Source organism: Dermacentor andersoni, chromosome 8, assembly GCF_023375885.2.
Source record: "Dermacentor andersoni chromosome 8, qqDerAnde1_hic_scaffold, whole genome shotgun sequence".
Classification (NCBI taxonomy): Eukaryota; Metazoa; Arthropoda; class Arachnida; order Ixodida; family Ixodidae; genus Dermacentor; species Dermacentor andersoni.
In genome coordinates this window covers 96,367,030-96,439,118 of record NC_092821.1, presented here as the reverse complement: position 1 = coordinate 96,439,118, position 72,089 = coordinate 96,367,030, and the positions used below count along the sequence as shown (strand labels likewise).

Genomic DNA, 72,089 nt, shown 5'->3' with positions numbered 1-72,089 from the left:
AAGACCACCAGTCCTCGCCCAAGTGCGCCCTCTGCGGAGGCCAACACCCGACGGCGGACAGCAAGTGCAAGCAACGATACCAAATCCCTTACATCGTGCGGCACAGGAGGCGTCGACGCAGAAATGCGAAGAAATCGCACCTGCCAAGCCAGCCGCAACAGCTGGAGAGTAGATCACGCGATTCTAGCGTGGCAAGTGCCCCCAGAGGGGGACGTTCGACAACGCCGACACTACAACAGCGCAGCCAATCGAGAGGCCGTTCCCGCTCCAGGGGGCGCTCCCGCTCCCAAGTGCGCATTCAAGAGGGGCCGACCTGGGCGGACCGGGCCAAGCCAAAGCCAAAGTCGAAATCACAATCAAAGGTAACGCAGGTAGCACTGCGAAAGCATAACAAGGAAGACCCTAGAATAGCTCAGCTATCGGAAGAAAACGCGCGCCTCAAGGCGGAGATTCAGCAAATGAGGGCGGATATCGAATCGTTTCGGAAACAAGGTTCCACTCCCCAGCTAGTCGAACAACAGCAGCAGCAGGTGCCGCAAAGTACACCGACCCCGCAAGGGGAGCAGTCGGTTCGCTCGGTCAAACGCAGGGCCCCTCCCCTGACGGAGGAGGGAAACCCGGCGGAACCCGAGTCCAGTAGCATCCTATTGGGAATTAAGCAGTCGATTAGCTCTTTGCAACTAATGGTCCAGCAACTAGCGGAAAGCATGGTAGCGCTTGCGGCAAGAGTGACGCGTATCGAAGCACACATGGCGCCTGCCGGTGCTAAACAAATGCAAGGCATCAATCATGGCGAACAACTCAACTAGAGACCTGGTAGTGTGGCAGTGGAATTGCGCTAGCTTCCTAAAAGCGCAAGGCTCCGCTGCTACAGTTTGTTGCCTCACAGGCGGACAAACCGCACGTCATAATCTTACAAGAAACTTTGGTTAGCGAGGCGACCCTGCCCGGCTACCGGGTCGCTTCGTCGAAATTCAAAGAGGGTAAGCGCGGAGTGGCGACCCTCGTCGCGAACAAATGCTCTTTCCAGGAACGAGATTTGAAATTATGCAACGCGAAAGTGGAGGTAACCGTGATCGAAATCATACCGAACAGTTGGCTGAAAAACAGCGTATTCGTAGTGAACGTGTAAAGCCCGTCCTCTGACCACAGACAGGCGTTCACATCGATAATAACGAAGACGGCCTCAATGGCCGGGGGGGGGGGGGGTCGCTAATAGTGGCAGGAGATTTTAACGCGCCCCACGGAGCCTGGGGTTACGCAAGGCCAATGCCTAAGGGAGAGCGGCTATTGGAGGCAGTCACTACGTGCTCGCTAGAGCTGGTGACAGACCCCCGCTATCCGACTCGACTAGGCACGTCGGTGGCACGGGACACGACGCCCGACCTTACCTTCGTCAAGAACGTGCGAGGGGCCGAGTGGCGCAACCTGCACGAGAACCTCGGCAGAGACCACTACATACTGGCGTTCACGATTGCCATCAGGGCGGCACCACCGAAAGAAATTAAGGTCACCGACTGGGACGCCTTCCACAACATAAGGAAGGAAGACGCAAGCGAATACGCGGATCTAGACAGTCTTTTAGGAGGCTCAAAGAGGACGTTAGCTCCGCGACGAGGGTTGTCCAAATTGAACTGAACGTGGAAAGGATGGACGCGAGACTGGCACACCTATTAGAGGCAAGAATTCCATGATGGCCAGGTGGAAAACGCAAAGACTGAACCACAGACTGCGAAAGAAAGTAGCGGCACTAAACCGGGAAATTGAAGCGCACTCGTTCCAAGCAACAGTGGAACGAGGTGTGCGCATCGGTAGACGGACAAATGAGAACCGGGCGCAAATGAAACCTCCTAAAGCAACTGTTAGACGACAGGCAATCCAAAGGCAATCAGACATTGGTAATCGATAAGATTTTACAAAAGCAAAAGGAGCAAGGGCAAAACGGAAAGCGAGTTCCTAAAGGAGCTGGCGGAGACCTATCTCCCACTGGGCCCGTCAGGCGACGGCGACTATCCACAATACTCCGGGGCAGAGGTCGAAGAACTTGACGCTCCCTTCACGGAATCGGAAATTCGGGATGCCTTACAAGGCCTCAACGGACGCTCCGCTACGGGCCCGGATGGGGTCTCGAACAAACTGTTGAGGAACCTAGACGGAAAGTCGGTCGAGAAGCTCACCGAAGAAATCAACAGAGCGTGGGAAACGGGACAAGTACCAGAAGTCTGGAAAGAGGCCTCGGTCATACTAAAACCGAAACCCGGTAAACCACTTGCGGCGGAGAACTTGCGTCTAATATCGCTAACCTCGTGCGCAGGCAAGACGGCCGAACATGCCATACACAAACGAGTATCGCGGTACATAGATAGAGGGCCTCTTCCCACATAACATAGTCGGCTTCAGACCGGGCCTCTCCACACAGGACGTAATGTTACTACTCAAGAAGCATATAATTCACGCCATTACCAGAGACACCAAAAGCATACTGGCCCTGGACCTAACGAAATCGTTCGACATAGTCAAACATAGATTTCTTATGGAAACAATCTCGGTGATGGGGCTCGGCCGGAAATTCCACTCTTACATAGGCTCCTTCCTCAGAGACAGGGAAGCCACGATCAAAATAGGACAGGCCACGTCCGATTGGTACACGCTGGGCGCGAGGGGCACCCAACAAAGGGCGGTGCTGTCCCCACTATTATTGAATCTGGCGATGAAAGGGCTCTCGGACCAGCTGACGAGAGTGACCAACGTCAATCACGCCCTGTACGCAGACGACATTACGGTGTGGTGCCCGGTAGGGTCCGACGCAGAAGTCAAGCGGGCTCTTCAAGAGGCGCTGGACACAACGGAAGAGTACCTGAAGGAAACGGGACTCCGTCTGTCACCCAGCAAATCGGAACTGTTGCTGTACAGGCCATCGAAACAAGGCATGAGGAATTTGACGCCGATCAGTCAAGTACTGATCAACACACGAGTACCGGCCAGCCGATTCCCAGAGTGGACACTATAAGAATTCTGGGTTTGCTAATTGAGGCTAAAGGCGGTAACACGCAAACTGTCATGAAACTCACGTCCAAAACGGAGAACATGCTCAGGCTGATCCTCAGGGTGACGAACCGCAGGGGAGGGCTCAGCGAGAGCAATCTCATCACACTTTACCACGCCTTCCTCATGAGTCACGTAAATTACGTAGCCTCGGCGCTAAAATGGACCAAGAGAGACGCGGCCAGGATAGAGACATGCGCAAAAGCATCAAAAGGGTGCTAGGTCTTCCGATCACTACAAGCACGGAGCGGCTCGATCGGTGAGGGGTCCACAATTCACTATCAGAAATCATCGAAGCGCAGACCAAAGCACAGGTCGTGCGGCTGTCGGCCACCAGGGCCGGCAGACGCATCCGAGAAGGAGCAGGGATAAATGCAGAGGCAGAGTGCAACGCACGCAAGGTTGCGCTCAGCGCGGCGGTCAGGGGCACTTTCAAGGTAGAACCGCTTCCGAGAAACGTCCACCCGCAATTCAACGAGGGGAGCCGAAAGGCGAGGGCCCGAGAACTGCTGAAATCGACCACCAACTTCCCGGGATTGGCGGCATTTGTAGACGCGGCCCAGTACGGGCGCAGCGACCGGTACGTGGCCGTCTCGATAGGCTGGGATGGTACGATAATTAACGCAGCATCGGTCAAGAGGGTAACGTCCGAAGTGGCCGAACAGCTGGCAATAGCCATGGCAATGAGGGACCCCCAACGTCCTTACGTCTACACAGATTCGCGATCGGCGGCCAGTGCATTCGCCTCGTGCTCGATATCGCGGGAAGCGGCGGCCGTCCTAGGCAGCGAGGGAGCCGCGGGTCATCACATCGTCAAATCGTTTCCAGCCCACATGGGGGCCGACGTGCAACCCGAATTTCCCAACGCCAACGAGCTGGCGCACGGACGCGCGCGAGGACTCACGCACCACGGCGATCGTGGCGAGCGAAGTGGCGGGGAAGGAGGGAGCACCGAGACCCGCTGCTCACCTTCAACGAAATAACAACGCACTATCAGCTGTAGAGGAGGACCTTCCCGCTCCCCCAAGCTAAACTCACTAGACCACAGTCATCGATATTCAGAATGCTTCAGACAGGGTCGTTCCCCTCGAGAGGCAGAATGAGCCGTTATTCACGTGAAGTAGAGCCACAATGTCCGGATTGTGGCGAATCGTACTGCTCGCTAGCGCACATGCTCTGGCAATACTCCGCGTTAAGCGGCACCATGTTCACTAAAGAAGAAGACTGAGTGGACGCCCTGCGAAGCGACGACCAACAGACCTTGCTCCGGGCCATCCAGAGGGCTCACGAAAGGGCGGAGGCTCACGGGCTTCCCGTCCCAACGTGGGTGCGGCCCGCGACCTCTGCCAACCACTAAACAAAGAGTGGGTGGGGAGGGGTTCCTCAGGACTCAACAAAGTTATTTCCTCCTCCTCAAAGCCCCAAATATACAGACGTGGGTCCCAAAGTGAAAGAACTGTAGTGGGGCTCTCGGTTAATAATAACAACATTGATGGTGATAGCATCACACAGCAAATCAGCGTAATAATATCGACAGCGTAAATACATTACTATACATTTCATTTGAAATCAAGCAACCGCGAAAAAGCAAAGATAAAAGAAAGAAGACAAAAAATGGATGAAACACAAAAATTGACATGTCAGTCAGAATCACAGATACACCGCCAGGATCGTCGTTTACTCTTTTCTTCGTTCACTGTAGGTGTGTTTCTTCATTTATTGTGCTTATAAAGTGCGTACATACTCAGGTGTCGATTCACTTATTCTTGATACTTTGGCGACAGAGTGGGCGTCAGTTAGCATGCCAGACGGGGTAAAGTTGTGTAGACAACGTGCGCGAAACATACTGTGATAGGACGCAGTGCTACTCCCCTTGTCATTGATTAATGAGCGGCTCTCACTCTTGACAATATTTCGGGGTGGAAATGCTTTCTTTGGTTGTTATCGATACAACGCTAGCACATGAGTGATGTGTTTATTTCATGGAGAAAGTCGTGTATTGCAAAGGGCCGGCAACAGAGGCTGCTCTTATATAGCAGTGATCCGTCACCGTGCTCACACAGATTTTTCCATTTCTTAGTATTCTAGTCATTCTTTTCAGAGCCAGTTACTGCACACGTCTTTCATGAATCCACCGTTCCACAATTTGCACCATGATTAAAGCACTGCATATTAGCGAAAACTCAGTTACATTACCGACAGCTGACCGCACAGATGCAAGGTAGAAGCGGTAATGGGTTCGTATTCTTGTGCTGTCGTAGAGGTGACATGCTGCGCGCCGCCGAAAGCGCCATCTCGTTTCTCTAGAACAGATTGCTTTGCGAAAAGGGCCAATAGAGTCGGGAACGCGCCCATTAAGGAGAAGAATAGAGCGAGTGCTCTCCACGTTTGCGGGAGCCGCTCGGTGCATGTGAGACAATTCAACGTATTTTCCAACCACTCCTGGCCCAGCATAGGGAAAGGCGCTGCTGACGCGCACACACACACATATACAGAGACCACAGCCGTTCCTCTTACCGAGGAGGAGAAGGACGAGTGAATGCACACGTTACGCTTACCATCCCACTCGCTGAAAGGAGACAGCACTGCGGAACCTACGCAGACATCAGGGAGTCGTGCGGGCTCTGGGTAAAGAGGCCAGAATGGGCGCACAAAGGCTAATCTCTTTTCGCCATTACTACTGTTTTAGAGGGTCCTGGCGACTGAGAGTCGTAGCTGGCAGTTTGGCGACTTTCTGGCTATGTCGGTTCTGGTAATTCGAAGTGACCACATCGCCCTCTCTACACCAGCTCCTTCGAAGCAACAGTAAAAAAGGCCAGATCTCCAAGGCTAGGTTGCTGTGTTTTGCAAGAGTTCAAAGGAAATCCAAGAGCTGAAAACATGTTATAATAAACATCATGTGACCAGTGGGCCTCTTCGTCTTGCCCCGGCGTGTCCAAGACTGCCCGAGGCGCAAAACACGGAACGCTCATTGGCAGAAATCCCTGCCTCGGGCGGTCTGGTGTGTCAGAGATGAATAATTGAATAGGCGTACTGCAGCTGTCTTTGAGCAACAGCAATGAAATAATAATAAAGTCTAGGTCTTTGTGTGCTGCATTCGACGGAAGCAATAAGGGGTGTCCTAATCCTAACTCCATCGACGGTCACCTCGATGGCGAATCTCGAAGACCATGCTTCTTGGGCTAAAAGCGACTGCAACCAATAGCTCGCTATGTCAGCAATGTTATAAACATTACAGGCGTTAGTGTATCAGCGAGTTTGTTAAAGGTGCTTGTGACTGTATGACAGGCAGAGCAGAACGTGTGTGACGCCACACAGTTTGCATGGGAAGGTTTGCAGAGAAGTCCTCGTAGTTGAAGAAGGGCGCGCAACTAGTTTACTGTGATGAATGTGGCGGCACCGCTTCGCGTGTCAGAAAGCACGCAAATGTGCAGCGTAACTTATCAAATAATGTCAGCTAGTCATTACAATAAATTGTGACGCATTTAGATGGCGGCGAAATTCCAAAACGCCCGTGCACTTAGATTTAGGTGCATGTTAGAAAACCTCAGCTGGTCCATACTTCCGGAGCCCTCCACTACAGCGTGCCTCATACAGCCTGCTTGACCTATGCCCCAGGTCGACGCGGTATTGCACTATTTTTCGGGATTGGCCAGCGTATGGGGTGAAGATCTCGATCTACACGACTTTTGCTCACGGACACATTTTCATCAGAACCTACTCGTATACAGCTTCGCTGTAAAGAAATCTCTTCTTACCTTTGTGTCTCGAACTTTTTCGGGTCACTCATGTGAGAAGGGTAGTTGAAGGGCGCATTAAACGTCCCCCAGCATACAGGGCTATGTGCCATTGAGCTTGCACGCTTTCTGCACTATCACCAGGATAGGCTCGCATGATGATTTGTTATTGTTAACATCAAGGACAGATTTTTTCTGGTCCTCCATTGACATCTTGAATGTTAAAAGAGTATACAATAATTAAGATACTTCCTAAAAGAAAATTTGAGCAAAGCTCGATATGTGTTCTTGTTTCGCGATATACTTAAGAAAAGAACTTGAGATGAAAATCACCTCACCTGCGACTGGCAGTGGGCCAGTGACGTTAGCACCTGCGCAGAGAGAGGGGCAGTATGGGAACGCTGTCATGATGGCCGGCATTGGTGCCAGCTATGTAAGAAGACTACGGCGAACGCGCGAGCAGTGCCAAAGGCGCTTTCACGTGGTTAAGTCGAAGGAGGCCGACGCTCAAACCAGGAACGGGCACCTATGAACTGCGCTATAAAACGTCCAGGTAGAAATCAAGATGGAAAATCTTAATGATAATGCGGAGGGGAGAGTCTTGCTATTGAGGCCCGAGCTGGCTGCCTGAAGACAAAAGCATGCCGGAGAACATAGGCGCGAGAGGTTTAGGCATGTCTGCGTCGCAAAAACAAAGCCCAGAACGACTTAGCACATTGTAATATAATACCATGATAATGCTGCGGGACCCGTAGCGAGTGTTCACCTTCCAAGAGAATCTGGATTCAAAGAATATTGTAGAAATAACAGGCCCGCAGTCGCGATTAAGTAACAGACGGCATGAATATTGCAGGGAATCAAAGCACGGACCAGATCCATAAAATCGGAGCGTTTGACAGCTTAGCCCATGGTAGGGTATAGTGAAAGAGAGTTTAAATACGAAAGCTTAGATGAGATGACTTGGGCAAAAATGAGAGATAGCAATTGCTGCAAATAAAAACCTCTTTCAATCAAACAGATTAGGGAGCTATTTCTCATCTCTTCATACCCCGTATCAAAGGTCACGTCAATCATCGTCGTCACGATCATCATCATCATCATAAACATCATCATCTTGATCGCCGAAAGTGTGCCTTGCTTTGCGCACCCCACCGCGCATGGTGGGAAGGAGTGCGCTTTTAGTGAGGCACCTTAGTGTTCGGAGGGAGGAGAGGTGGGCTGGAGAAGCTAGTCTGAACGCCCACTCATGCGTGCTACCATCTTGAGAGCCCGCGGTGGCGAAAGCCGCGCGCTGGCGTCAATAATCTCAACTCAGTTGCCGGTCGGTGGGCCCCGTGGAAGTGTTATCAGAATAGAGTAGCCCAACACAGATGCGTGGTAGCCGGGACTTCTGTTGAACGCAATGCACGTCTCCGATGTTGCAGGGTCGCCAAGAAGACTCGATGTGTATCATCGTAATTGCGCAATGAATACGATGAGATTAGGAGGTGAAATATTGATTCCTTAACAATAAAAAAAGAAAACAAAAAAAAAAAGGGAATGAGACAGAATAGACACATGCAATGAAGATTCATCATCGAATAATATCAACAGCAATGTACATCGACTTCGTCTTTTGTAGCATCGACACTTGTTTGACCCTTTGGCTTTTTCCTATTTGAAATAATGTGTGTATTCCTTCGATTGATGGTTTTTTGCTCTGGGTACTACGAAGCCGTAGTACGATCTACGTAGACTGAAAAAAAAAAGCGATGCGCAAATTTAGACATCAGAAAAGGCTGTAAAAGCTGTAGAAGAGCATAATAGGCTCACAATCAGAAATATATGCCGACTGAAGCCAACGGCCCACACTTTCCGCTGACGAATATAGAATAAAGTTCGCGATGGCGAAAAATGGCAGCGCACTGGGCACTTTCTTTTCTTTCACGAAATGTCTTTTACGAACAGTGACCTTAATTTTATGAATAACTAGATCCTTCTTATAGACTTTATACCACAGATAGACGGAACTAGTTTTAAATGACAAATGCTGACGTCATTGGCATCAAGGCAATATAAGTATTTGCGGGTAGATGTGGCTACTACTGAACGGGCCCATCTATCCCTGAACGACGGTGAGTATATGTGCTTCTTGCACTCATGGTTTTTAATAATTTTCTGCGCAGCAAGAACAGTGTATAGAGGATGCTTCCGAAGTTAGCGTTTCCTGCATATGTAGCTGTTAAACGAAGAATCGCGGAAAAAAATTGTTGTGGATACCTATATGGAGCTAATGTTGTTAAACCATACAGTTTCAATTGGGATATTACAGACAGCTAGTCCTTGAGGAAAATGTGGTGCACATTTCTGTATAAGAAATCAATGTTGGGAATCGGCGCTGACAGCTGATTAATAAGAAACACCCTTTCTTGCAAGGCTAAGGGGTTTCGAAGAGCAGGCTGTTTTACAACGCCCGTTGTTATCGATTAGATTATTTTGATGTCGAACCAAAATATAGCACCTATAGGAACATTGAATGTGCACGGGCCTTACCTTCCACAGCATTGAAAGTTATTGCAATAATATTGTACTACGCTACGTTCGTTGACTGCGCCAAATTGAATAGCACACGTTCCAAACTTCTTCTAATGTTTCTTCAGGCGAAGGAGCTGACGGGAAATCAACAGTCACTGATATCATGCTAATATTGATATTTTAGGGAATATAGCTTTTATGAAGTTCAATTGCTTCCCGATGCTACATGTCGCGTAGTTATGGCGTCTCCAACTTTTTCAGCCGTTTCTATATCATTCCCGAAGTGAGGACAAAAAACGTGAGTTCTTAATCCCGCAATACAGAAAATCTTCTTTAGCGTAGGAAAATGATTGCTCATTCTGTGTGCATGCAATAGTTCACATTGCGATACCGTAATTTGCATTGCATTGTGCATTATTAAGTTGATGAAAAACACGAAAAATACGCACCAAACCTATTGGAATATTACTAAGTCTTTAAAATAATCATGCCACATATATGAGAAAGCTGAATGAGACCTGAAGTTTGAGACCGTATGTTTGAATGAGGCCTGAAGGTCTCATTCAAACACACGGTCTTAAACATCAGGTCTCATTCAGCTTTCTCATATATGTGTCACTCTGCCTGATTCATTATGTACTAAGCCACTAAAGGGGGCATTTGTTGAATTTAAACAGACTGTTCACAACGCAACTTTGATCTATGGCATACTTTTTTTTTCATACATTACCGGAAATCGGAAATTTTTCACAAATGTAACATGAGGCTGGCTGTGCTGCAACTCAACAGTAGAGATGCTACCAGAGCTCATTTAATTTTATACATTGGAACAAGTTTTACATCTACAACATTTATCTTAGGCACCGCTTTGGAAGATGCCAACAATGTGTAAGGGGCACCTTGAAAAAACCATCAAAAATTATCAATTTCCAATTTGATGCAGGCTAATAGCATATTTGTCCCACTTGAATGATTTCACCGAGGGCCGATAATATGTTTTCATCTGCTCTTTCTAGCGAACTATCAATAAGTGAACACGAGTAAACAGGTTCTTATTAGACGTGCAGTATTTGATAAATAAATAATATTGTTGGCAAAGGTTTTATACTTATATTAGTCAGCATATTATTTTGCTTTGTATGAGTTTGGCGAACAAAAACCAGTGCAGGCAAGAAAAGGACAGATGAACAGTTCTGTGGCCCTTGCCTGCATCCACGCGTAGGCCTGAGTGCGGGATTTAATTTTGTCACATATGCACTAACAAGCCAATGCGCCCACTTTAGAAAATGCGGTAAATTTCATGTTGTTTGAATTGGTTGTCGGACAGCTAACCTAAAAATTATTTAGCAAATCCTAATGGTGCTTTGTCAGGCTTGAATGTAAGAATATTTTTTGGCGCTGTTACTGCACTGGCTATGGTTAAGTGCTCCTATAAAAACGCTTTCTAAAAATTTTACGTTTGTCTTTCAGGCTCTGCTGAATTTTAATAGATTGAGGATGGCGGCAAAGTTCTGCATGGTTGGTTTATTGTTAGTGCCCTTCTTTTGGAGTGCTTCTATTGCCCAAAATAGCACTAGAATTAAATGTGAGTTACCATTTCTTTATTTGACAGTCTCGTGACTCTACTTAGCATTTATGGCAAATTGTAGTATTTGTTTTTGTACAAATGAAATGAGCAATAAATCTTTACGTGTGTCATTTATTTACTTTCCTTGTCGACAAGGGGAGGGGGGAGCAGTTAAGAAACTAAAATTAGAAACTTCTGCGATAAAGGGAGAGAAAAAAGACTTCACTCAGGGTTAGGACTACGGGAGTATTTTGCTGGTGCAATGTTTCTCTGGCCTAGTACTGCCTTGGCGTGAGTGACTTTCATTCGGTATAGCAGAGGCGTTATAATCTAAAACTATTCCAAACTTTTCTATTCCAATTCTGTACTCAGCCCTCCGCCATTGTTTTTGACCACCTCCACTTCGCCTGTCTGTCACGCGACGTCACGAAAACCGCGACAGCTCCCCATCTGATATGACGTGCACACACTGATTATGCATAATTTGACCGAAAAAAGAAAAACAGGTATTTCTTATTCGACGCCTTTTCGCCATTAGCCCCCAGCTAATGGTCAGAATCTTTCCGGCTGCACCCACTTGACCTGCCAGTCACACGACGTCTAAAAACCGCAAGAACTCACCGCGTCAAAGTGACGTGTACGCGATAAAGATGCATTAATATGCCGAACAAAACTGTGTTTTCTTCTGAATAGACGCAGGCTGAGCGGTTCCAAAAGGAATAAAAGATGGCTGCCGCCGATTGCTCAGGCACTGGGGAAATTGCTCTAGCGCTCCTGAGCTGGGCGATTGCTCAGTCGCTGGGATTGCTCGCAGCTGCGGGAAAGCATGGATTTATTTTCGTATAACAAAACTTTTTGCGTGGCTGTGTAACGTTGTCGAGCCCTTTCGGTACGTTTAAGATCTCATTCTGCCAGCTCTTCTTTGCTGAAGATCCGTTTTAGCCTCATTCTTAACAAACCGTTGCATGCCGCCGCAATTTTCGACCAGCCACCGCAAGCTAAGTAAGGGAAGGCGGACCAATCGCAGACACCGGCACCACCTTCTTCATCAGGTTATCGACTTTCAGTGCAGTGTCTCGGCCCTATCGAAGCCCTTTCTACGTGAGCGGGCTCCACGCCTCTTGTCAGCGAATTAGATAAGACAAGTCGCTCAGTGTAGGCAATGCTATTCGTTTTTGAAGCAAACAAAAATGACCTCCTATGTGGAGCAGAGCGCTTGATTGGTTTGTTCAGACGACCCTGTGGGTGACCGCCCGGTACTTGAGTCAGCGGTTACGCACATTTGACGTCAGGACATTGGCATAAAAACATATTGGAATAGATATACGTTATAGGGCCCCAGTTATTTGCTTTTGCATGGACAAAATTAGTGGCTTACCAACGTCTAAATATATGCCAAATTAGCTTTTTTTGCCAAAGTCAGCTTTTATTTTAGAAGCTATTTGTGAAATATTGGTGAAAATAAAATATTTAAATATAGTATGCATTTGGTACAATTTAATTGAAATGTTTCCAGGTTTCGTTCGAGCACAGTACTTTGTGACTAATTTCCCTAAATCGCGATAATTTGCCCAGTTTTACATAGTGATAAGGATAGAAAAAGCAAACCATTTTGTGCAACTGCCTTATAATAAAAGCAGAATGTTCAGACAAGGCAAAAACGCTAGGTTTGAAAAAAAAAATGCTCGAAAGGGTCTCTTTCTCCCAAATTTTTATTTCGCACCTCGTTTCCCACCCGTTGGTGAAATTCAAATGGCCATCAAGGGCGTACAAAATGTATTTTCGCTCAAGATATTCCAGCAAATCGCTGTGCAAGTGATGCTCATGTAGGTGCCATTCTTTCTTAAATTTTTCTGACAAATTAATTTTCCTTGAGCGTGGGCCACGGTTGGGGAAAGTTTGCGTGAAACATGCCGTAGAAAATGACGGATCCCCAAAAATACAATGCATAAAATATGATGACGACATATAATTTCCCAGCATTCCGCCATTCTCACACCTCTTTTTCTGCTCTTTCAAAGTAGAAATACACGGGCGACTGCACATTCTCGAAACAACTTGGCCTCAGTCGACACGATGTTACGCGACGTATACAGAGGTGGCCACAACACACCCTTCCCGAGAGACACGTGCAAAATGCCTTCTACGCTCACTCAGGACAAATTCGTGGGTGCAAAGTCTGTTTCCAGTCATTCAGAAGCCGAAATTTTTCAGGTACAAGTTCCAGGTTTGAGCTCCTCGGCATTTATTTTTTGCGCGTTTTGCCGGCACAAGCAACAATCTCTCGCGTTGACACACCTGGGAGTCAATCGTCGCGTTTTCGACTAGTGTGAGCGCTCAGAGAAGGCAAATATTATTGAGAGGGCCACTAAAAGCATCACAAGCTTGACACCGTAAGCATCAGTCAATGCGAGAAAAACGAAAGGTAAAATTCGCCATAGCGACCGACCTTTCTTTCGCCAACTGTGTCACAAAGCCCGGTGGGCTGGGCGTTGTGACGCGCCAGCATGCCTGAAAAGTGCCTAAATATGTTACAATAATGTTGGGACCAGTATGAAGCGGCAGAAACATGTGCCAGTAAGATTCATATACAGACCGAACGAACTGCGCCACAACGGCCGCACTGTTTTTTTTTCTAACTGCGTCACAACGGCCACTGTGTCCAGCGTGCACTAAGCTGAAGCTACTGGAAATACGGTGCCGACTGCAGGAATAAATTCTAATCTTGCCCTAGTCCAGCATCACTGGAGTGGCGTTAGAAGTGGAACAGGAACGTGAAAGTACGTCGACAGCTCAAGAGACATACCGGAGGCCGAACACGCGAACACTCAGATGCCCAGGCCGCCTCGCTCGCTTTGTTGGCATGTCTGGCACGTGGTGCGATCATGTGGCGTGTCTAGTATGTCAACAGCTTTTCGCTAAGAAACGGAAGAACATAATCCCACAGTACAACGTAATTTATATGCAAATGTTTTTAGTTTCAGTGGGACAGAATAAAAACATAAAGATTGTATGGTAACTAACTTCCAAATTATTTCTTTCCGATCCTCGCGTCAGGCAACGGCTGTTGTGAACACACGGCGCAACGTATTTCTTGTTACCAGTTTTCACCAAGTGTCCACTCTTGTTGATTTTCTTTGTGTATGGCTGGGCTCTCAGCTAAAGATCAAAACTGAAGGTGCCGCTAACAAAGGCAAACATTGGCGATTTACAATCTTCGACGAGAGGCGCACAAAGTTTGACGACACAATTATGAAACCGCCTAAAACCTTAGGCGAAACTGCCGACACCGGCAAAAACGCGCTCACAGAAGCTGCACAGTCTACACAGCCCTCGCGTCACACGAAGCCGTCCAAATATTGTTATTGATTCATGGTGGTTGGTGGAAGTATATCTTGGCACCCAAAATCGGATGTGATCGATCCAAAAAACCAACTGTCTGCAGTCCAAGGGCCCTTATTCCACCACTAGAATAAGATGCCTACCTCTTGAGATACCACTCTTTCCCACGTAACACGTCCATGTTACGTGGGAAAGAGTGGTCCGCTCCTCGCACTAAGGCCAGGTATCCTGATAGAGTGCAGGGTGTATCTTACTAAGCAATTGGAGGTGTGGATATGCGTTTGTCTTCATGCGGTGCCAGTCCATGGCCTGTTCCCCCGTAACTTGTGGCTGTATGCCGCTGAATTTTGTCTCTCGTTTCTTTGTTTTTATAGGATTTTGTACGACTGAATCGGGGCTTCCTACAAAGAACCTTCCGGTGCTCAGATGCTTATTTTTCGAGAAGCTCGCTCTATTCACATTTCCTCGATTCCCAACCCAAGCGAGGGACACGACTGCAACCCCACCTGCAAGCTGTGCGGCCAACCGCACCCCACTGGCGCCAGAATCTGCAAGGGGATCTTCAGAACGCCATACATCGTTAAGAAACGACAATGGGAGAAGCTGCAGCAACAGGAGGAGGCGGAGAAGAAACTACCAGAGCATCGCAGCCGGCGGGACGCTAGCGAGACGCGGGCCACGAGCAAGGAGCGCCGCCGGTCAGCATCCTTTCCGAGGCTACCACAGCAGGCCACCCCCACCCCGCCAAAGAAGCAAGGGACAACAACCATCAAAAAGGTAGGCTGGGAAGCGGGGAATTCCCATGACTCTGACATAGTGAGGGAGCTCAAAGAGCAAATGCAACAACAACACGAAATGATGAAACAGCAACAGGAACAATGGAAACTTTACCAGGAGCAAACAGTGGCTCAGATGCAGGAGCTCCGTAATCACGTTATCGAGTTGCAAAGGGAGAACACTGAGCTCAAGGCTCAACTCATTAGACAACCGGCAGCGCGTCAGGATGCCATGGCCGATACGTCGTCCGAATCAGAGCAAGAGGTATCTGCACCACCAAAGAAAAAGCGAGTTAAAAATACCGCTTCGGGCCTTGAAATCGCAGAGGGCAGGGCAGAAAAACTTGAGGTAGACATGCAGCAACTCAAAGAGGTAGTACAGCAGGCGGCCATAGCTACCCAGCGTAACGCGGAGAGGATAGACCAACTCTCAGCCCAGCTCAGCCAACTAGTCATCCCAATGGGAACTCGCCTTGATCAACTAGCAGAACAGCAAAACCAACTCTTTCTGCGGTTGAACCATGGCCAGACTCAACACTAGGGCAAACACAATATGGCAATGGAACTGTAGGGGCTTTATAAAAAAAAGAAACGTTCTCCAAGCCTACCTTGCGGGATGCGATGGTCCCGACATCATCGCGCTGCAAGAGTGTGGGAAAAACGCTAAACTCAGCGGATACAAAACATACCCAGGCCAGTCGCCAAACACTCAGACTGCTACCCTGGTGAAGAGAAATATCACCGTCATACAGCATGAGGTAGGATGCACGCAGATTGACTATGTGTTAACGGAGATTCTACCGCAGAGGCGGAAAGAACGCAGCCTGCTAGTCATAAACGTCTACAGCTCTCCTAAGCTAAGGAAAGGCTGTGGCTTCGGGGAGCTCTTTGCCAAAGCGCAAGCATTAGCACGGGGTAAGCAGCGTCTCGTAATCGTAGGGGATTTTAATGCTCCCCACCAAGCATGGGGCTACCACTACTCCCAGATAAAGGGAAGGGAATTATGGGACGCTATGATGAAATGCAATTTAACACTCCTCAACGATCCACTCGCACCGACAAGGCAGGGGAACAGCGTGTCATTCGACACCTCCCCCGACCTGGCCATGGTCGGAGCGGACGTTGAGGCTACTTGGCACAACACGAGAGAGAACCTGGGCAGTGACCACAGAATCATAGAGATCGTTGTCCAAAACGGAGTAAACATCAAACGGGAGAGAAAAATCCTAAAATCTATCAACTGGCAGTCCTTCCGAACCAATGGAGCGGATTGTGGGGCGATCACCGACATAGTTGAATGGACCAATGGCATTAAGCGGGCGTGCAAAGAGGCTGAGGAGGAAGTAGAATTAGATGAGGAACAAAACTGGGTTGATAGCCACATGAGACAGCTGTGGCGGAAAAAAAACGAAGCAGAAACCGAGCTAGCCCAAAAAAGGGGCAACCGTAACCTGAGAAGAAGAATAGCAGCTCTCAACAAGGAAATTGAGAGCCATGCCCAAACCCTAAATAGACAACACTGGAACGACATCTGCGATAGACTAGACGGTCAATTAAGCTCCGTCACCACCTGGAAACTATTGAGACACCTCTTAGACCCAGACAACACCAAAGCTGAGACCAGGAGACAAATGCAACGCCTAACCCACAATTTCCAGGGGTCGGAGGAGGATATGATAAACCAGATCAAAGACAGGTACATAGGAGAAACAAACACCGAAACATTGCCCGACTACAGTGGCGAAAACAACGAAGAGCTGGACCAACCAATCACCTTAAGAGAGGTCCAAGCTGCCTTAAACAGGCTCAGCGGAAAAACCGCGGCTGGCCCAGATGGGGTCACCAATAAGATGCTTCGAAACCTCGATGACCACTCCCTCCAGCAACTGACAGCATTCTTTCAAAAGTGTTGGGAACGGGGGGAGATACCCGGGGAGTGGAAGACAGCAAATCTAGTCCTCATCCCCAAATCAGGAAAGGAACTCAAACTTGAGAACCTTAGGCCAATCTCGTTAACCTCCTGTGTAGCCAAGCTCATGGAACACGTCATACAGACTAGGCTCAACGATTACTTGGAAAGTAAGGAACTCTACCCAGACAGCATGATTGGTTTCAGACAACAACTGTCCACAACTGACGTCATGCTACAACTCAAAGAACAAGTATTGGAACGGAAGACTAGCGACTCGAGAGTCATAGTCGGACTGGACGTCAGCAAAGCATTTGACAACGTCAAACACAGAGCGATCCTGTCACACCTCAGTCACCTAAATGTTGGAAGCAAGCTATACAACTATATCAAAAGCTTCCTCACGGACCGAACGGTGAACATAGAAATCGGGGGCACAATAAGAAAAAACATTAAGCTAGGCAACAAGGGAACACCGCAGGGATCAGTGCTCTCCCCTACCTTGTTCAATATTGCAATGATCGGGCTGCCAGCACGACTCAGAAAGATAGAAGGCCTCTGCCACACACTCTATGCTGACGACCTCACCCTTTGGGTCGACAGAGGGGGGAGCGATGGCCAAATAGAAGGCACCCTACAAAGGGCAATATGGGAAACGGAATGCTATCTGAGACCCATAGGGCTAAAATGCTCGCCGGAAAAATCGGAGATGCTCATCATGGGCAAGCAGCAGGTCAATATCCAGCTCCTGGTCAACAACACCCCGGTACCAAGGGTGGACAAGATCAGGATACTGGGTATGTGGATACAACAAAATGGGAAAAACACCGAAACAATTAACCGACTAGCCGCCACGACCAACCAAACATGCAGGCTTCTCAGGAGGATAGCAAACAAAAACGCGGGGATGAAAGAGGCAAACCTACTTCGGCTCGTTCATTCTTTCATCATTAGCAGAATCACCTACGCTATCCCGTACTTAAAAACAACTAAAGCAGAGAGAGACAAGGTAGACATTCTCATCAGGAAAGGTGTCAAAACAGCACTAGGTTTACCAGCATGCACATCAACCGAGATGATTCTGAACCTAGGAGTGTCGAACACCCTAGAGGAAATGTGCGAGGCGAAACTCACGGCACAATATATCAGACTAACTGGCAGCAAAACGGGCCGATCCATCCTCAGAAACCTGGGCTATCAAAACCCAGAATCACGTGATAGGATAACCGTCATCCCCAAAGAAATTGCTAACAAGTTAAGAATAACCCCTATCCCAAGAAACATGCACCCCATACACAACAAGGAACGCAGGAGAAGCAGGGTCCAAAGACTCCAAGGCTCCCTCCTCCAAACACAAGGGGTAGTGTACACCGATGCGGCAGAATACCCAGAGGGGCATTATGCTGCAGTAGTAGTGAGCGACAAAGGCGCGCTAGTCTCTAGCTGTAGCGTACGACACTCTTCACCAGATGAGGCAGAGATGGCGGCGATTGCCCTGGCAATCACACACCCATCAACTAGAATAGTCATCACCGATTCTAAAACTGCAATCAAAGCCTATGACAAAGGTAAGGTTTCCAAAGAGGCCGGCAAAATCCTGCAAGCAGGCAAGGAGAACGTACCTAACGACCTAATTAGGATAATATGGGCACCCGCTCATAGTGGACTCACAGGGAACGAGATCGCCAATGAGGTCGCCCGAGGACTCACACACCGGGCCCCAGCGCAGGCGGATTACTTCCTGTCCAAAAAGCGAGAGTTAACCACATACAGAGAAATTCTAGAACACTACAGAATGGGGAGGAGAACTCTGCCTCCCCCCCATAGATCTCTCACAAAGCAGGAAGAGGTAATATGGCGCAAACTGCAGACAGGTACCTTCCCAAACCCGTATATTCTGCACAAATGGCATCCTGAGGTGCACTCTCCAAAATGTAAAAACTGTGAAGGCACAGCAACGCTAAATCACATGCTTTGGGCTTGCCCAGCACTAAACGGCCTACATGGAAACAGAGAGTCATGGGAATCCTCGTTCCATAGCCAGGAAGAGCAAGCCCAAAAACAGGCCATCCGTCAAGCCCAGGCCGCCGCCGGAAGCCAACTGATTCCGGCCGACGTCTAGGGGGGAGGTAGACGGTGATAGGGAGAGCTGCGTCTCACCCGATCACCCATACTCTCTGACGGGTGTAAATAAAGTGCTATCTCTCTCTCGATTCCAGAATGTGCCGGGCACCACTTTGTAGCATGGTACTATTCTAGGGTGGTGTCTAACATTCCCTGGATATTGTGTGGGACGGTAACCTTCATGTACGAACGGCATGTTACCTGTGAGTCCAGCATCACCATTGCAGGTTGTTTTTTAGTATATGCATTTATAAGGGCCAGCGCTATGGCTGTGACCTCCCCCGTGTAGGTGGAAGGGTTCCTATAGGAATCCGCGATTGCTGTGTACTGTTTTAGGACGACTATCTCGAATTCGTCAGTTGCCACTGTACACGCAGCCGTGTAGCATGTCTGGATTTCTTCCAAATTTCTTTTGCCAAGCTTTTCGTTGCGTTTCTCTTCTGCTTTGGTGGTGGTCTGTGCTAATGCTCTTTGGGAATGGTGAAACTAGAATTTTCTCTTGCGGGTGTCTGGGTAACAAAACTATTTCTTCCCCGTCGTACCACGTTCTCAGAGTGTTATCGCACCCTTTGCAGCAGGACCCTTCCTTGTTCTTTGGAACTCAGACGTCTTTGTGCCACAATCACGCTCATGTCGTGTTCTTTGTGTGAGTGGCAAATACCAAGAGTGTCTACTCTGTCGGTGCTCGTATATTTTGATAGCCCTATGGCAGGCGTACGCACTGCCCTGATGATGGCGTTGATTTTGGTTGGTGCGGCCGTATTTAGGTTTTGAAACTTGGGAAATGGAATCCTAATTGTGCATCTGCAATAGCTTTAGTTTTGCTTTGGTAAAAAAAATTATTACTCACAAAAAGCACTGGGCCCTACTTTATGAACGACGCTTCATCACTACGCACAAGAAATATGAGAACCTTTTTTGACAGATTGCATAATATATTCAGAGTATATGGCGAAATTTGCACACAGAAAGATCAGCTCAAAGAGAAACGGTGCGCATCAATATTGCAGGTGCCCTACACTTTATGCGTAGTTCCTAAGTAGGCACTATAAGCTAGGCGTCTAACATCAGCGCATCTGGCTCGATGGCTGTGCTTGAAGAGCGTCCTAGTTCCATAAGCGTGGGTTGGCCTGTAGATGCTTTCATTTTCGTAAACGTCAGTGCAATGCACGCATAATTGTGGTCTCTAAAGAAAGAAAGTGCTTGGGCGTGTGCCGCCTTTCATTTTTCGTGCTGTGTAGTTCCTACATGCTGTCACCCTTCAACACGTTTTGCCTAATACACAAGCGAATCATTATTGAGGCATAATTAGCCTTAATCGCTAGAATACTCATGTAGCATAGCTCAGAAAAGGAGAAGGGCTTAAGGTGTTCTATAAAATATTGAGTTGCCTTTTGAACAGGTAAGAACTCAGAGTTCAGGGATAACGTCGTTGTCTCAGTCCAAATCACTCCTTGAGCACGTCTTTCACATACATTACGTATTAATGACATACGTTATTCAGCTTCTTATTATATGACAGCTCTTGTAAGGAAAGAAATGGTGTAAGCATTGTGAATGATTACTTTCAGAAAAACGTGAGTATGTGGTAGTAAGTGGAGCCATTGTTTGCCCTTGGAGTCGTTCTGTTACTTTGTGTAATCGGCGGGAACACTGGCGTCGGGACTGACTGCGGTACTGGCAAGAGTTAGTACACTGTTTATGCGCACGAAATGCTTGAGGTTGCCTTCGCTAACGAATGCGCGTGTCCCGTTATGTGGTCAACGACGGTGGCCGCGAACATATCCGTTTGCCATAAAAACGTGGCCGTTAGCGCACAACGATCACGGCTGCTGGTCCTGAAGGCAACATTTTTCCAACACCGCTTACGGCTCATGAGGCTTAGCAAAATTCTCTATAAAACTACTTAGGAGTTGTTTCCGGTTATTATATCATGTTTACCTTTGTTAAGGTTACACATCACGCTCGTTGTACCAGAAACAACAGCTCCGCCACAGCCACCGCGATTGCTGGAAAAACTATGGCTTAAGTAGTGTTTATGAAAAAGAAATTTCACATAAAACCCATTGGTGATGGGACAAGAAAACATAACAGGTGAGTCAGCAAAATGCTTCCAAGCCAATGATGCGCTTTTTCAGACGTGCGTCGAATGATGGAGGTATCAAGCGCCATCTTAGCAGTGCGTCATCAGGTGTGTGTGCTCCTAGTGGTGGAACGGGCGCAAGAGGATGAAGGCGACTACACTGCTCATAATAACTTACGACGCGTAAATAACTGAGTTCAATGTCTGCTGTGCAACATTTAAGTTATCGCTGTTGCAAGCTCCGCTCGAGTTGAGCTCTATATTACTGAAAAATTCACGTCCGTTAACATATTTAGCTCGAGAAATGAATTGGACGTGACGTTCAAAATTTATTTTGTTAAAGGATGCATGCTAGGGCGCATATGTACTGTGATATTAAAAAAAAGATGAAATGACGCTTTTTGTTGTCTTTTACTGTAGATCCATGTAAATATAACGGGACAACGTGGGAACACAATCAATATAACGCATCGTCCAATCCATGCAGATTCCTGTGGTGTATAAATGGCACCATGGAGATAACAGAGTAAGATTTTCAAGCCCGCCATTTTTTTTGTCAATTGAGAAATTTCCACTGCATCTAAGTATTCTAAGGGTCTGATAACGGATTTGAACTCGTTTCCCTACAAAAAAATATAATTCGGCAAAAAGACTTAAGACTGCTTACGTAAGGGAATGTAAAAGCACGTAATCGCTTTGGTGAAATGTTTTTTTCTTTCTGAGCGTTCCTTGTGCACGCATGCTCTCGCCTGAGTCAGAGGTACGGCCAAATCAAAACGCTCTAAGCGTGACAACGTACTGGCCTGCCCAAGAGGAGTTCAGAACTTGAACAACCGCCCAGCACCTTTTAACTGCACATCTATACTTTTTCTCAGCGAGGCTACAGCGTCCCGTTGGTCGGGAGTTTTCGCGACGTCGTCGTCACGAACCAAAAAAAAAAAAAAAAAAATTGCCGACAATTGAAATGTTCCTTAGTGCAAAAATTGAGCTTATCTCTATACTCGTTTTCATTTCGTGATATATTGAGGCAAAGAACTTTAAACGCATGTAGGAGAGTCGGCAATCGTCGAAAATCTGACCTGCGGGTCAAGCGCGTCGACCTTAATACATGACTCTTCGAATGTTCCAGCTTAATCACTGCTGCCGCTTGTCTCCCAGAGAGTACTGCACAATCCGCGTCACGCACACAAGCAGATTACAAAACAAGCGCAAACCATGACATTTGAAACAAGCGCGAAAGAGACCAATCCAAGGCGATGAAAAATGCCCGAGCGTGATCTGACGCGAGCAGACAACAGTACGAAACGAGTGGTCCGGCTGAGAGCAGGTGCCAGTGCTGGGCATCATCGAAGATATATGCATCTTAGATATTATCTTAGATAGCATTTCGGCAACTTGTATCTGTAACATAATACATCTGGCAAGACGCGTATCAGTATCTGTACTTCCGATACATCGTGTATCTAAGATACAAGATATGGCTATCGCAATATCACTGTGCGAAACTCTAAGCGTTGGCTGAACTTCGATTCTCAAGCTGACACTTCTGCCACTAAGCCACGAAAATAAAACAAAGCCTAAGCATTCTTCTATCTTTCCGCCCGAGATCTCTAACGAGGGCAGGCAATGACGACTGCACGTCCTTATTGGTGTAGCAGAGTTACCTGGCAGAGCAATTGCAGCTTTATGTGTCTCTCTGCGCACACGACGCGCGAAAAAAAAAGAAATGTTGATACCACCCTTGTCCCTACTGTACACTTCGCTGTTGATGCGGTATAGCGTAAACTGCAATACGTTTGAGGACAGAGTAAACTCCACACCGGTACTTGCGCCATCGTGCAAAGGCTCCTTACTGACGTTCTTGTAATGAGGCAGTGACGCGCCAGCTGATCGGCAAGTAGAGCAGCGCCTGCCATCAATTACAAAAGCAACAAACAAATGCCTCTGACAGCGCAGCGTATAAAGAGCTTTGACGTTAAGCAGCTAAAGCAACCGAGACAACTAGCTCCAGAATGACAATATTCTGCTTGAGCAAGACAGACAATCATTTTGAGATAAGAAGACACTTTCATTAGATGAAGCAAGGTTGGTCTGAGTTAAGAAATTTCCTAGCAAACAGTTTTTGTGCTTAGGCGTTTGCTGCTAAAATTAAATTAAAATAAATTATGGGCTTTTACGTGCCAAAACCACTTTTTGATTATGAGGAACGCCGCAGTGGAGGACTCGGGAAATTTCGACCACCTGGCTTCTTTAACATGCACCTAAATCTAAGTACACGGTTGTTTTCGCATTTTGCCCCCATCGAAATGCGGCCGCCGTGGCCGCGGGATTCGATCCCGCGACCTTGTGCTTAGCAGCCTAACACTATAGGCCTTTGCTGCTACATTATACAGATGTATAGTAAGAAATTTGCGAATGTATTGAAGCATCTTAAGATACTTATGCAAAGTATCGTATCGGATACAATGGTTGCGGTAGTATCTTGTATATGTATCTTGATACAAATGTAAACTATCCTCGCCCAGCTCTGCCAGATACCAGTCCGCGTCGAGCGCTCGGGTAGGTCCGCATGAAGCCAGTTTCCCGCGCGTACATCACTCAAGGGACCACTCTTATTGGTCTCCGCCGTTCGCGGTTCAGGTCTTTCATCTGCCGCTACGCGGTCGCTTTTTAATCTTTCGCTGTGGAGCTCGCTCTGTGGGTTGCACCGTCGTTGTCGCCGCCACCACCGATGCTCGCCGCTGAATCGGGCCATTAAAGCCTTTCAAGATTGAATCGAAAAGTGCAGAAATTCTTCGGTATCACGCATACAGCATAGATAACTGCATTCGTTTCAATAAAGAACAAGGGAAAACAGGCATGCAAATCACATATTTGACGATCATGCACTCCTGCTAACAATGCAAAGCCGCTAGCGCTCCCAAAATATGTTTCCCGGTGAAGATTACTGTTGGCTAAGCTGGCGTGGGGACGGCCGCTTGCGACGGGCCGAGTGACGTCAATAGCCTTTCTAGATAAAGTAGCCAGCCTAGCAACTGATTTCATTGTTGTTGCAGCACCGTTATTGATAGGCAACGCATTGTTGTGACTCCCGACGAGCAACGTAAATAGAAGGAGCGGCAACGGCAAAGGGGACAAAGTAGGACAATACGACGAGCTGCGGCGTGCGGCCGCTGGTTATATCCGTATTGTCGTGGAGTTACAGCACAGGGGAAGTCAGCACGTCCAAATTGTCCTGTCGTTGAATAATGTACCGGAGAAGTAGTTTAGGAATAAACACTGCATTTATAGTGGAATGTAGAGCAGTCGTAGTGGCGGTTTTCGAGAGCTTCGCTGGACATCGGGTTTCTCAGGGACGGCATCGGGAGTCAATTTTTATTTTATACACTCATTTCCTGCACTCATTCCATGGTGCCACCTTCTCCCGATTGGCTGCGCCGTCCCGTGTGCAATGACGCTAGCACAAGGCACACCTTTATACAATTAGAACCGTGCAGGAACAATGGCGTCGGGGAAGCGTGTTCGTCTGGTATCGCTGACTGCCAGGTTCGATTCCCACTACGACCAAAATTTACCAAATTTTATTTGGGAAGCCTTTATTGTGCGTTGCTTACAGGAATCACCCTGGAACAGGAGCATTTTGTGACTTGTTTTGCTCTTTGCGCCCTCGGCCATTTTTGGTACCATCTTGCTGTCATCCCGACTACGACGACGGATATTCGCGCAATGAAGCATATAATTATCTCGCATTATTAGGCCCTGTAGTGAAATGGCTAAAATCAACATGTGGTGATGTGGCATGCCCGACTCCGTGCTTAGTTTTTCAAGTTTGCGATCTTCACCGTGTGCATAGGTGTAAGTACTGAAGCGTTACTGCACTTCATCCCCATGGCAATGAAGCCACCGTGGCCGCGACCAAACCTGCAACCTTGAGCTAAGCTACACTACGTCGTAGCCACCAAATAGCATTTGAAATCAGCCTACAAATATTTCTACGCATCAGTTTTTAAAAGCAGCGCGCTTGATCTCGTGCACAAAGTAGAACACAACGTATCTACAATATTCGTGAAAAATTAGCATACTGCATTATCACGTTACAAGATCATCTCCAGCCTGTTTCATAATTTATAAATTAATCTAAAAGTGCAACAAAAATGAATGGGGCACTTGGTTGTCCCTACGTGGTACTGCGACGTAGGGAGCATGGTCGTGGGTAGGATGCAAGGTCGTGGGTTCGACTACCACGATTGGTTGTGGGTTCGAGTCCCACCGAAGTTCATATTTTAGAGTGCATCAACTCTATTATAAGTATGTAACTGTGCCCCAACTAACACCAAAGTTCGTGGGCTCTATTGCGTTATTTAACTCCAATTACCTTCCCTTAATTAACTTCGTCTTAACCTCAAAGACCATGGGTTTAACCTCAACAATGGTCTTGGATTCGAGTGCCTTCCTGAGTTCTGTCTTAATCACTTGCGCATTATTTATGTCTATCTTAATCAAATGTACCGTAATTACCTTTGCCTTAGTTATTACCAAAGGTCTTGAAGTAGACTCCCACCCAAGGTCGAGGGTTCGTAGCCTTTTTGTACTATCGTGTGGTCCCACAGACAACGCCAGATTCACCGCCTCATTAGCCATTTAATTCTTACGCATTAAAACTGAAAATGAGCATATTGTGTCACTGATAGCCTTCTAATTCTCATTTCGGAGACAATTCGCTAGCGCACGCTGGACGATTTACCGCTGTAGTACTAGAAATAGAGCAACATTAATACAAGGAGGAAGCCGTAGCGGGGTGCGTCAAGCGTCTTGTGCGTACTGCAGAGGGTGCACTGGCACTAAGCAACAGAAATGACTTCAGCAAACAAACAAGCTACATTTACTTACGCGTTGGGAAGCTTACATTCCTGACTAATGTTGAAGCTAGTTGATGGTTTACGGTCTAATTTTGCCAAAGTATTCGCTCCCCATTCATAGAGCGCTCAGTTCTTTTCGAGAGGTTTTTTGGCCCTGTGATGAAAAATAAGGACCTATTGGTGGCACCCTAGAGTGCACAGTGGGAAATGGGCTCGCCGCACTCGCAAATGGCTGGCTAAATTTCCTGCGCTTCCACTACAGCAGGGGATGGACACGTTCCGGCTCGTTCAGAGGGGTTGGCTATTCTGTCGTGCTGCCCGACTATCTCTACGCCATTTTTGGATCCTGCCTGTCGAAAGCCGGGGCGCCATAAGCAAGCAGGCGTAAAATTTCTGCAACATTTTGCACAGTTGCTAGCCGTTCCACTTGCAATGCGTACCGGTCTGAGTTTGAAATATTGTAGCTGCTACGGCATACTGAGCTCTCAAACGCGTCTATTCCGGTTCGGATTAAGAAACGCGCATCCGAGCTACACCCCTCTGAATGCCAAGCGACAGGCTAAATTCAGATTTGATTCCATTATGTATGGCACGACAATGCAACCATCTGTGCACTCAACAGTTGTATGATTGAGCGATTACTTCTTTGCTCTACATAATCACACCAAAGTAACGTTCGTGGTTTGTACTATTCTAAAGATACATGTGATAGTAGTATCAAAAGAAGCCAACAAAGAAAGACACCAAAGACAACATAGGGGAAATTACATGCACTTATTGAATTAAAGAAATGATAATGGAAATGAGAGTGGTTGAAAAAAAAAAACAACTGGCTGCACATGGGATACCAACCCACGTCTTCGCATTACGCGTGCGATGCTCTTATTATCTGAGATACAGCGGCGCCGTCTTCACATCCGCTTTCTGGGGTATTTATGTATTATTACTCTAACCCTGGCAGTGTTAGTCAGCGCCACGAATCACAAACCTAGGCAGGGGATGTGGAATATTATTTCTGCCGCAGGAAGGAATTCCATTCCTAAGGTAGACCTCATTCGCTGTTTTGCATTCATATGACCTAAGCTTGAATATTGTTCTACTGTTTGGGATTCATAAACCAAACATACAGCAATAAATAATTAGAAAGCATTAAGCGAAAAGCTGCCAGGTCTATCTATTAAAAATTTAGGTACGCTGATTCACCTTGTAAGCTCATGAATGCTAACTTTGAACTCTTTGAATCAGGACGCAAAAATTTTGTTTGAACTTTACGAGCACGCTTATCGGTAAAATCGCATTTTATCCCACGCAGTTTCTTTCCGCACTGTCTACACGACGTACGCGACATTACCAAACCCGCGTCCTAACCGATGACAGTGCTAGAAATAATATTCATGTTACAGTCAGATACGTTCTGTACCTGTACATAATAGCCTAATAGAAGCTTTTAAAGCAATGTATGAATAGATACATTTCCTCAGATTCTATTATTACTTCTGTAATACAGATTTTTTCCAAGTGGAATTGTCCGTTGTGCTTGGGCCAGATTGATCGGCAGTAGGTAATAAATAAATAAATAAATAAATAAATAAATAAATAAATAAATAAATAAATAAATAAATAAATAAATAAATAGAATGGTGCTAATACATTGTACGCGCATAATAAACAAATGTGGTATCAGGTATTTTGAACAGGAATGTTTGAGGAATACGTTGGGGGTCCTTGCCTGTTGTCATAGGTGTCATTCAATCTTGAAGCGTAAAAGCTATAAAATATATGAACAATGTACTTGCCTAGCGTAACCTTTTTTCGGGATAAGGTCTGTACATTCCACCTGTTTATTTCCAGCATTGAAACTGTATCAAAGCAAAGGCAGGTTGTCGGCAACGTCCCTTTTTTTGGTCTTCCTATGTTATGCAGGTGCGCAGAGAAGCTGCCCCGGAATAGCGGTTACGGAAGCTGCATGTTGGTTAACGGTCCTGGAACATACCCTCGCTGTTGTAGACCTGTGCGGGTCTGCTAATGACCACAAAGAGTACAAGTTTAAAGAAAACTTATGATTTGTCAATAAATTTTCTTTCAATTGACAGTGGTAAAATATTTTAGTGTATGCGCCTTGACCCTTTTAAACTCGTGATGCATGTGCAGCTGTATTTTCCATAATCTAAAGAGAAGAACTCAAAGCACATAAAAGCAGCACTTAGCGGCGTCTTATTTAACCATTTTTGTGTCATCAACCAGATATTGGCAGTGACGTGCATGGCGGTGTACTCGTGGCTATAAAGGCCTGGAACCGATGTGACGTGCTATATTTGAGCTTCTCTGTATGCTCACGTATGCTCTCTCTACGGAAACTCCAAATCTCGGAGGCAACGCACGCACATCCTAGCGGTGTCATTTGGCAGCCGTACTTTATGAAGATTCTGCTCTGGAGTGGCGCCAAGTCTCATTTTAATAGCTACCGCTCCGTTCCACTGAAAAAGTCTATATGATTTTTCTAGAACCCATGCTGATTGAAACAGGACATATACGAATTCTCAAAGGTCGCATATGCTTTTTATGAGGATCTACTAAAGGATTCCTATTCAACTCGTATGCAACTGATATAGGACTAATAAGTGACACATATGGCCGCTTCTGCATATGGGGAGGTGATTTTCGGTTTTCGCAGACTTTCTTTTAAGATTGTCTGTGGCAGATAAGAAAATTCTAGTGAAATCAGCTTTATCGTTGCAAAAGCAACTAGGGTACGCTGCATTAGCCATATAGCCTAATTCTAGTGCTTTAACTGAATAAATCCATGGTGTACATTACTTGCGCGAAAAATAAAACACGTGTGAAACTCTACACAAAATTACCTATTAACTGCTAGAGCGTTTACTTGACGACACATATTTCAACTTACGAATTGTAGCCGGTAAGTTAGCAAGGCGTATCCACTTTGAAATATTGCCAGGATGGCGCCAATATGATATGTTCATTGTCAAGCTGTGAGATGAAACAGGTGGTCGCCACACTTACGTTTGTGCTTTAATGCATAAAGAACGAAAAGAAAGGTGCGTTAATTGATGCGTTAAATGGTGCTGCACTTTATTAGTTTTTCTTCCACTATGGCGAATTTCCGGGCTTAAACAATGTTGCATTTACTAATGTATTATTTTGATATTGCTGAACATTTTTGCATTGCGACCGGCTGTATTTTAACCCCCCTATGAGAATGCCGTGCAGGCGATGTAGGTATACCGAATAAATAAATAAATAAATAAATAAATAAATAAATAAATAAATAAATAAATAAATAAATAACTTGGTTATCGCTAACACTGCTTCATCTTTCTAGCGAAACTGTAGCCTCTCTCTAAATATATGTTTTCCTTTTTCTGTGAGTCCGAGTATAAGCGCTGCTTTAGTATGACTGCTCTTGATTCTGGTTTCGAGTCAATCCGGCTTGGCCTCATTTCGGTTGCTGAGTGAATTATACAGTGTTTCCCAACTATCATGCCCCAAGACTTAGAAGAGAGCCGTTTCGTTACTCGGAGTAAACCTAGTGGTTATTGTTTCCTGTGCAGTGCACCAGCCGCCAGTAATTCTTTCATTACTGAGATTTATTCCGGTAATTGCAAATAATTATCTAACTCGAGAAGTACTGTCCTAATTTTCAAAATGTCAAAAGGGAATTTGTAGGCACCGCAAAATAACATATGAGTGTGGTGTTTTGGACGACGAGCTAATTGCGTAAACAATTTTTTCCGATTGGCAAAGAAACCTCACGGAGTATGAAAAACACCACGTCAGTGCGTTCCCACCTGCATCATAAAGCTGATTGAAAGCAAATGCATTGCCTGTCGCAGATCCGAAAAGACAGCGCATAACCTGGATAATGGTACGCAAGGAGCACCATCACGGCTTCGCAGCCATTCCTTCCTATCATTTTTACGTCACACTTATTATCCGTCTCTCAAGGCCGACTACCCGCCATGGTTGCTCAGTGGCTATGGTGTTAGGCTGCTGAGCACGAGGTCGCGGGACAGAATCCCGGCCACGGCGGCCGCATTTCGATGGGGGCGAAATGCGAAAACACCCGTGTACTTAGCTTTAGGTGCACGTTAAAGAACCCCAGGTGGCCGAAATTTCCGGAGTCCCCCACTACGGCGTGCTTCATAATCATAAAGTGGTTTTGGCACCTAAAACCCCATAATTTAATTTTTTTTCTCAAGGCCGACTGATCAAACTGACAAGAAAAGCGCCGCGATAACAGGGCCGATTCGACACTCTGACCCCGAACGAAATGCGAAAAGCAATGTGATATGCATAGAATGTTTAAAAATCCCGGCTTTGCTCGCATCGCATCCAAAGAGTGGGCGCGAAGCTATATTTCGCACTAGATGCTTGCTTCGAACCAAAGCAAAATAAAAGTGACCGTTTTGTTCTTTTGAACGTATAAACGTGCCGCGAAAACAGATTCGTGTCAAAAAATGAAAGCGAAATAAGCAGACTGGGAAGCGACGAAGGGTGTAGAGAAAAGACAAAACTGATGCGTTCAAAAAAGTAAGCATACCACTTCTAAATCAGCCGAATGGGCAATCAGGATGTCTGCAAAAAAAAAAAAAAAAAGAAGGAAAATCTGATTTTAGCGTGCGTTTATTATGTACGAATTCGTAAGCTCCGTTGAACACCAGCCCAGAGAACGTGTTCGAATAGGTCTCATTTTTCAGCTACGCAGTACTGTGTCCATTTTATCGCATCTTCAGTGGCTTTCTTGATGACCGAAGCCGAAATTTTATGGCAGACACCCGTTGTCTTTGCCTTCAACTAATCTGACGTCCTTCTCAATCTTATAAGCACGATCTCTCACATAACCCCAAAGAAAGAAGGTGAGTGGACAGAGGTCTAGTGATCTAGCCGGCCAATTTACAGGCCCGTGCCTTCCAATCTATTGCGCATGAAACGTCACATCCAGACAGTTTCGTGGTCGGCTGCTGCTGTGTGTGGGTGACCCATCTTGCGGATACCACAGTAGGGGAAGACGTGACAGCAGGACTTCGCTGAGAAACTCATCCATCCCTCCTTCAAGGATTCTGTTCACGTAACGCTGTCCAGTCAGTGTGTGATCAAAGGAGATGTCACTGGTTATAGCACCGGCACAAATTCCGAACCACAAATTGAGCGACCACTGGTGCTGATGCCGATTGCGCTTTACTCATTGTAGATTGGAGTCCCTCTAATAGTGTGTATTATGCAAATTTACCTAGGCGGTTCTGAGAAGATTGGCTTCATCTGCGCACATGATGTTGGTCAAAAAGTCTGGTGACTCATCGGCTTTTGCGAGGACCTTATTCGAGAAATCTAGACGACTCTACAGGTGCCTATCTTCTAAGCATTAGTGCTGGTAAAGGGGGTACTGGTGAGAGGCCGTCATTTAGAGTCCTCGAAACAGGTTACTTGGAAATTAATACCTGAGCGGCCACTTCCCGCGCGCTAGCATGACGGTTTGAGGCCATAAATGGTAGAACGTCCGTGCGTAGGCTACGGCTCAAAGATGGAGTCCTCCGCTGCTATTTCTTGAAGCTGCCGGTTGGTCTCGGGTTTGCATAATTTCGGATGATAGTCGATGCGTTTGTCAGTCGCTACACTTCCATGACTGATAGATATATATTTTCGGCCTTCCTCCTGTATACGGAGACGATATAACGATTTCGGTAGACGGCGGCAGTGACGGCCAAATTGAGAACGCACCACAAACGGCCATTTACAAAGTTCAAGATTATCTCCACGGAACGGGCCTCAAAAGCTCCGCGAGCAAGTCCGAACTATTCCTTTGCTGGCCCACCCGCAGAGGCATGCCACCAAAGAGCTACACGGGACGCCGGGAGTAGGTGGAAATCGGCCTGTACACCCAAGATTGAAATGCAATCTCTAAAAGAAACAAGATCAAAATCCTCGGGATGATCATTGAGGTCAACGGAGCTAACGGCAAAACCGTGAGGAAGATCGAAGGCAAAGTCACCAGCGCCACGAGACTCATAAAGAAGGTAACCAACAGACAAGCGGGCATGAAGGAATAAAACGTCATTCAACTGATCCACTGCTTCGTCGTCAGCCACATCGCCTACGTAGCCGCCTACCACACCTGGTACGTCGTGTAAAAAAACAAGATCAACACGCTCGTAAGGAAAACGTACAAGATAGCCCTGGGCCTCCTGGAATCGACGAGACCCGAGCTCCTGGTCCAGCTGGGCATGCACGACACCCTGGAAGAAATAGCCGAAGCACAACGCAACGCGCAGCTCGAACGCCTGTCGATCACCAGGATGGGAAGCTACATTATGAACACGCTCGGCATAACGTACCACAACCAGCACTGCCAGAAAATGCAAATCTCCAACAAAATAAGAGACACCGTTATGGTGGCAAAGATCCCAAGAAACGTGCCCTCCGATTACAACAGAGGCAGAAGAAAGGCAAGAGCCGAAGCTCTGCTCCGTTTATTCCGCAAGGAGAGAAACACGCGCTTTGTCGACGCAGCCGAATATCCGAATGGCAAAAATACACCGCCGTAGTCATGGGCACGAACTCCAAAATCAGAATCGCATGCAGTGTATGCACCAAACGCTTGGAAATAGCGGAGGAAGTAGCGATCGCGCTGGCCCTCACCGAATAGGAAGGCAATGTCATACTAAACGACTAGCAAACGGCAGTAAAGAAGTACGCCAAAGGTAGAATTTTCAAGGAAGCCCTGTCCATTCTGGCCGAAGCGGGAAGATCCAGATTCACGAGCTCGAGGATCATATGGTTCCCCACGCACGTCACCATGGAAGGTGACGCGCTCCCGAACCTAAACGAGACGGCGAACCGGACAGCGCGAGAAATGACCCGCCGCGCCCAAAAGGGCAACGCCCCTTGCACGATAGCGAAGACTCCTCGCGCAGAACGGGGCAGGCTCACCAGATACAATGACATAACCAGTGAGTATCTAAACGCTAGAAGGATATACCTACCACCGAGTAACAAATTGAACAGGAGGCATGCCGTCGCCTGGAGACAGCGAAGACGAACACGTTCCCTAATCCATTCCGTCTGAAATGTATCTTCCGAGATAAGCATCAGGACGACAAGTCAAAATTGTTGCAGGAAGGACCAGCAACACTCAAATGGGAGTGCAATGTAGTTATAGGAAGGATGGCAGTTGCTCCGGAGACCCTGTCGTGGAGCTGGGCCGCCACGCGGCGCAGCTCAGACCTCGTAATCCAGACGTCGGTAGTCCAGCAAGCCCATAAGGCGGCGTTGAAGCAGGGCCTTGACGTTCCCCCGTGGGAGACCTGAGCCAGGGTCGCTTTACACCTTGCCGAACGTACAAGAAAATTGTATCCATCCATCCACCCTCTCGTTTCCATTTGCATATCCCAAGGTAAGGATCATGTTAACGTTGCGTTCATTAGAGACAGAAATGGCGACCTGGGCGAAACGAAACACACCTTCAAACCTTTGCACTGACGTTGTCAATTCGCTTTTGTGCTGATACGTTTCGTGGCAAAGAAAAAAAAAAAACGGCTGTGCACTTTATCTACGCTAAGACAACACCTACCATAGTTTGTTTCCAACTAACACCAAACGCGACTTGTTACATAGGCCGGGGCGTGGCAGATAAGGCGCCTGCTCTATCACAATGTTTTATTTTATTTTATTTTGTTCTGGATAACTCAGAGCGATCCTGTTCGAGGGCGCTGCTTCATAATCCAGGTGAGAGCGCAGCCACGTGCTATTGTCCATATTTTGCTCGGTTTAATTATCAGTAGGAGATACGTTAGTATGCAAATAGTACGTCGCTGAAATACCGCACTTAGCCATCCCTTGGCTATGCCTTCAAATGGCTCATTGAGACTTTGACAATTAGGGTAGTACGTCTCGAGTTAGATAGTGAATTAGAATTGCCTAAATAAATCTTAGTAATGAAAAAATCACTGGCAGCTACTCCACTGTATGGTAAACAATGCAGTTTGCTTCGAATGACGCACTGTTCGTTTTTAAAACTTTTGGGCGCATGATAGTTAATCGGGCAACCTGTACACATTTTTGACCTCTGTATGTAAGCGACAATGTTTCCATCTCAAATAAATTATGTAAATTATTAGGAACGTTTTTTTACATGAGTCGCTAGCATTGCTTAGTGGAAAGAGAAGCAATACTGAGACACACAACACTCACGTGCATTTTACACAGCACTAAGAAAATACTGCTGAAGGGGCCACTGAAGTCTATAGGTTTTTTCATGGTCAAAATTAACGCAAAGCAGTTTGAAGCGTGAGGAACTTATAGCAACCTATCCATTCTCTTGGAATAGGCTATCTATACCTTTAGAAATAATGTTTAATTGGCTGCCTCCTCCTCTTTCAAAAATATAATAAACTTTATCCTGTGTATATATTTGAATATATTCTGCATGTGCAGGGTGATTACACTGGACATTTAGAACAACGTTGAAGTGCAAAAATACCGATGAAGATGCCGTCGCTAGTGCTTCTAATGCGCGTGTCCTCCTATTGTCAGGATTTGCAGAAATAAACCGATATGTTTTTATTCCAATCTGCTGACGTCAAATTTGCGTAACCACCGACGCAAGCACCGGGTGGTCACCCGCAGGTTTGTCTGAACAGACCAATCAAACGCTCTCCTCGTTCATAGGAGGTCACTTTTGTTTGTTTGAAAAACGAATACCATTGCCTACACTGAGCGGCTTGTCGTATCTAATTGGCTTACAAGGGGCGAGGTGAACGCTCAAGTGGAGAGGGACTCGCTGGGGCCGAGCCAGTGCACTTAATATCGATAACCCGATGAAGAGGGTGGTGCCGGCGTCTGCGATTGGTCCGCTTTCCCTTATTTAGCTTGCGGTGGCTGGTCGAAAATCGCGGCGGCATGGAACGGAAGCTTAAGAATGACGCTAAAACGGATCCTCAGCAAAGAAGAGTTGGTAGAATGAGGTCGTAAACGTGCTGAAAGTGCTCGAAAACGTTACACGGCTACACAAGAAGATTAAAATACGCAAATAAGCCCATGCTCTCCGGCAGGTGCGAGTAGCCAGCGCCTGAGCGATTGGCGGCAGCCATCTTTTATTCCTTTCGGAACGGGGCAGCCTGCGGCTATTCAGAAGGAATTTCAGTTTTGTTCGGCATAATAATGCATCTTTAACGCGTACGCGTCAGTTTGACGCGGTGAGTTTTCGCCGTTTTGTGACGTCGCGTGACAGGCAGGTGAAGTGGGTGGAGCCCGAAAACTTTTGACCAATAGCCGAAGGCTAATGGCGAAAAGGCGTCGAATCAGAAATAACACTTTTTCTTTTTTTGGTCAAATAATGCATAATCAACGTGTAGACATCATATCAGATGGGGACATATCGCGGTTTTCGTAACGTCGCGTGACAGACAGGTGAAGGTAGGGTGGTCCAAAAAAGTTTTTGACCAATCGCGAAGGGTTGATAGCAGAAATAGAATAGAAAAGTTTGGAATAGTTTTACGTTATAGCGCCCCAGGGCCGGCTTGCAGAAATATTTAATAACAAACATAATAAGGAATTTAAGAACGTGTTCTTTAATGTTCCATAGACAACGGCTAGTCCGCACAAGATTTGAATTAGTTATTATTTTAGTTATTAAATGCTCGTGGAAACCGCCCCAGGTTAACTTATAGTGACTGCCTGAACATGTTTTACGAAACAGAATTGCAAAGTGGAGACTTTTTATCATAGCTACCCCTGCAACTAATGATCGTTAGTCTAAAAAGTGTAACGCGCAAGTGGGCGTCTATTTCAGTAAAACATTTCACACGAAAGTAGAGGAAAAAAGATATAATGTTGCAACTCAACGGATTTACGTGGTAGTACCTCAGGAAGGTTCTAATACAACATAAGGAACGAACGTAAAGAAAAACGTAGGTGAGCACTGAAACGGAGGTGCAGTGCATGAGAATTTACTGAACGTCCACGACCATACTGTTCACGGTGATGCATATTGCCATGAAGCTAAAGCAGACTCCTTTGATACAAAGCATCTTTCAATATCCCTATCTGAATGCATCGATGTCGCTGATGTTGGAGAGGACAAAAAAATGGTTGTGTGACTGTTCAGAGAAACGAAAGTTAAGAAAAAAGACCATAGGAAATAGAACAATTCTAGTCATTAGGCTGGATTACTTAAACAGGCAGAAATTTCTTGCATGCGAAATCAAATTGCGTGTTGGAGTAAGAAAACATTCACTAATACACTTTAGAATATTTACGGCACATACTGCAACATACCAATTGTTGCCCGTGAGTTCGGAAGCCTATCCATTTATTACAAACTCTCAACATGATCTCACTTTTGATACAATATTTACCGAGTGTGCCACTAAATATACGGGTGCGACAGAGACATATGCGCATCAAAGGATAAAACCGCGCTTTGTTGAAAAAATAACTGTAACAATAGGCCATTTTTACCGCAACATTCGCGGCGCATGTCTCGGAACCCTTGCATGAGTGACTCGCTACAATTCGTAAATTCCAATATGCGCGACTAAGTAAATAATGAAAGAGATTATTGGTGAAATCTTGTTAATCAGCGATATTGCACCTTGATTTCTCGTGCCAGTATTATCCGCTGCTTTGAGTAATCCTGCTCAAAGACTACCATAACACCATCTGCCACAGGTGATTTTTTTATTCCTTGTTTTTTATTCATATACCCTAAAGGCCCATTCAGGCGTTACATAGGGGGTGGGGGAGGGGGAGCCAGTTACAATTATAAGCGTGTAAAAAAGAACATTGATAAGATACCGCGACATAATCATATACAGAAAGAATAACAAACGCAAGTAAGCACTCAACACAGAAATAATGACACATACGATAATCTTCAACTTGTTAACAAAAATTGGCAAAACTTTGTATCGTGTAAAAAAGTAGTCTGCAGATTAAAGTCGAGAAGATTTGGTCGTTGAGATTACTTTTCCTCATACGAAGTGTTCTCGCAGAAATAGTGTCATACTCAATTTTGAGATACAACATTTGTTTCCTCTATTCTGTATTATTCAGGTGTTAAAAATTGTTGCGGGGAACAAAACCACATTACACATTTAGCAATCATTAAGTAACATCACGTTGTTATTAGTAGAACTATTACTCTACCCGATGTACTGGCGGTGTCCCTTTTCATTTAGGTTATTGGATGAACTTGCTTCTTTGAGTACTAATAAGAAAGAAAAAAATATGTATGCATCTTCTCTACGATTTTTCACTCTTGAAGATATCTGCGTTGCTACGATATTCTTCTAAGAACGGTGGTAGTGGTCCTCCCGGACAACGTAGTCTGTGCTGAGGTCATTAGAGTTAGGACAACCTAAAACGGAGAGAAAATGTGGGCATGTAAAATTAAATAAAGGGATGCAACTTGAAGCCAGTCTCAGGGGCGTCACTTTAAAATTAAAATATGATGTTCACACTTCCACAAAGGCAATACTATGAGTATTGCTTTATCAAACACTCACCCAATCAAAGGTGACCTAATTTCTTCAGTTTATGTTTATTTGTAGCGCTCTTTACAAGCAAAAATAGTGAGATATCAGTAAGTGAAGTAATGGCTCAGACACATAGTGAGCCGGAATAAATCGATAAATACATTGCCTTAACCATGCGCTCGTGGGTTTTACTGCGGTTGGAAGGATAACACTTTCTCGTCCTATGATTGCGCACCGTATAAAGAAGTTGGAGATATACAGAACAATGTAGAGCTGTAGAACAACGGCGTTCATTGGGAAGTCCGAGCGTAGGTGGGCGATTACACTCGTCATTGCGGCCTTTAGCAACTGGTTTGTTAGAACGCAGAAATGAAATGCCATGTGCTGTATAAGAAAAACTGACGTATCCTTGCGCAGTTCAGATATGACTGAGCCGTACGAGCTCTCTATTCTCTTTTTACTGGGAATAAAGGAAGGAGCCAAGTCCTGCACATCGGGCCAGCTGATGTCATGTTATCACTGCGAAGCGTTCTGGAGCTGTTTTGCTTCAAGTTTGCTTTGTACAAAAGGCGGAGTATTTACTCCAATTAACTAAAAATATAGTTTTGCTCTAGTGCACAATTTTTATTTGCCGACTTTGATTAGAAGATTTTTGGTCAGCGTAAACTCATGCTCCTAATTTCGACTACATTTATATACTTAGAGAACCCAGTAGCACATATGAAAGTTGCGAATGAAAATTTGCCATAATGAATTTCTTAATACTCTCATGTTCTGCAAGACAGAAACGTTTTGGTGACCTTCACGGGCAAATATGAAGTGATAAAAGACTCATGCGCTAACACCCGGCGTCATCATGGTCCCCAGTTGGGGTAATTACTCATAAAATTCAAATCTTATTTACCATTTAAAATCCAAAGTATTTAGTTTTAGACAGTAGAAAGCCGTCATAGACATAAAACAAAGCAAAAAATATCAATTTCCAATGTTTAGCATAGAGGTTACCTAGTTTACTGGGCACTGCTCATTGACTATGCCGGGCTGTGCACGCTTGTATTGTGGATTGTTTGAAATATCTGTGTTCTTTTGTAAATTTTCGAAGAAACGACTGCAATAATGCCGCTAGGGTGCGCCATAAACACTGTCAGAAGGATTCTCTTTAAAATGTGTCCTGACAATAAAAAAAAATCTCTAGGAATGTTTTATTTGCCATTTAGCAGATATATTTGGAATGCAACAAAAAATTGCGTTCATTGTATCTGCTCACGGGTTTTAAACGTTTTGGGTACGCTTCAATTGAGGCGAGCAAGCTAGCTCCAAGGAAATGCTTCTCCATAGTTCCTCTAGCGACGCTTTCAGGGCCCCCCCCGCTTATTTGGTCTCTAGCCTTTTTTAAACTATAGGTTACACAATGAAGTTCACTTGGTCTGAGAAGTTCGTCGGCCACTCTTCAACGGGCATTGCAGTGGCGCTTTGACGGTGTCCTGCTGCAAAGTGAACTACTTGGCACAGGGGGTCACGGACCGCAAATGAGGCTGTGAATCAGGCTCTAGAATAACTCAAGTATCAGTGCCCACATTGGCGTCTTTTCTCACAAAAACAAGAAGGATGCATTCAGTGGGGGTCACCCCAGCTTTAACTATAACAGACGCCACATGGGAAATTTTCAAGAACTGCCCAAGTGACTGCATCAGAGCGCTCCGACGTCGGAGCAAGCCCACGAGAGTTCTGCATATTGGCGCGGGCCTCTATCCTCAAAATGTTTGCATCGCTGAAGACAGTTGCCATAAGCTTCCCATGCGCAGCCCGTGCCAACAAGTGATGGAATTCTTCCCATGTTCATCGCCTCTGCACGGCCGTCAATCCATATCTTCTCTGGAACTTGTAGGGGAACATATTGAAGTCCATTCGCACGAATATTGTCATCGTTATCGCTAACACATTCAACTTGAAGACAAGTCTTCCGATGTGTCTGCGTGGCTCGCATTGGATTCACTCCCACACAATTTTCTTAAGGTCAGAACTGTCCAAGATACAATACGAGTGTGGGTTGACTTCTTATGAGCGCCACGTTCAAGTGCTAAGTGGACACTCTTGTGGTGAAATACTGGAATTGTTTGGTTCTCGGAAAAGAAAAATGTGGGGTTTCACGAAGTGATTAGTTTATGGGTTTATATAGTGTAGGGCTTGCCTACTGTGCAAAAGCACACAAACCAGCATAAAACACAGTCAGAATAGCGAAGAAAGAATGAAGAAATGCTTAAGAAGCTGTGTTAACAAATGGAATGCATATTTATAAATCAAAACTTCTGACAGTAATTATGGTGCATCCTTTATTGTGGATGGGAACAAAATAACTTTTAATTTTCCTTCTCGTTGTTTTCCGACCAACTGCCATCCAAGACAATGTATATCTCTGAAATTCTTTACTAATAAACCACAATTTCAGTATAGCGAGATTTTAGGAAATCAGGTCAAAACAATATATAAGATCCCGCCCATGATTAAAGTAATATCGTTATTGTAGATTACTGAACGTCCTTAGCATTTCAGAATGGCGGCGTTGCCATTGCCAAATATGGTAATATGCAATTTGTATGTAACAATAGAATTTACTCAAGTACTTTGACAAATGAAAGGCAATTTCACTATAAGTATTTCTTCTAAATGCACAGCAAGTACTCAAGTGACTATGTTTCATGCCATCCATGCGGCTCTAATTCTATGCCACATTTATTAGGCAAACCCAAATCTGTGCTCACTACATTATACATTTGTTATCGGGAAACGTAGTCTCTTCCATGTTTGTTTTATTGAACCACTTTTCTAGAAAGAAGATGGTCCATAATGAAATACGACAAATATATGTATTGCCTGGTCTGACCTGGCAATCTTTTTGCATTAATAATGGTGATTGTTTAAAAATTGATGATGTACTTATTTCTAATAAGATGGAACAAATTCACACTTATAATAGGCGGATTACTTTGTTTATATAAGCTTAATTTCCGGAAAAACATTTATTTGAGACGGTTTTATTTCATTAAATTCTTGCAGTCATAGATCCTCTGTCGGGATACTATTCGGGCACTAACATGGAGGGGGCGGGGGGGACTGGATAAAAGGTTATTTGAAGACTGAGTGCATGGGAACTTATTGAATATTACACAGAAAATGCAGTGGATATTGCTGTTATATAACATAACCACTCCTGTGTAACTATGCTAACACAGAATATCGTAAAGTGAAAGGACTAAAGACTTACCTAGTAGTTGTATTGTGCGCACGAACTCGTCTTGCAATAAACTGAGTACCTTGTCGACCCCTCTTTTGCCCTGTGTATGAAGACGCGCATTTTTATAGAGTGATTAGCCACAGTGCTGCATTCCTAGTGAACACTACAAATACTAGAACAGAGATGGCTAGGAGGTGCGAGACAAAAACTCTACAGGGGAGCTAATATGACAGTAGAATGGCGCAAGCTTAAGTAACAACCGGAGTTGGCAAATACTTTTGTTAGGTAGAATTAGGCCTGATACCATTAGGGTACTTATTTTGCCGTGTAATGCCTTCCAACTTTCTTCGCGGTTGCTTCCTAAATCACCTTGTAACGACAGCATGTTACAACCTAATCTTGTATATGTTTTGTACTTTATTTCGTGCCCGCCTCACTTTGATATGCTTGTTTTGGAGACAAAAAATAGCCATTGCGCGGTTATGAATGTATGGCGAGCACAGATGACACCGCTGTCGAGCCACGCATGACCGAATCAGAGCTAAATTTAGCCACGTGTTCGCAGGTGAGAGAGGCACAGCTCGGCAGTTCATTTACCGATCCGAGCCGGTGCGATTGTATTTAAGAGAGGTGACTGAGCCATGGTAAGAATATTTCACCAAGCTCTCACGTGTGCTCCTCAGGAACTATGAGGCCTACAAGAGTGAATTTCCTTGCAGAAATTTTCCATTTTCTTGCTTATCTCGGTCTTGGTGTCCCCACGTTTGGCCCGTAGAGTCCGGAAATATAATGAAAATAATCGGGCGGCAAGACAAGGGCATCGCCAATCACTTTAGCCACGGTGTAACGTTGTCGTCTGCATAGCGAGCGCAAGTGCAGGAGATTGAGGCAAACATACGAGCCCCAGCTACCCACGACTGCGGCGCGCTCCAGCGGTGCGGGGCAGTGCTGGGAGCCACCAGTACGGGGATCGTTTCTGCACCCCAGTGCTCAAACATCTTCTGGAAAACAAACGGGCCCGCTACGAATGCGCGTGTGAGCACAATAGCAAAATTGCGCCTTAAGACGTCGATTCGCTGTAGCATACGTTAAGCGTGTAGGCGTTCTCATGTGTCAGCAAATGCAACTTGCGTGCGCATTTGTTAACGTTATTTTTCTGCCCTAGTGCCCATAAGCCCTCTGAAGCAAGCAGAAGACATGGAAAACAAACAGCGCTAAAGCGGGCACTGCTAAAACGGGGCTAAAGAAGAAGACATGGGATGGTGCTCTTTGAAGTACCGCTTATAGCGCTGTTTGTTTACCATTTGCCTCTAATTTCTAACATCTTGGCTTATACTACTAATTCGATATCCAAGACTGGTGTGTTTCCTAACGAGCTTAAGCGCGGTGAAGTCATTCCAATTCTGAAAAAAAATGTGACAGAACATTAATACATAACTACCGATCCACTTGTAGTTGCCCTTTTTTTGGCAAAGTTCTGGGGAAATTAATCAAATTGCGGCTAACCAATTATTTCACTAAGTTTAATATTCTCTCTTCATGCCAACTTGGCTTTCGTAATGAATACTCTACAGATTTGGCACTCATATATCTACTTGACCAAATTAAAAAAACAAACATTGACGAAGGTCTTTTTGCAGGTGCAGTTTTCATCGATCTAACAAAGACATTGCACTGCTTAAACCACAGTATCCTTTTTGCTAAGCTTGAGGCTATCGGAGTTTGTGATCCTGCGCTGTCACTATTAAGAAGTTAGCAAACCGAGTTCAGGTTGTGTCTGTGTCTAATGTCTATTCCAGGCAACAAATTACAAACATTGGCGTCCCTCAAGGATCTATCGTAGAGCCACAACTGTTCTTGATTTATATTAATGATTTACTTAACTGTTTGTCGTCTACTAAGTGCATTCGCTACGCTGATGGTACTGCCGTATTTGCCTCTGATAAAAAAACATGTAACTTCTTATTAAGAAGCTATATACTGATCTAGAAATTGTTTTAAGGTGGTGAAATGCTAACCTATCACCTAATACTGCAATAAAGACTAAAGTTGTATTTTCCTCACATCAACAAGATTCGGCATCCTTCCATTTTTTAACTATTGGCTCACACTCTCTCTCTCACAGTCCATGGTCATCTTTCCTTGAGTTTTTTCTTTACTGCAATTTGAAATATAAAGGTCACATTCCTCACATAAAAAGCAAAATAGCATACGGTATTCGCGTTCTTATTAAAACTCGTCCCTACTTTACACATAATACAATAATGTCGCTATACCACTCATTGATTCACTCTCGTATTAACTACGGCATAATATGCTGGGGTAACGCTTATAACACTCACTTGGCGTCCCTCCAGGTAATCCAGAACCAGTCCATAAGAAATATTACAAGCAGTTTACGCTTTGCAAACGGAAAGTCACTACTACATAAAACCAACATCCTAGCCATTTCAGAACTCACCAACTATAATCTAGGGATTTTATTGTGCAAATATATGACTAAGGAACTACCATCGATCAGCCTCTCACCTTGTGACATAATAGCTCAGAGTCACGCTAGACTTGCACTGAATAGTAATTCCCGTCTACCTAAAGTGCGAGCTAACTGTTGTAAACAAACTGCGGAATTTTCCTCGATATCGCTTTGGAATACTGTGCCACCTATAATCAAAAATGCAAAAGGATTATCCCTATGGAACAGAGAACTAAATGCATTCATAATAAATACTTACTGATGGTGTCTGTCTTTTATATTGTCATGCTGTTAACAAGTGTTCTTATTACTCACATGCGTAATTAAACATCAAATTATTGCATTTTACGTGCTAAAACCACTTTCTGATTATGAGGCACACCGTAGTGGGGGAATCCTGAAATTTCGACCAACTGGGGTTTTTTAACGTGCACCTAAATCTAAGTACACGATAGTTTTCGCATTTCGCCCCCATCGAAATGCCGCCGCCATGGCTGGGATTCGGTCCCGTGACTTGGCGCTTAGCAGCCCAACACCATAGTCACTAAGCAACCACGGCGGGTACACATATGCTATAAACATATTGTGATATTACTCCTAGCTCTCATCTGCACTACTATTGCGTTAAACATTGTCTACATCAGAAGTGTCTTTAACAGGAGGTCCCGATACATTCTGACTATGCGACCTCCTTATGTATACTACACGCATGTAATTTTATTTAGTTTTACCAATAAATAAATTATGAAATTAGGAAGATTTAGTGTTAACGGACCAATGTGCGTTTAGTGTACCCTACTGCGGCTGCGTCCCTGATACAGCCTGCCAAATTTGTTATCTTTGTGAACAGCGAAGAGTGGCAGTTTTGCAAGGAGTTCTGACGACAACGCTTTATGAGAGTAGACCAGTACTACAAACGATCAGCGTTGAAAACATACGTTGTAGGCTAGTCCCCAAAGCACTGGGCGTCCGACGAAAACCGCGCGTGCTCCAAGACTAAGTGCCTTGGCCACATCAGCGCCAGATCTAACTCCGCCGTCCATATAGACTTCGAGGCAGTCACCAACTGCTGCAACGACCTCGGGTAGGGCTTCGATCTGCAATGAGCGTTAACCGTCGAGAACTGTAACTGCTGCATAAATTCTTAGTATAATGACACGCGCTCTAAGAGCCTGGTATTACAAAACGAGTGTTGCTTTTCCCACTGATACGTTATAAAGAAATATATGTAAATTAGTTCGCTGTTTGATAGACTAGTGCATATTGTTTCACCAGGAGACAGTCTAACGTTTTTTGTAGGAAGCTGTGATAACACAGTTAAAATAGTTCAAAATGCCAACCGAATGGGGGAAACGCAGATATAGACAACTGTCTTAGAAAGACATATTAAACTGGGCACTAGAGTTACCTCTAGCGTGAAACATCTCTTGCTAAAGAGATAGAAAGAGGCGGACGAGCCTTTAGGTGCTTAACCTCCAGAATATTTGGGTAACAATATTGGTTTCATTCAATCTTCTGAGAACAATAGTGAAAACAAATGCAACATTCGCATCACCATCTTCATCAGTCTATTTTATTTCCTCTGCAGGATGAAAGCCTCTCCATGCAATCTCTAATCACCCGTGTCCTGCGCGAACCGATACCAGCCTAGCGCCTGCGAATTCCTTAATTTCATCGGTCCACCTAGTCTTATGCCATCTTCGACTACGATTCCCTCCTTTTCGCACCCATTCTGTAACCCTTATGCTCCACCGGTCATCTAACCTAGACTATTTTGACTCGACAATGCTCCCTCCCCGCTAACAAGAAGCACCATGTCAAAGCTTTATCGTAAAACTCTCACCGGGACATGATTGATTAAAAAAAATCACAGATTACTTCAATCATTGCGATATTGCGCCGAAAGCACAGTTTATTTGCCAAACTTGTCGTTGTTTCTCTCGGTCCCTCCACCTTTTGTCTGTGTAAGCATTTTTATGATAACCCAACGAGAACACTGTCCGTCCGTTCCTCCTTCGCGTAAGACGATCACGTTCAGGATAGAGCCAGCGAGCTGTGGAAGAACACGACGATCGCGCTAGCAGTGACACGAGCGCGTCTCTGTGACTACGTGACGTGTACAGTCAAGCGCGCACAAGAACTATAGAGCAGCCGTGGCTTCGGATCTAAACGTCATCGACGCATGTGGCGCCACCAGCTGCTGTAGGACGACGGCGTGCTGACGCTGCCCTATACCGATGTTAGAGGGACAGCTTGATTTCCTCTATTTCCTATATCTCCCTGGTCATTTCACCCTTTGCCCACATATGCTGCGGGCTGTCTATAACGCAAGTGACCATTGCCTCTACTCGCCTCTTCAACGTCATCTCGTGCAGGTCTCACTCAACAGCCCGGTGTTGAAACCGCGTATCACAATTATTTCACGGTCGTTCTCGCAATTATACCAAACACACCAGCGCACGATGACTCAGCACCACGTCGCTACTAAGAAATTCTGACGCAACATTCAGATAACTCCCTGAGGAGATTCTACGCACAATTCTTTCGTGCTTTCTTTCACTCAGTTTACCACAAGATTCAGTAAAATAGATTTAAGCACTGGCAAATAAGTAAGCAGCCTTCAACGCCAAGAACAGAACCAAATAAATATCTTTCTACAGCACTGGACAACCAGGGAAGAAGTCGTAGGTTACGGTGTTAACTTAGCTTCATATCTTGTACTTGTATGAATAAAATACTTATGTCCAAAACATTTATATACGTTCGTTCGTTTTCAATATTACGACGTCTTCTCCGGACGAAGCACCTTTTCATTGTTTTAGTGTACCTATCATCTTCCTGCTTACGCCAATTCCAGGCTCAAGGTATTTCAACAAATCTCCCTTTACGGCAGTCTTGTGCGACCGGAGTTGATCATATCCTAATTTTATTTGTAGCCTCACAGGTCATATAACACCGCTACTCTCAACGGAATTTTTCTCGTCTTGACAACAATACAACAAAACAGCTTGTGGATAACATTACCATACCGCTGCTGGCGTTCCATCCAGAACGCGGCCGCCATGATTTGAGACGATAACTGCCGCGGCACCATGATTGAGAGCCTCGATGGCAGCTTGGGCTGCAACAAAGAAATGAGCCACGCGAAATACATGAGCTCAGAATGAACCTGCTGAGTCAGTTATGATAACCAACCTTACTAAACGACAGGGTAACTGGAAGAAACAGACTTAAATTAAGACAGCTGAAGCGCGTTGAAGCCCTTCGAATGCTATGCTCTGCTGACTCTTTAGTTGCTGCTGTCACACTCATTTGCAGCAGCAACACCGCCTGGACTGCCAACAGTCATGTTGAGCACTCAGCACACACAGGGTAAATGACACGGCCATTCTTTTGTGTGGATAATAACAACTGGCAATGCCAATGACGCAGCGGCTACACATGCAGTCTTCATGGCTGTAGAACATGAGACCTCATTAGTTGGACCACACCTTAGCCACCTACTAGAAACCCGATAAAAGGAATTATGCTTAAAACTGTGCGACCGGATACAGGCTCGACATCATTCAGGAACCACAAAAATAACAGAGGCCTCAAAAACTTGCAGTCGTCTTGACCGCAAGTTTTTGAAGCCTCTGTTAATGCACCGTCTTGGTGCGAATCTATAACCTGCGACATGGTTTCTCAGCTGCATGCTCGTAAACTTCATGCGCACCCGAATTTTTTAGTTACTCCCACTGATTTGAAGTGGGATCCCCCATCGAGACAGTGGCAAAATCCGACCACTCAAGAGTATGAATAGGTGTAGAATCATTTCAAGTTTTCGTTCAAGGTGGGATTGAGTACTCCTTGCATAATATTTTCAACCAAAGAAATACGATTTCAGCCGTAACCTTTTTGTGATCCTGACTACGTATTTACCTGGCACTGTTAGAATGTCATGAGAAGCATAGCTTGAATACTGCGTAATACCTGTATTGGAATTTACGTTCTCTTAATTGAAATGCTTTCTTGTATAAACGCAGATATCCACTATCTTGCATTTGGGTTTTTTACAGTAATAACAACACATTTTTATTATTAGTATAATAGTAATAAAATGCTAATATCATTATTATAAGTAGTACAAGTAATATTAGACGAACATGTTCTTCGCGTTCGTTATAACGATGAGGCTTAATGAGCTTCCATAAAACGTTTTCCATGTAACATCAAAGCGCAGCTTGAAAGAAACTGAAATTTCTGTGAACCACCTGCATTATTACCATATTGTTTCTTCTAGTAAATCTTACTTCTACAGTGCAATGTTTTTTGACATCTAACAATATTTTGCTTCGTATTTTTATTATTTATTTTATTTATTATTATGGGGTTTTACGTGCCAAAACCACTTTCTGATTATGAGGCACGCCGTAGTGGGGGTCTCCGGAAATTTTGACCACCTGGGGTTCTTTAACGTGCACCTAAATCTAAGTACACGGGTGTTTTCGCATTTCGCCCCCATCGAAATGCGGCCGCCGTGGCCGGGATTCGATCCCGCGACCTCGTGCTCAGCAGCCTAACACCATAGCCACTGAGCAACCACGGCGGGTTGCTGCGTATTTTTGGGCACTATCTTTTTTCTTTCCTCGCCAATTCTGCCATCACTTTGCCCGCATTTCTTCGAACTGGCTTTGACATTTTGACAGATCTTAAGTATGTCCAGCCTTAAAGATGGCAGTATTCAATCGCTTAATCCTTTATTCAATAATCATTATATCATTTCCCAGAAAAAACCTAATGTCTGAGTGCTCGCCATACACATACTCTATAAAAAACAGCAGGGGAATATAAGTAAAGAAACGCACAATGAATAAAAAGAACTATGAAAAGACGAGTGTATATGCAAGAAAGCACAACATACATATCGAATATAAGGGGAAAGAGAGTTGAACAATGTGTGGACCTGAAACAACAAGGCAAAGATAACAAAATACGGACAGTAAGTTATCAAAATTATCACCATTGTAAGAATAAGCCGTATAAAAACTCGGTATTCACTGAACGGCTGAGTGTGGGGAGGACAAGGCAAGAGCTTGGAAGGGTGTAGGTTCCTTGATGATCTTGTGCAGGACGCAAATCATGATACACCAGAGGAGTTCGGGCAAGCTGAGAGTAGGGTGAAAGAGTTTGATAAGAAAAAAGAAGCAGAAGGACAGCACCATTACTTCGGCTTCGAAGTCAGGGCGATGATAATAATGCAACAGTGCTTGAAGAAAGTTGAGCCTTTGTTAGCAAAGTAGTAATAATATCTGCCTAGAAAAATTTTCTGAACCCAATCTACAATGTCACTGTTCGATCTAAAAATACTATTCCAGACGTCCGACACGTATTCGAGGTGACGAAGACAGATTGCTTTGTGAAAATTGCCGAAATGTGTAAGAAAAGTTAAATATATCGATATATCTATAGCTTACAAGCAGAGCCCAGAGAGAGCATAACCCGCATTACAACGCGTTAAGTGTAAGCATAAAAGTATAAAGATGTAAAAAAGGTACTCCGAGATCACTGATCTTCTAAACCTTGCACAATGATACTAAATCTAGAGAATAAAGAAAAATATACTTGCTGTTTTGCGATTGAAACTTATACTTTGGTCTTAGCAGGACTTATGCTGAGGTTCTTATCTTTGCGCCTTTTAGAAAAAAACAAAGCCTGCCACATTGCAGGATGCGACAATCATCAGCAGTATGAATTTCCTAAAGAAAATGTTGATATAAGTTGACATAAAGAAGGAAAGGAAGGTTCAAAATAACGGAATAAACGTCATTTAATAACGATTAATGAACTGTCCCACGATTAGGATTATTTGAACCCGCCGTGGTTGCTCAGTGGCTATGGTGTTGGGCTGCTGAGCACGAGGTCGCGGGATCGAATCCCGGCCACGGCGGCCGCATTTCGATGGGGGCGAAATGCGAAAACACCCGGGTACTTAGATTTAGGTGCACGTTAAAGAACCCCAGGTGGTCTAAATTTCCGGAGTCCCCCACTACGGCGTGCCTCATAATCAGAAAGTGGTTTTGGCACGTAAAACCCCATAATTTAATTTTTAATTTTTTTAGGATTATTTGCTGCCGTCAGCACCTTCGCAGAGGCAGTATGGCAATGCTGGCATGATGAAGGGCATCGTATTCGGGTTTGGAAGACGACGACTACGAACGCGCGATCTGTGGCGCGAGCGTGTTCTTGCTGTTACACCGAGATACGCCGACGCTCAACCCAGGAACGCGCGCATAAGGGCTGCGCTCGAAGAGAAGTGGTCCTAATATTTATCTTTCAGACATGCCGCTGTTTTCCATGTACAAAGCAGAGGTTTGGCCATTGACGTTAACATAACATGATATATCAAGAAGATACAGCGCAACAAATAATACCTAACGTAATTATTAGTAATAATATTATTTTTATTACTACTATAGTTCATCGCTTCCGTAGCTCAGGTATGCAGTATCGTTAACCTTTAGCTACGTCATATATTAACCGCGTATGTTTGTAATATTAGCGAGAACGATAGCTATATAGATTCGTAGAGTATGTTAGAGTTGAGCGCAAGAATAATTTAATCACAGCACTGTATCGAAACATGATGACGTTATTGCGCACGCCGTGAGTAAACCTATTTTGGTGCGCATGGAGCATAGCCTTATCACCGTGGGGAAAAGAAAAGGATATTATCACTCCTTCCTTCATTACAAAGATTATTCTGGTGAATATGCGAGGCGTGATCGTGTCATATTCACATTCACGAGCAGACACTGGAGAAATAGTTTTCTCCGTGACAGAACTTCTTAATCGCAAGGCGAGATAGACTGCACTTATCATAGAAGTCAAGCAGATTGATGCCCTAGGGGATTCCTGTATCAGCAAACCGTCATTAGCTCTCTGTGAAAAAAGAACTTACATTTTTGAGCATTGCTTAACATATCACTTGCAAAAATGTTTCTACGACATCACCATGTGGATTAACAGAGGCTCGCTCGGAGAGAAAGAAGAGAAGTTGCAAGAGGCAGCCACCTGCGTAGAGGACTACATCAGAGCAAGAGGGCTAGCGTGCTCCACTGAGAAGTCCGAGTACGAGCTCCTGAGAGCTTGGAGAGGAAAGCAAAACCGCACAGTCCCCACCAGCGACGAGTTAATGCTGAATGTCTACCTCGAGGGGAAGGCGATACCGGAAAAGACGCTCATCAGAGTACTGGGGATGTGGATACAGTCAAACTAACGCTGCACCCACACCTTCGCCCTACTCAAGGCATCCACCCTACAAGTGGCCCGCATGATCACGCGCATCTCACACAGGCACCACGGCATGCGAGAGGAGGACACACTCAAGCTGGTCAGAAGCCTGGTGGTCAGCCGAGTGGCATACAGCCTCCCATGCTACAATGCCATCAAGAGCGAGGTAAAACAGGCGGAAGAGATTCTACGCAAAGCCTACAAAACCGCACTCCACCTTCCCCACACCTCAAGCGAAAAGCTCCTAGCCTTAGGACTACACAACAACTTCGAGGAATTGAAAGAGGCGCAACTAGTCTTCCACCCGTGCAGACTACAGCATACTCTATCTGGCAGGGAGCTCCTGAAGAAACTAGGCTGCGCCAATCAACTTCAAGAGATACAGAGGACCGAAACAATTCCGGACGAGTATCGCAACACACTAAAAGTAGCACCCATACCACGGAACATGGATCCCAACCTACACAAAGCACGCAGAGAAGCGAGGGCTGAATACCTACAAAAGACACTAGCACCCCAAGAAACGACGGTATATGTGGACGCAGCCACATACGCCAGAGCAGCGGGGCAGAGCAAGAGCAACGCGGTAGCAACGGTGATTGATTCGAACCTACGCGAGATCACCAGCGCATCACTACAAGGCTGTACGATAGTCGAGGCTGAAGAAGCGGCCGTCGCTCTAGCGGCAGCGGAGGGATATCGGTCTAAACGGTCTCTAACAATCCTTACAGACTCGCAAACAGCGTGCCGCAACTGCCTACGCGGTAGAATAGGGCACGGAGCGCTCCGCATACTCCGCTCCGGAGACCACATAACACAACGGCAAACAAAAGAAGAACCAATTAGGCATACGATAGTATGGACGCCGGGACACACGGGAGTGACAGGGAACCAAGAAGCGGACAGGATAGCTCGAGGGTACACATGTTACCGAGCATCCAGCGTAGGCGACCTTGAGGGGACCGAACATGTACCCCAAGACTATTCGGCGATATTAAATTACTACAAGGGCTGCAGAAAGCGGTATCCACCACCGCACAACACCCTTAGCAGAGATGATTCTTTCGCGTGGAGGCAGCTACAAACGGGCTCGTACCCCAACCTAAACGAACTCAGCAAAATGTATCCCACACAATACAATGACAAATGCCCCTGATGCCACGAAACACCCACGCTGTATCACATAACGTGGGCATGCCAGAAGATAGACGTAGTACCCGTTATACCAAACCCGGGGGAGGAGCAATGGGAGGGAGTGCACTCCAGCGATCGCGGGGTCGACCAAGAAGGTCTGATTCGGCGAGCACAACTGGCAGCAGCATCCAGTGGAGCCCTGGACTAAGGGCAACCGACCGTTGTGCAAGAAGATGGACGAAGCCATCTGAAGACCACAAAGACCAGTGAATCTAGAGCTAATAATGTTTTTCACTCACTCACTCACTCACTCACTCACTCACTCACTCACTCACTCACTCACTCACTCACTCACTCACTCACTCACTCACTCACTCACTCACTCACTCACTCACTCACTCACTCACTCACTCACTCACTCACTCACTCACTCTCTGATTGTTTACCTATTCACGTGGCTAGGACTCATGTTGGCTGAGTGCATAAGTACGACCTGGTTTTCGATAATAAACATTATTGGAAATTAGCGCTGTGTGTTTGCCTGCGTGTCTTCTTTTGTCCCGTCTTTTAATCGCGCTACCGTACACCCTTTGAAGATCCATTACCAACAAGCCTACCTTGGAATTCTCGTGAGATAAAGAGCTCCAATAAATTTTAATTTCTAACATTACATGTACACGTACCTGTGATGATGCCCTTGGCAACTATAGGTAGGCTTGTGATGCTTCTCAACCACAGCACGTCATCCCATGTAACTGAGGCTGAGCGGTATTTTGGAAGATATCCTTCACTGCTCGCATCGTAACTGAAACAGTGACCGGGAAGCGAAGCCTCGAGATTGGCAAGGCTGTTGAGTGAGGAGAAAAGGAAATGTATTTGCCTGAGCTTGGGCCCACGGCACTGCGGACAGTAAGGACTTGTTGGGTTATTTTACTACAAATGCATTTTGTCGAGAACACAGATTAAGTGAATCATCTTCTTTCACGCAGCTAAAGTTTAATTGAGATTGTACATTTTTAGTTCTAGGCTGTCTACAAAGGGCAAGAAAGTTTATGATCAGTAGCAATTAACAAGTTAACTGGCCTAGTATAATTTATCCAGGGAAAACAAGGAGAAGGCGGGAGATACAAATTCAAGACGATGAGGAAAACGAGATCAAGGCTAAAGCAGGAGCCAACGTTTGGACAAGTGGGCTTATCTTCTTCATTTCAATGCGCCTTGAAGAAGGCAAGTCCATTTGTCTAAATTTTGGTTCCTGCTTTCACCTTGTTGTCGTTTTGCTCATCTTCCTAATATAAGTTAGGCACACGCCCTGGTACTAATATTGTTCAAGTTGCAGAAAAAGCTAGCCCAAATATGTTATGGACACGAATGATCCTCGATACAATCTTTCACAAAATTCTTCCGCGATTGTGTGGCGGGTCGTGGAACATATTTTCTGCTTTGTAAAAGAAAACTAAATATATGGCCGTATAACGTAAAACGATTCCAACATGTTTTTATTCCCACTTCCTGACGTCAAATTTGCGTAACCGCGACGCAAGGACACACTATTTCAACGAATGCCTCGATATGTCAGCACATACTCTACTTTGTCCGTTTTCACTTAAACATTTCTTCTCAATAGTCATTATGGGAGCGAGGGGTTGTTCCTTACGTAAAAACGAATCAATAATCCAATTTTTGTACGCGGCCTTTACAGTTCTCGCGCCTGTCAAATGGTATTCATGGACTCCTTGCCCTGAACAGAAGTGCATTCCTTGGCTCAAGAAAACCAATTGTCGGAACACGTGTTGCCCTGATTTACTTGGCACCACTGAAAATGATAAGTGCGAGGAAAAAGTAGCAAGTTTATATGAACTCACGTAACGCCATTTGGAAGACGGAATCGGCTTTTGGCGGCGACGACAGCCTGTTCAGGGATGGACGAGTCCACGGTGACGACGATGGCGGCAAACCCTTGGTTCTCGGCTCTCCTCACAAGTGACTCCGTCAGGGAGCGATTGCGAAATAGGTAGATCTGCTGCCAGAGGAGCAGGTCGGGCGCACTAGCTCTCACGTCTTCGATCGTTGTGGAGCTCATGGAACTCAGTATCATCAGCGTACGGGCTTTCTGTGCCGCTGCAAACACATTTGTTTGGTGGGGCATAGTTTGATGAATCGTTCGTTCTGCTATTTAGATTGCCCGGCACCCGAGTCGAATGAGCACGCAACATAAATAACGTCTTGGTTTGTTTTGCAGAACCTAATAAAACTTTTAACGCTTGATGTTTTATTGTACCAAGCTACCAGCCGCGCGTCTTAACATTGCGTAAAAAGTATAAATCATTGTTATTTTTTTTCCGTAACAGCTGAGTGTAACAAATAAAGTGATATTCCCAAATTTCTTGCTGCTCTGAGCGAGAACACTCATGCGTTTTCATAGTTTTGTAGTGTGGTAGTACTAATGCGCAAAAAAATTACTATTGCTGCGAGACCGTCATATTTAAATGTGAATGTACAGTGGTTCGCTAGAACCGCCAGCGATCTGCAACGCAATGGAGAAGAACATGATTTGCAGCTCTAGTAATCACTATTATAAACACATAAAACATAACGCACACTGGTGGAAGTAAATATAGCTCGAATTTCTTATGCTACTAAGAATGGTAAATTAATGTTGTAACAAGAGTGAATTTCTTACGTGAATGCTAGGACATTGTACATTACACTTATAATTGCGAAAGCTGTTGGCTTCTGAAGACGAGGCCGAAGGTAAAATTCATGCTCATGAAATGGTACCAGGAATAACGCTCATCATTATTACCTTGCGCTGCAGCGATTTCTCCTTCAACGTGTGCGATCCTTTGGGCTGCCGTTGGTGCCAGTCCGATAGGAACCGCAATCGTTTCTCCAAGAACAACAGTGCTGGTGCTGGGCATAGAAACGTCGACAAGGACGCGAGGCCGGAAGCGGAATCTGGGCGAAAGCAAACCACGGTGATAGCGCAATGTGGGTTGCTAAATGACGTGAAACGTGCTTTGGTTGCACAGGGAGCAGGCAGTAGTGCATGACAAGCACAAGGCATCGTCACATGTAGCTGTATTGTCTTTGCCTCACGAAGACGAAAGGGATGTATCAGGCTTGTGAGAGAAGCAGGTAATTATAGAGGTGTGCAAAATAGTAAAACAAGCAATTTAGCACATTGAAAAGCCTTCCATGCCGCTAGTGCCAAAGGGGCACATAAGCCTGGTGCATTGGACCTTGAACTTGGCTGGTTAGTTCAAGTGCCAGTTCCTAACAATTTCCTGCACCTGCATTGTTCAAGTTTTTTGCTAAGGGCATAAAAGGACAACTGGGAGAGAGAATTAGGTTTTACTTCAGAGCACAACCACGATGGGCAATTGGTAAAACAGAAGGTCTTTGCCTGATGCGTGTTGGCGGCATAGTTCTACTTGCAGACAATGCAAGGGACTTGCTGAGATTTGCGATTGCGTGCGACAATGAATCGACCGATCAAAGCCTTAAGTTTACAACAATGTCGGGAAATATGACTTTATTGAAGAGACAACTAGGCAACGGGGTATCAATTCAGCAATAGGCGATACCCAAAGTCCAGAAATATAAATACCTGGCTATATAGAAACAAAGTAAAGAATTCTCCGAACGTTCGCCAATATAATTAGAGAATGAAGGGGAAATAGAATTCTGCCCTAACGAAACATATAACACTACGGCGCTGCTACAAATATCAACTGGTGCGAGAGGTCTGGAAAGGAGTTATGGTGTGCACATGATAACATTTGTGAGTGCTATGCTTAGTTTAAAATCAGAGTTTTGTCGCGGTTGGCCGTTTACCGAAGTTCGGTGAGGCGTTAGGGTATTGGGAGCCTACACTAATATCGATAAATGAAGGAGTGCGGCGCGCATGGCTTAGCCTTCTTTTGTAGTTAGAGAAACGCCAAGCAAAATTAGTTTAGAAGAAAGACTCACGTGCATGAACGAAAGTAAATAGATGACTAAAGTGTACAAATAGTTGTACTTCGAAAACCTGCAAAAAGATTGGATGAATAGGATAACAAAGCTGCAAAACAAGTACAGGAAAATGAGCGTGTAACTCGACAACCAGGGGTGGCATGCACGAAAATTTATTAAAAATAATACAACTCTTACTAAAGCGTTATTTAGCACTTCCTGAATCACCGCTACATTGCGCCTAGTTTCAGTTTATGAAACATACTGGTCTGAAAATGTCGCCTTTTAATGCAGAACATTGCGAAACTCGGGCGACAAACTTGGAACAAATCGCCGATAACGCCATGTGGAACTCGCAATGGAAAGCGTGCTTTGCCGTCACAAAAACACATTTTAACGAAATTTTGGTGAAGATTTTCAGCAATAGGGTCCTGACATAAGGCGCGTTATTTGCTTAACTATAGAAAAGTTGTTCCTTAAGATGTTATGCTGTATGTATGTTATGTTATGTATGCCACGTTTTCGGCTAGTAAAACGGTAGGGCTCTTGCCGACGCTAGTGACGCTGGGCAACAGCTGGCTCAGTCAACATTGCCGTTAATTGCCGCAATCTGTTCTGTTTCTCGGTGTCCGTTTTGAACATTCACCCCAACTGGAAGTCTTTCTTTGGATGACCAAAGACGCTGGGTTGATTTCGTCCGCCGTCGTTTCCCACACAAGAACTTTTCAAGCACGGAGGAGTTTTTCAATGCAGCACATTCGCTGAATTTAATCGTAATGGACAAGAGCCAGACGCTGCGTCCAGGTTGCAGTCTCGTTACATAGTAAATGTGCCGGATTGTTGTGACCTGTGAGTACGAAATTTGCAGTGATACGTTTACACGTTTGTCGCAATGCCATGGTGGTGGCGTGAAGTGTGTTGGAAGTGAAAAGCAGCGATGTTTATAAAGCAGCTGATGGCATCACAGGGACTATGTTGGCTGTATAGACTGCACCTAACGAAATTGTTCAATGAATCTGAGTTCGTCTCATGTTATTGTAGCATTCATGTTTACCCGGCGGCGTGCATTATACGTACTCTGGCCGTAGAAGCAATGGCAATGCCACAATTGTTCACTACCCCGCGTTGTGGTGAGCTGAGCTTGATGCGCTGCCGCTCATACTGGGAAACTGGCCTTGCTGAAACTATCACTTTTACGTAAGCACGATGTAAATAAATACATGGTGTGTTCAAAAAGCACCGAACCTTCGTCTTTACCACGTAAACCAATGAGGTGCGGGAGGCTTCCTTCGATAGAGATATAGCGGGGACATAATGCGTATGCGTGAATTTATTCCCGCCCGCAGAAAGTGTCAGTTGCTGGCAGTCGGCCTACGAGTGAGCACTTGTAGTGAGTGCTTGTCGGATTTCAGAAAGTTGCAAAATGTCGGCACAACATGAACAGCGATATTTCATCAAATTTAGCCAAAAGCTTCGTGATGCCGAAGTTTAAGCCATTCGGAAGTTTTATAGGCTTAAGGAGACAACGCCATGAGCACGTCACAAATAAAGGAGGGCTACAATCGCTTCAAAGATGGCCGCACATCAGTGGACAGTTAATTGCGTTCAGGCGGAATCTAAACAAGCCAAAATTAGAATTCCATTGACCAAGTTGGGACTTTGGTCAAGGAGGGCCATCGCCGAGAACTTGAGCCAAAGTCCGAGAACTTTAGAGACGGAGCTGCTTCAGCTCCGTCTGGAAAATGCACAGGAAATGCTGGGCAATGGAAACAGTAATCCTAACTTTCTAAACACCACACACAGGCGATGAGTCGTGGGTGCATGGGAACAACCCAGAAACCAAGATTCAGTCGTCACACTGGAAAATTCCGACATCCCCGAGGCTGAAAAACATGGACGGCAGGTCCACAGCAATGTGAAGGTCATGTTGCCCGCTTTTGTCGACTATCGTGGGGTGGTGCAGGCCAAGCCATCACAAAGAAATACTACCAGGAGGTCCTTTGTCACCTTCGTGATGCTGTGCGGCGGAAACGAGCTGATCTGTGGACTGGAAAAAGTTAGCAGCTGCATCATAATAATGCACCCGCCAAATCTGGGCACCTGATTCAGGCTTTCTTCACCAAACACAACATTCCTTTCTTTCGTCAGGCTCCGCTGACATGGCTCCATGCGGCTTTTGGCTATTTACCAAGCTGAAATGATGCTGAAAAGGACCCGATTTGTGCCAAGAGATCACATCGTGCAGAATGCCCAGCTGATCACCATTAGAAAAGACAGGTTCCAGAAGTGTTTTCAACAATGGCGGGAGTGCTGGAAGAAGTGTGTGCATTAGTAAGGAGACTACTTTGGAGGAAATTAGGGTTTTGTACCTGGCAATGAATAAATATATTTCTGCTGACCAAACGTTCGATACTATTTGGACACACCTCATATCTTATTACGTAGGTGTGTGACAGAAACGTTGAATTCGTTCTTACGGCCCACACGCTTTCGGTTTACGTCTGTAATGTTTGCGGGAGGAAATCGCATACGCGGAATTATGCCTCCACGTACTGGTCTATATAAAAACGTTTTGTTACCGTAATATTGTCTGTATTTTTCTGCGAAGTGAAGGTTACATAGCGAAGACCACACATTATGCTGCTTAATTGAGTGCGTGGTATACACCCTTCGTTCTGCTAAAGTGTTCGTTTGTTAGCGGTCCAATTTCTAACAGAGAGAACCTCTCGGGGTGCATGCATTCCGTGCAACATTTTGATACACTATTGCTTGCCTCGTTCAGACTAAATCGGAATACAAGACGCCTGCGTCTTTGCCAACTTGAAAGTGTACAATTTGCAGGAACGGAGCCACGGTGCAATCTGTCGTAATACCGGCCAAACATGACGCGTACCTTGTTTTTTTTTTAACCATGTAATGCGGTTTCGCGTTGGCTGTGTCGACGGCCCTATTACATCGCACAAAGTTCTACACATTCTGCTAGGCGCTTTAGTAGGCCATTGGCTACAAGTAATACGCTCGATAGCAATATTAATGCATGTGCACTACGAAACACAAATTCAACGTCACTTAAGTATCCTTACGTGACATGAATTCGAAAGTTTAATGATATCTCATAATTATCGCGTTACATTAAAACTCTACCTTATTCCACCGTAATCCACCTTGTTTCACCATATTCTACTTTATACACCATAATCCACTTCAATCCACCTTAATCCAATTTTCGAAGTGGGCCGTAACTGTTGTTTGGGTGTGGGCCACGGCGTCCGTCCGACACCGTACCTGTTCACCGTCGGATTTCGCAGTGCGAGCCGCAGCAGGTGCAGTGCCGGAAGCGTGACGTCATCACTTGGTTACGTGAGTTTAATAGCGTCCTCGATCACCCGCCCCGGTGCGCACCGGGGCGCCTTGGTGCGCACTTTCATCCTCGATCAACTGCACTGGTGCGCACCGACCATCCTCGATCAAGGGAAGCGCACCCTGTTGGAGCGGTTTTCCGTTGCCCCGTCTCGCACCGAGAAAATCGGTGGTGCGCCGGGGCGCAATCCCAGCAAGCACTGCGGGACGTGCGACGCGCGCGCGCACTGCCGACTGCAGAACCACGGACGCCCTGGCCCGATAGCTGCGCAAGCTGCGGTTGCAACGAAGTTGACGGAGTTAGATAGTGGAGATGTCGGCAATGAGAAAGGAAGCGCTCCTAGTTGCTGCAATAGATGAGCTTTTTTCAAGTTCGTCTGACAGCGAAGACGACATGCTGATCGACCTCGTCCAAAAACAATGTGGTGAAGAGCGGCCGAAAGTGGACAGGTTCGTTGAACAGGTCGTCAGGAACGGGTCGTCAGGATTAATTATAAAATCCATTGGTGTTTGCTTGCAACCAGATATGTCGGAGCACGCAGTTTGAGAAGGTTCGAGCGCTTGCCGCAGATGCTCAGCACCTGCAAACAATAAAATTTGCGCGCGCGCCTGTTCGCGCACGTTTTTGGCGCCAGGGGCAATGTAGCGCTGCAGGCAAGCACCCTCCACGGGGTGCAGTTTTGTCCTCGATGTTGACCCTCCGCAGTGCGCCACCACGGCGGTGCAAATCGCACCATTCTGGTTTCGGGGCAACTCCGGGACAAGGTGATCGAGGACGCAATTAGTACGATCGGATGTTAACGCCGGATGAACGCCACATGTTTTCCGCTTCATGGGTCCTATAAGGCTTTGGCCTTATGATCAGTGCCAACGAGCCAGCCGTTTAGCCAGAAGAGGCGTGCATATGCCTTGCATTCTGTCCGCATTTATATCGAGATGTGCCACAGGTTCACGAGTTGGCCGCCGACCCAGGGACAGCTGCATGAAGTTGGGGGCACCCGGTCGCTGTAGCTAGACACAAATTTGGGGCATTCAAATGAGCCTCTAATAACACGTTGTTAAAGGCATCATTAGTTTCGTTAATTAAAGTTCCTATAAGTCGCCCCTGGCACCGTCAAAAGGAAAGTCAGAGACACATAGATGGTAAATTGAGTGCAAAGGATAAAGCAAAAACAAACGTTATGGTGGTTTACAAAATGACAAAAAAGAGCCATTAATTTCTATTTGAGTTCTCAGCTGGTTGTCGGAGGGCAAAACCATACCGGAGAAATGATTTGCAGTTGGTAGAGCGTAACTGGTAGAGTGCAAAGACGTCTCCTGCAGAAAACGCTGGGAAACAACTTAGCACATCGTTATCCAATGGGGAAATATTCTCCAAGCAAGACACTTAGGCAAGGTCAACTTTTTAGAAGCCCTAGGATTCAAAGCGAATGAAAGTATGAACTACTCGGGAGTCCAGATAATCGACAACCACTTAGGGAATTGGTGAGAAACAAGCAGAGAAGAGCATAATAAAACTGAAGTCGTTACACTCACAGGTAAGTTTCAATGAAAAAAAAAAAGAAAAAAATGACCATTTCACACAGACAGCGAAAATGCTAGATCACTAGATGTAAGAAAACCTGATTACATCAAGCAGGCTAGGTGATGCTGATCACCACCCCTTTCAAAGGGGCTACCGCTAAAATTTATCATTATCATCGTCATCATTATCACTGTCTGCGACGCCGCGTGAGAAATGCGTCAAACCTGTAGCAATAATGGAGGGTTTCAAAACAATGGGCACCTGCCTGGTGGCCGAGTAATGGGGTTCACCAAGCTCATTATACAACAAAATATAAAACTAAAATAAAAGAGCTATGGAATATTATAAAGTGGTATTCTGCTAACAGAACTGCGTGGTTGAGAGGTGCCTATGAGCCGACAAATATGTGCAACTATAATTTGTTTATTATTGCTTGGTTAAGCAAAATGAGGGTGTCGGTCAATTTTGCCAACCAACGTTTACCGGTATGCTTTTATCAGTTTTGTGACACAGGTTGCTGATGCATACCAACCCGCCGGAAGTTGCTTCTCTACTACCGGTATTTACTCAACTTTCTGGCCAAAACGAACACGTGTGTCCTTGTCTACGAGGCTAGACTTGTCTACTAGGCCAGTAATAAGAGCGACGACTTTCAGTGTGTGAATCCAGCTTCGAAAAGTTTTTCCTAATGATAGAGACGGAAACTAGGAGCGACTATTTTCCCTTGAGAGAAAAACATCAACAAAGTTCGGGAGCCAAAACGAAAGCAGCTCAATTTTACCAGAGCAAATAAAGCTCCAACATGAAATCAGGTCATGCGAATGGCTGGCTACAAGCAAATGCTATTATTTTATAAGTGCACAGTCGGCTACCCCTTAGTGTTTGTTGTTAGGCCTAATTTACGACCTCACTGCTGGGGACAGATTTGTTTCGCAAGCTTGCGTGATTAGTAACGCTTTTTTATTGCAGCGAAATGATCATACTATTTTAAAGCCAAATATGTCCTTTCAGGGGCATCGATGATGATTGCGTTAAGGTATTGGGTTTTCAGCGGCAAAACCCCGACATGATTATCTGGCGTGCCGTAGGGGTGGACTCCGGACTAAGTTTTACAACCTGCGGCTCCCCAAAGTGCAGAAAATATTCTTTACACCGGCGTTATTGCATTTATTCCTGTCTAAAACTGGTAATTATTAAACCACAAAGCCCCATTGTTAAAAAATACTAGATTACGCTTGAAACTTGAGTGACTAACGTGACAGTCGCAGATCTGGGTTCAATTTAGCTTCTGCATCTCAGAAGAAATGTAGAGAGTGGCAGTAGGAGGCAGAACATTCTGTAACATATTTCAAGGGCAACACATAAATATTGTTCCAAACGTGCAAAACATAAATAGGTCATGACGCGGCGCATCCGCGTCCGTATGTTCAAAAAATATTTGAACGTTATTGAGCATTTGCTCAAATATTGAACAAATATTTGAGCATTTGAACATACGTGTCCGTATGTTCAAATGTCGACCATTATGTTTTTAAAATTTCGGATACGAATCGAATATTACAGACTAAGTACTTAAAAGGGAACTATTGAATATTCTCGATTATTAAAGCTAACAAAATATTTCGCAACAACCGACCGGTAACGTCGACTAGACAAAGTATCGACAATTATCACTAATAAAACTAATAAAGTTTTCGAAAGAAAACTTCTTCGTGTAGATACAGAATGGATTATGAAAATTGCTTTTTTGGTTTCGTGGCGGAAGCCTACATAATAACCACTGAGTTTTCATTTTATTCAATCATTTACTGTCTCTGGTGGTGTACTGATGTAGCATTTTTATCTTTTAAAGCTGCTACCAGTGATTATTATTTCTTATTTTTTTTGCAACGGGCGTTTTTGTGTGTCTTGGACAAACAAGCCCCTTTTTTCCCGAGACTAAGAGTCTTTTCCTGACAACTATTTATGAAGCTAATTCGTAAAGCTCCATTTCATGCTACAGCCAATAATTTTTGAAAACTTTGTTGGAAAATTCAGTCTAAAGATAGTGAGAGGCCCGTTTTCACGTTAGTCAATACAAGCGTGGTACCTACATATACGTATATGTATATATATGACTGTAAAGAAACAGGTATTCCACCTGTATATACGTAGATGCGCCTGTTTTTTCGCTTTTGTATTCGACCCTAGCTATTTGTATTCGATTCACATTCCGGAATTTAGACGTTGGAGCATCTCCGGAATAAAGAGTGTGTTGTTTTCGCAACAAAGTAGAGAAATGGATGGCAAACACAAAGGTTCGAAAGGCATGTGTTGAACCCTTGAAAGTGTTTAATTCAATATAAACGGTTCAACAATACCGGAACGAGAGAGGCACATAAAAAGCACGAGAAATTTTCATGTCAGGAGAAAGTAGCAGTGATCACTCTTATATGAAAGCATAAAGAATCCGCAAATGCAAACAGCGACTATTGCAGTGCTCTTCAAAGCAATAGAAGTGCAAACAGAGAATGACACCGAATTCGCAAATGTCTGCATAAGTTAAGTCTATTTCAGGAAACAGCACGACCCAACGCAAAGACGAGGAAACTGTGATAATATGTTACAAAATATGGATGAATCATACGCTCTAAAAACTCGTGCGTTCTTTGGGGCGTATCTATTCTCTGGACATTATTTGTCCTATATCTCGCTTGCGCTAGCCTACTTTCAAATTCATCACTCCCGACTTTCTGGCGCAGAATTCCATGTCACACCGATAACGCGTGTCTTCCACGTGATTTCGAAGCTCTAGGTATGCACCGCAAAAGAAATAAAAGGCATGGAGTATAAATGACAATTAATGTTTGGGTGCGAGATAAGCCCCAAAGAGTGTAAAGTATTGCTGTTGTAGCGCCAGTAGGGGTACCATGTACTGGAGATTCCGACTATGCTAGCTATCGAAGAATGCTCTCCTACACGTTTACACCATGCGAATGATTCATAATTCTGCAACAGTAGAGAACAACCCTCTCGTGACACTGTCAGTCCCCGCTGAAGGCCGGATCCACTTGAAGCTGGCCCCTTGCCCCTCGTGCTTTGTCGGACAGCGGCATAGGAGGGCACCCCCTTTGCAAGTGGCCGATGATTGGCGCAGCTGCTGTGCTTCCCGCTGGGTAATCCGTTTCTAATGGTGGCGGCTGTAGTAAAATATTATTATTAAGATGTCCTTTTTTATCTTTACAGGGACCCAATCGCATCACGGAAGAAGAATGCAGCTGCCATCCAAAGCTCAGAACTTTCACGCCAAACTTGGGCTGTCCAGAGAGCCCACGATGCGGTGGTTAGGCTCGGCCTACCAGTGCCCATGTGGGAGTGGCCCGCAGCTCTGTTCTTGGGCAAAGCGACTCTGGACCTTGTAAATTAAGTTCTTTGTCTGTATCTTTCTTTATGTTCACGCTATTGTGGACACTCGAACCTGGAGCTTCGTGTGGTGAGTTTACACCGCTGTGCCCGTATTTTTATGCCTTGTATCATGAATATAGCAAGCGCACCCACTCCTCAGCTTCCCGCTAGGTGTTTTGTTTTCTTTCTAAGTAGCGAGACGAGCATTAGGAGAAGTGTTGCAATAGCATTACAAACTCCACATTGAAGACTTGTTCACGTAGACTCAGATGCTTGCACTAGAGCGAAGTCTTAGAGTGAGTACTTCATTCTTCCTCAAGACGTAAAGCGCTGGAAAACTCACCTTCTGAATGCGGTGATATTATCTCTCAAGGTTTGTTCTTCACCAGCACCGCCGCCGATATAGCCTCTGATCGCATCATCCAGTTTTGCTTCTCCGATACGCTGCACGTCGGCTATGGTCGTCATGCCGCCTTCCATTTCTTCCAGAGGCAGGCTGTAAATAATATCGAAGCACACTGCAATGTAGCCAGGGAAATGTCATATGCGACATTTGAACTGCACATATTTTGCGGCAATTGGCGTACAAGGGTAGAAATATGTACGGTAATAAAAGTGAAGGTAATATTCGCGTGCAACTTTTGTTGTTTGTTCAAGGAATATATCATACATAACACAAAGACACCTGACAGAACGCTGACAAAAATTGCGTTTACCAAGAAGTATGACGTTTGGGCTAGCCTCTCCCACTCCCGCCCCTTCCATTCGACACTCTTTTGCTGGGTGTTCTATTCAATGTATTTATAAATTGCATATGCTTCCCGATGGGACGAGATGTCGTCCTATCAGTGATTTCATTGAAATATGTAATGTTTCTTATCGCAACCTCAGCGTTTAGTTATGAAACGACTGGTGCTTTCACAACTTTGGTACCTCTCGCAAATCTCAGGAATATTGAACTTTGGCTGACATCAAGGAAATGCAAACCACCGTTGCTTTTGTACAGAGTAGTTGTTATGAATTCTGTGAGGGTTCTTTAGCGAAGCGTTGCGGCTCTTGCGTCGTCTATATCATATGGGTCTGTTTCTTTATTATTATATACATAAATGTGCTTAGGTATATCTGTATGGAGGCGAATACTTGATGACACTTACATATTGGCCCCCCTGGTACATACTCATTGACACTTTGTTGGTGTGTGCCTAGAATAAAACATTCTTTAAAACTCATACGCCATAAATTGTTTTCGTAAAACGAATTTCAACCAATGCTAATGCGGGCTAAGCTTCTTACCTGTCGAATAAACACAGGCGAAAGTGACTTCGTACAATGTAACCAAACGAACAAGCTCGACCATCTGAGACCACGATAAAAATCAAATTGCACCAGAAGCCCAGATCCGCAACCTCGACTCGCTTGGGGCCGGCCTCTGGCTCAATCAGTCCCTGAATCATCGCTTTTGCGCCACACTACCTACGGTGGCTCAAGCGCCTTTTCGAGGCCGTTATAAATCAAGTCCGTTATAAATAACATCCGAGGCCGATGTTAACGATGTCACTGGTTGTCGCCGCGGAGGGCGTAGTGGAGCCTGATGAAATATGAAAGGAGCATCTTACAAGGGCCAACTTGCCCAGAACCTGAGCGAAGCCACATAAAGAGCTTGACGAAAAGTGCATAGCGCGGTGGCCGAGGTTGTAGCGACGCTTTTGGCTCTTTGAGACGCCGACAGCACAGCGTGTGCAAATTGCCGAGCATAATCCAATGCAGGTGTCCACAGCAGTGCACTCATGGCGAGTGGGCACTCTTTGAAGTAGTTTCAACATTACGAGGGAAAGGTCTGGTGTATATTGTTCGCGGAGGCAGCCATTGGTTGAGGCAGAGATGAGGAACCCGGCCAATGCGGCAGCAATGGGACGAGGTGAGCCAGCCATGAGAAGTACGCTATTTAGCCGGGTTGCGGGACGTTACAGCAAAGGAGTGCTGCGGACGAGCAGGGACGCTTGGAAGGTGTTGCTGGGTCGACGAGCTCCCCGAGTTCAGACCCACCATGTCAAAATCTGTCGGACAACGGCCTTAGTAATGGCAGTCTGGGCTGGTGATGGGTCGTTAGGCATCGCGGAAAAGGATGGCAAATAGGCAGCCTTTAGCTTGCTGGTGACGAAGCGGGTGGCATGGGTACTTGTATTTGTTTGACACAGATTTTATTCACAATGGTAGGTTTTTCCCCACAAACTGCAGCATGCCTACAGGTGACTGACAGCAGTCCTGGTCTCTCGTCTTAGTCCTGTAGATTGTGCGCAAAACGAATCGTCTTTGGAATATTATCTACTTTTTTATTCTCTATTTTTCAATGTTATATACAGCATCCAAACATATATCGCTACGTCAGGAGGGTGGCTGAAGGCTGTATATGCCTGACGAGGCCTACCCTCCTCGTGGTGACATCAGTGCATTTGAGACGAGCTTTCTTCTAAAGTAACATTAAAATCGCACAAAAAAGAACATCCACAATTCTGTACAGTGTATAAATGTTTCGACATAGTACTTTTTGAAATTACAGCTGTGAAAAGAAACAGGAAAGAGAGCACGCAAAAATTAATAAATAAGTAAACCACCGTTATCTAGCAATGTTGTAAATAATCTGCCACGTTAAGACTAAAGTAGGTGTAAGTTTTGTGTTATGACCTAAGTAACAGATCCATAAGTCTTTTTTATGAAGTATTTTACTTGAGAACTCGTGTATTAGCGTTTCGATATCTTTGTTGTCATTCAAGAAAGTTATAAAGGTAGGTTCAAAAGTCTGAAGCCCTTAGTTCTAACCTCAGGAGTTTTGCGAGAGATATATCGAAGTTCATAAACAGCATCAGGCCGTGCAACTGAACAAAAGCTAAGGTGAGGTTTGCTGTCAATCAAGCAATGAGCCTCTATTGCCTATCGAATTGTTATTAACTTATATATGTTAAGAAGGCCCAGTGGTCGCCATTATTGTCGTGTACTCGAAGTGTAGGGAACATTAAGGATTGCTCTAATTCATTTTTTTTGTAAGATAAATAACGAGTTTAGGTTTGTAGACGTTGTTCTACCCCATACAAATAAGCAGTAGTGGAGAAGTGACTGGATAAGGGTAAAATATAGTTGTTTCTTTTTAAGGGTTACCGACTGGATTCCAAGGGAAGGGAAGCGTACCAGGGGCCGGCAGAAAGTTAGGTGGGCGGATGAGATTAAGAAGTTTGCAGGGACGACATGACCACAATTTGTACATGACCGTGGTTGTTGGAGAAGTATGGGAGAGGCCTTTGCCCTGCAGTGGGCGTAACAAGGCTGATGATGATGATGATGCAGATAGTTGTTTCATTAGCCAGGTTGGCAGAAGAAGCCTTAATTTATGCATTAGTCCGATTGAGCGTGATATCTTGGAATGCAAGTAATTATTATGCTCAGTCCAGGTTAACTGCTCACTGAAGACCACACCAAGAAAACGTGTAAACCTCACACGTTCAATGTTTTCTCCTCTGAAACTGAGGACAGGCTCGAAGGTTGGAATTTTATTTTTAGCTTTAAACACTCAAAATTTTTTTCCCACATTTAGCTGAAGCTCATTGGCATGTATCCATAATGATAGTTCAGAAAAATATTTGTTTGCATTTGCTAAAGTGTTCAAGAAGTCATTACTGGAGAAAAATATGTTAGTGTCATCTGCATACAGAACTATATCAGCCGAACTAGGTACATTGATAATATCATTAATGTAAAGTAGAAAAAGTAAGGGCCCTAAAATGGAGCCCTGTGGAACACCTGTGCATATTGTGCCAAAACCGGATGGAACACCGTTTACAACTGTGCACTGTATTCTTGACAATAAATAGGTATTAATAAGTTCCAGAGCAATACCTCTTATTCCATAAAACGGTAAGTTACGTAATAATATCTTATGTTTAGTAGCATCGAACACTTTTTTGAAGACTAGAAGTAACCCAAGTGTAATAAACTTTTTTTCAATACTGCTAATAATTTGGTCTTTTATTTTGATAAGTGTCATTTCAGTGCATTTAATTTTCTGGAAACCATACTGATCAATTATTATTGCTGATGTTTTAGTGCTGGTCTACTCGCCTAAATCACTCTTCTGTCTTCATACGTAGATGTGGCAGCGGTATTCGGCAGGCGTATCATGGGGTGCATTATATGGTGGCTCTTAGCATGCTAGAAGCGGCGGCATTCTTTCTTCATGACGCCAGTGGTACAGGCGCTACTGAAAACTAGCAATTTGAAGGCGTCATCTGAGATTTCGGGTAACTCACTTTGTTTCTTAAATAATGTTATGAGCTTGGTGGCAAAGGTCAAGGATTTCTTCTACGTGCAATTTGTAAGGCTCAATTGAAGTGTGAACACAGGTTGCAGTGGTCTTTTTGCTCCGTCTTTTTATTCGACGGCGTTGTGAAAGGGTATTTGGAGCTTTTCGTTGAAAATCTTACAACGTGTTAAACAGTCTTCGTGCGTTCGCAACCACACGTGTAGGGTGCCGCTCAAGTTAAAAATGATGTTGACGAGGGCAAAAGTTGAATTTTACGTGTTAATAGTGCTGATACGTCCCTAAAGGTTCGACGAACTGTCACCATCAGTGCTGTCCAGGCCGGCAAACTAACCAGGGTTGAGAGCGAGCGAACGCGGGGCGATTGGAGGAGTGTGATTAGTCATGACCGTTGCTCAAAAGGTTCCATCTCCAGGTTAGGAAAGCTCACTGTAGCGACCAATGCTGAGCCCCTTGCTGAGAATTTTTATTAAACACCTCCACCAAAAGTTGTGAGGGGAAACCCACACAGAGCGAGAGAGATAAACGGGATGGGAAAGGCAGGGAGGTTAACCGTAAGAGATTTGCGTTTGCTATCTTGCACTGGGGGTAGGGTAAGGGGAAACGGCGGATGGGAAGAACAGCGGAGAGAAAAAGCAATAAAATGAGAAAAAACGTAGGGAATGTCGTGAACGGTCATGTGAATTAGTCTCCCCAGTAGGCCACCCGAACTTAACGATGTCAGGAGTGCATTCACTGTCTTGCGGTGTGGCGACTGTATAGGTGTGCGTTCCAGGACTGTCTGCTACGAAAGCGCCGCGGTCACGAGTGACAGTCTTTGTGCGCTATTTAGGAGAAAATAACAAGAAAACGCGTTCTATAGTTTGCACGTCGCCGCAGTGGCCATACGCAACAATATCCTCCTATCTGATGCAGCAAGCAAACGACTTCGTAAATGCGACGACAAGCCACAATCGGTAAAGTACCATTGTCTCGTGTCAGGAGTGTCCAGGTGGGAGCTCAGGTGGCCCACAGGGGTACAGTCGATGCTGACGCTTGTGCTGGAAACTTGGTATGTTCCATAATGATTGTAAGGCATATTATGCAAGCAGTCAAATTTGCGCTGCTGCAACTGTTCATGACAGTGGGATTGTCTCCTGCACGCCGTCTTCATGAGCAAATCGAGCTGCTTCATCGGCCTGCTTATTATCCATTATGCCACAGTGGCTAGGGAGTCACTGAAATGTCACGTCTTGTCATTGCTCGACGAGGCCATGAAGGAGCTCTCGGATTTGTAGCAATATTTGTTCCTTGGGTCCACGGCGCAAGGCGCACAGCAAGCAATGTAGAGCTGCCTTAAAGTCTCTAAAATGCTCCACTTTTTGGGGCTTCCTCTCGAATTATGCATAATGCGCTACGAAGAACAGCAACCTCCGCGGCTGTTAATGCAGTATGATGCAATGTCTTGAACTTGGAGGTGGTGAGTTTCGCAGGAAAAATTACTGATCCTGCATATCCATCCATGTTTGTTGAAGCATCAGTGTATATATGGGTGTGATCGTTGTATTGTTCGTACAGCAAGACCAACAAAAGTTACTTGAGATTTGGTGAGGAGAGTTGTGCCTTCGGTCGAATCTATTTTACTGACCGTCGAACTTGTCGCTGAGCCAAGCACGCTGGGGGAAACAAAAATCTCGTTGCAGTTGTTTAATCTGATGGCAGGTATACACGATCAGGCAGTATTATCTGAGAAAAAGAGGCACGTGGCCCGTCTTCTGTTGGGCGAGGTAGTGCTGAGGGGCGCGAGGAGGGTACCTGACGTGTATTCAGAGCACTTCCATAACAATGTGAATCTTGGCTGGGTCATTATTATTATAATCATCATCATCAGCCTGGATATGCCCACTGCCGCGCTAAGGCCTCTCCCATACTCATCCAAATACCCCGGTCATGTGCTAATTGTGGCCATGTCGTCCCTGCAAACTTCTTAATCTCATACGTCCACCTAACTTTCTGCCGCCCCCTGCTACTCTTCTATTCTCTTGGAATCCAGTCCGTAACCTTAATGACCACCGGTTATCTTCCCTCCTCATTACATGTCCTGCCATGCCAATTTCTTTTTCTTGATTTTCACTAAGATGTCATTACCTCGCATTTGTTCCCTCACCCAATCTACTCTTTTCTTATCCCTTAACGTTAAACCCATCATTCTTCTTTTCATAGCTCGTTGCGTCGTCCTCAATTTAAGTAGAACCCTTTTCGTAAGCCTCCCGGTTTCTGCCCCGTACGTGAGTTCTGGTAAGACACAGCTGTTATACACGTTTCCCTTGAGGGATAATGGCAACCTGCTGTTCATGATCTGAGAATACCTGTGTCTGGTAAGACACAGCTGTTATACACGTTTCCCTTGAGGGATAATGGCAACCTGCTGTTCATGATCTGAGAATGCCTGCCAAACGCACCCTAGCACATTCTTATTCTTCAGATTATTTCAATCTCGATCCGGATCCGCGGTCACTACCTGCCCTAAGTAGATGTATTCCCTTGCCACTTCCAGTACCTCGCTACCTATCTTCAACTGCTGTTCTCTTCCGAAACTGTTAAACATTACTTTAGTTTTCTGCAGGTTAATTTTAGACCCACGCTTCTGCTTTGCCTGTCCAGGTCAGCGAGCATGCATTGCAATTGGTCCCCTAAGTTACCAAGCAAGGCAATATCATGAGCAAATTACAAGCTACTGTGGTATTCTCCAAAGCTCTTATCCCCAATTCTTCCCAATCCAGGTCTCTGAATACTTCCTGTAGACACGCTGTGAAAAGCATTGGATAGATCGTATCTCCCTGCGTGACGCCCTTCTTTACTGGGATTTTGTTGCTTTCTTAATGGAAAGGTAGCTTGGCTGGGTAATCATGCGCAATTGCAATGATTTCGGATCTTGCTGTACATCCTGGCAGCTCCAGGCAAACCGAAAGCGCCTGGGCCTGAGAACTTTCGAGTGTACGGAAGTTAGTTCGGCAGGTATTGGTCAGCACTGCCAAGCTGTACCTCAAATACCGAGAAACAGAGTCCGGTAGAGTTGCATCATCACGTGTATTGAGCCATCCCAGGCTTTTCCTCAAAGAAACTTGAAAAGACGAGAGATGGCTGTCAGGCTCTTTACGTAGGCCACATGGGGGCTCCAAGGCAGGTACGGTCGATGGCTGCAGCTAGAAACCTGTGCGTCCTTCCTTGCTGCCCCGATCATCGCTCAGCATTAGTCTCAAGCGACTATTGCACCACTGCAATATTATCAGCGAAGGATTCCAGCCAATGTGAAAAAGTTTTTACAGATTAGGGTCTGAATCCGCAAAGGTTTTCGTTTATAAGTGCTTTTCGCGATTGACCGTAAGCTTTCGATAATACTATCTCCAGCTTAGATTGGGGCTGTAAGTTGCTGTTTCCTAAGGTAAAAGGAATTTGGTTTCAGTTTTGTTATCTACATACTTTTATATACACTAATGTGCGACAGTAAAACATTGAAAGGATGGCCGCGTCGCCATATCTTTTTTAGTCTTGCTTTTATTTTCTCCCCCCATGAGAAAAAATTTCCTGCAACTAGAGTGACAACTTCGTGCGCATAGGAACACAATGTAGTCAGTACGTGCACAATATTATTGAAATTTGGATCCGTTTAAGCTCAAAGAATGTCGTAATGCGTATCATAGATAGACTCACTTCACAGGCATTTTTCCATTGGTGGTTTCCATCATGAATTTCAATGCCGCACGGCCTTTGTGTACTTGCTAGTGTGTGTGCCACAAGTCGACAAGCCGGTTGGGGGCAGGTGTTTTAGAGTTGCTGTGAGCGCGCTCTCCCTCACTCTCTTTAGCGCACAGCTGATGTTTGGCCTATTTCAGCGCTTTTGTACACGCATTCCGCGCACCTTTACATGCGTTTCGACGTATGCACGACTGTGCCTGTACATACGCTGGTGCGGCGGCATCCCAACGTACCATTTTCCGACCATACGCGAG

General features: G+C 45.2%; 2 protein-coding genes and 1 long non-coding RNA gene across 3 annotated transcripts; 1 reads left to right on the top strand and 2 right to left on the bottom strand.

The window, feature by feature from the left end:
• The first annotated feature begins 15,994 nt into the window (after positions 1–15,994).
• LOC140212977 (uncharacterized) lies at positions 15,995–27,906 on the top strand. Its single transcript, XM_072284102.1, has 2 exons — positions 15,995–17,305; positions 27,880–27,906. The coding sequence occupies exons 1-2, from the start codon at positions 15,995–15,997 to the stop codon at positions 27,904–27,906; spliced, it is 1,338 nt and encodes a 445-aa protein (XP_072140203.1).
• Positions 27,907–37,225: 9,319 nt separating this feature from the next.
• Positions 37,226–44,248, bottom strand: LOC129384262 (uncharacterized). Its single transcript, XR_011889910.1, has 3 exons — positions 44,095–44,248; positions 40,714–40,783; positions 37,226–37,330 (listed from the first exon to the last, which is right to left on the bottom strand). It is a non-coding gene; the product is annotated as an uncharacterized lncRNA (long non-coding RNA).
• A 1,928-nt stretch (positions 44,249–46,176) lies between these two features.
• On the bottom strand, positions 46,177–65,899 carry LOC129384195 (2-Hydroxyacid oxidase 1-like). Its single transcript, XM_055069414.1, has 6 exons — positions 65,832–65,899; positions 64,129–64,281; positions 54,369–54,520; positions 53,428–53,683; positions 52,246–52,409; positions 46,177–46,277 (listed from the first exon to the last, which is right to left on the bottom strand). The coding sequence occupies exons 1-6, from the start codon at positions 65,897–65,899 to the stop codon at positions 46,177–46,179; spliced, it is 894 nt and encodes a 297-aa protein (XP_054925389.1).
• Between the last annotated feature and the right edge of the window lie 6,190 nt (positions 65,900–72,089).

What these genes read in the sequence shown, in the direction of transcription:
- LOC140212977 (XM_072284102.1), top strand. Translation starts at nt 15,995, where the DNA reads ATGATGAAATGCAATTTAACACTCCTCAACGATCCACTCGCACCGACA. An exon ending in GCTTCCTCACGGACCGAACG is followed by an intron (nt 17,306 to 27,879) that starts GTGAACATAGAA and finishes TATGTTATGCAG; the next exon opens with GTGCGCAGAGAAGCTGCCCC.
- LOC129384195 (XM_055069414.1), bottom strand. Translation starts at nt 65,899, where the DNA reads ATGCCTAACGACCCATCACCAGCCCAGACTGCCATTACTAAGGCCGTT. An exon ending in GTCCGACAGATTTTGACATG is followed by an intron (nt 64,282 to 65,831) that starts GTGGGTCTGAAC and finishes TATTATTTACAG; the next exon opens with CCTGCCTCTGGAAGAAATGG. An exon ending in TGCCAAGGGCATCATCACAG is followed by an intron (nt 46,278 to 52,245) that starts GTACGTGTACAT and finishes TCTTTGTTGCAG; the next exon opens with CCCAAGCTGCCATCGAGGCT.